Genomic DNA, 72089 nt, shown 5'->3' on the forward strand with positions numbered 1-72089 from the left:
CTATGATTTGTAGTCAGCCTCTTCCTCTGCTTCCCAAGTACTGGGATTATAGGTTTGTACCACCATGCCTGGCTCAAGCTCACACTTTTAAGATGGAACAGATCAAGTGAGGACCAACATGTCTTGGCTTTGATTGGCTTTGTTTCCTCACCTGAATCACTGACCTAAGCTTTTTAGGGATTCAGTATTGGAAGAGACATGATTCTGATATTTGGAGCCAAAGAATGAGACAGATTTGCTTGCCCTGGTAAAAAGTGGAAAGTTATCTATAGATTATGAATAACACTTGTCTCTACTTTATGAGGTATAGAATGTATTGCATGAATACTTGCCAAAATTGGGGAGAAAGTGTGAGAGAAACTTTAAAAAGCTTATGATTACTCAATGAGGTCAGTCTTAAGCTAACGGCCTTTATCCTGTACTCTCATGGGTTTTGCATCATACAAATGTCTTGGCCATTCTAATTTTTCATTGACTTTATCTAGGAAAGTTATACAGGAAGTACATTCAATCAATCATTGTGAGCCACAGTGATCAGAAGACAAAGAAAAATCCTTCCAAACTGAATGAAAGTTTTCTATGAGTCAGGTCAAGTGTTCTTCTGAATTTAAAGGCTCCTTTCTGGTTCTTCAGTCCCACTGAGATAAAGCATTAGCAAGTATGAATTCAGCTCTCCTCTTTACCCACCACAAATGGATGAGTTGAAATATGAAATATAACTTACTTGTACCAAGAGCCCTCGACCCTTGGAGCTACATGATCAGAACATGGCAAAGTGAAAATTAAGAATTGAATCAGTAGCTTTGTTGAAGTTATAAATTCAAAACGATCAGGTGGTTTAAAGAAAGAGCATTATCCACGTGTCTGACTAAATGGATATTTCTTATCTAGACTACCAACGTTAGTTGTTTTTTACCCCCAAGCAAAGTATGATGGTTATCATCTAAACAGAATGATTTCCGTCATTCAGACACTATACAAGAAAGACTAATCAGTATAAAATGTCCTTTGTTGGTGGTTTTTTTTGTTTATTTTTTTTTTGTTTTTACATCCAGACCAATATGACCCCTCCTTCCTTCTCCTCCCAACATTCCCCCACTTCTCCCCATCCACCTCCTGCCCCTGTTTCTTCTCAGAAAAATGACAGGCTGCCCATGGTTATCAGTCAGACAAGGTCTATCTAGCTGCAGTGAGACTAGCACCTCTTCTTTTATTAAGACTGGAAGACGCAACCCAGTAGGAGGAAAGGGTCCCCAAAACAGGCAACAGATCATATACAGCCCTTGCGCCCACTGTTAGGAGTCTCAAGAGAAGACCAAGTTACACAATTGTAACATCCATACAGGTGGCCTAGGTCAGTGCCATACAGGCTTCCTGATTGTTGGTTCAGCCTTTTTGAGCCCTTTTGAGCCCAGGCTATTTAGTTCTGAGGGTTTTCTTGTGGTGTTTTTGATGCCACCGGCTCCTACAATCTTTCCTCTTCAGCTCTTCCGTCGGATACCCCAAGTATTGCCTAATGTTTGATTGTGGGTCTCTGTATCTGTTTCCATCAGTTACTGGATGAAGCCTTATTGACGACAACTGGGCTAAGCACGAATCTATAGCAGTATATCATTATGAATCTTTTTTTTTTATTTATTTTTTTATTTTGCTGGTTTCGCTTGGTTAATTCCAGGTCTCTGCCTCTGGGTCCCGGCCCTCAGGGATGAACTCCGTCTCATGGTATGAATCTCAAGTTGAACCGGCCGTTGGTTGGCCACTCTCAGAATTTCTGTGCCACCTTTATCCCCAGCACATCTTGTAAGAAGGATAAATTTTAGGTCAAAGGTTATACACATGCCCAGCAGTGGTATAACTGGGTCTTGAGGTAGACTGATCCCCAATTTTCTGAGAAACTGCCATATTGGTTTCCAAAGTGGCTGTGCAGGTTTGCCCTCCCACCAGAAGTGGAGTAGTGTTTCCTTTGCTCCACATCCTTGCTATCATGAATTGTCACACGTGTTTTTGATCTTAACAATTCTGACAGGTGTAAGATAGTACCTCAGTGTTGTTTTGATTTGCATTTTCCTAACGGCTAAGGATGCTGAACATTTCCTTAGGTGTTTCTTGGCCACTTGAGAAACCTATGTTAAAAATTCTCTGTTTGCCCCAGACACAGAAAGACAATTATCACACGTACTCACTCATAGGTGGTTTGTAAACGTAAAACAAAGAAACCAGCCTACAAACCAGAATCCCAGAGAACTTAGACAACAAGGAGGACACTGAGAGAGATTTACATAGATCTGATATATAAGGGAAGTAGAAAAAGACAAGATTTCCTGAGTAAATTGGGAGCATGGGGACCTTGGGGGAGGGTTGAAGGAGAGGGGAGAGGCAGGGAGGGGAGCAGAGAAAAATGTAGAGCTCAATAAAAATCAATAAAAAAAAGAAAAAGGAATTCTCTGTTTATATCTGTGTCCCATTTTTTAATTGGATTATTTAGTTTCGCATTTTTATTGATATCTGAATTTTCTAGTTTGGGGTTGGTAGGCAAATTGAATCATTTTTAGTAGTTAATTCCTCATTTGGAAAATTACGTAGGAAGTGGTCTCCTGTGCCCATGTGTTGTAGAGTACTTCCCACTTTCTCTTCTATCAGGTTCAGTGTGTTCGGACTGATATTGAGGTCTTTAATCCATTTGGACTTGAGTTTTGTGCATGGTGAAAGATATGGATCTATTTTCATTCTTCTACAGGTTGACATCCAGTTTTGCCAGCACAATTTGTTGAAGATGCTCTCTTTTTTCCATTGTATACATTTAGCTCCTTTATCGAAAATCAGGTGTTCATAGGTTTGTGGGTTAATGTCAGGGTCTTCTATTCGATTTCATTGGTCGACTTCTCTGTTTTTATGCCAATACCAAGCTGTTTTCAATACTGTAGCTCTGTAGTAGAGTTTGAAGTCAGGGATGGTAATGCCTCCAGACGATCCTTTATTGTATAAGATTGTTTTGGCTATCCTGGGTTTTTTGTTTTTCCATATAAAGTTGATTATTGTCTTCTCCAGATCTGTGGAGAATTTTGATGGGGATTGCATTGAATCTATAGATTGCTTTATCCCTGTTTTTATTGGAAATCCTTAAATGATTTAAAAATCTGATGTCAATTGTCGTGTTTTCAGATTTAGTAAAATAACTTCCTTTTTAACAAATGTTTTGAAGAAACTGCAAAAAAAGAACAACAATATACATCTACTACTTAACATTATAAAAAGGATCACAATTTGATAAAATAGCAAGGGTGTAAGCTTGGATTTTAATGTAGCTTTTGTATGCTAAAATTTGAAATAATACATTAATCATTCATAACTAAATAACCACAATGTATTTTCTGCCATTCTTCAGTCTTTTAAAGAATAAAGTATAAATTAGATGCAACTTCTGGATTACTTGACTGCCCTGCAACTGTGTTCACAATTGAGTTTGTGCCTTTTAAAGACTTTGCTGTTGTCGTTTGTTTGCTTGCTCATTTTTAACTCTCTGATGCTGCCTCAATACCTGCTTTTTTAAAAAATACATTTTATTTTCGTGTGCATATTTTGAAGAAAAGGACTAAATACTATAAATTTCTTGTCTCTAGCCCATACTTGCTTCAAATTCTTCCAACATCCTAAACATTATAGCCCCAAGCTTAATCAACCTCCCTACTCTGCTCAAAGTTATTTCCTTTTCTATGTCTTTTTGCATTTGGTGAGTGTCAGGGACATGCGGTCCCACCCTGCCATTACCTGGATTCTCACTTGTTGTTCCATTGCTGAGTTCCTTTTGCTTTTGAGTCAGGGGAGGATACTTGTAGGCTCCTGCTCTGCCCTCTTCCTGCTGAGGAGAAAACCAAAACAAAATCTTGCTTAGTCTTCTGACCCCTAAGAAGCAGGGTCATTACATTTTTAGACAGTAGAACGCGCGCGTGCGTACACACACACACACACACACACATAGATATGAATTTCAAAATATCCTTAAAACAGCTTTGTGAGGTTGAAGTTGAGGTTCATTTTTCTTCTTACATATGTTACGTATAGTTATGATTTATGCTAAAACAACAGTACTGGGTATTGGTGACATGGTGATAGCTTATATCTTTTTTCCTTTTCTGTATTTATTTATTTATTTTCTTATTTTATTTTTTTGGTTTTTCGAGACAGGGTTTCTCTGTGGCTTTGGAGCCTGCCCTGGAACTAGCTCTGTAGACCAGGCTGGTCTCGAACTCACAGAGATTCACCTGCCTCTGCCTCCCGAGTGCTGGGATTAAAAGAATGCACCACACCACCGCCCAGCTGAATAGCTTATATCTTACAGATTAAAAAAAAAATCATGTCAATATCCAAAGCATATTGGTTCACTTTACTGCTAAGGAGCAATGCTGATAATAGTTTTTATAATTTTTGTTAACTGATCTCTCTCTTTGTTTGTTAAACAGAAGCACATTCAGCCTGTATATACTCACTTTGCTCATTTTTCTTCTGTAACCAATTACCTGACAAGAAACAATTTAGGGGGTGAAAGGTTTTTTCCAGTTTACAGTTTTGTGAGGTTGCGGTTGCATTGTACCCAGAGTCGGGAGAAGGTGATGAATGCTGACACTATGCTCACTCTCTTTTTGCACTCAACCAAGGACCACAACATATGACACAGTACTGCTCACCTGCAGGGTGCGTCTTTCCATTGCAACTAACCCAAAGTAGAAACTACTGCATATACATGACCGGACCTTTATCTCCTAGATGTTTCAAGACTCTGTCATGCTTACAGTAAATCTTAGCTACCACAAATTTACCCTTTATCAGTGTAACACTGTATAGGGCTTGGGTCAGCCCATTTCTCTAGTTTGCCCCTTGATTTACATATAGCCTTTCTCGGCATTGCTTAGTCCAATGCCTACATGTTTCCTCTGTGGACATTCCATGGTCTTAGAAACTCTGCTGTCTCAGCATGTCTTTATTTTTTTTTTTTTAATACTGCCTTCCTCTACATAGCTTTACATAGTTGCATTTCTGGTCAACTTTATAGTGATTCTATTCCTGGTACATATTGCCTGGTCTTAGAGGCCTTTGGGAACCTTTGGTACAAACATCCACAAGCCCTTTACTTCTGCCTACTTCACGCTTGTAAACCAAGTTCTATTGACAGCTTAGTAAGAAGCCTGGCATCCCATGATAGTAATTGCACCAGACTCTGGTACTGATCCTGGGAACATATTTCCTTAGGTGGTTATTTTTTGATCCCTTAGGAATCATTTTCAAGTTAAGTGGTTTCTCTTCAAATTTTTCTGCATTATTTCTAGATAGAACCTTAAATGGGTGTGGGGCCTTCAGTTGTCTTTTCTATTTCTTCAACACAGAGCTAGATGATTCTTGTAATAGTATTAATCTCTTCAAAGACTATAGCTCTTTTTTCCCAAGTTTGACCTTAATAAATATATATATATATATATATATATATATATATATATATATATATAATTTTGTTTTTTGTTTTTCGAGACAGGGTTTCTCTGTAGCTTTGGTGCCTGTCCCGGAACTAGGTCTTGTAGACCAGGTTGGCCTCGAACTCCCAGAGATCCGCCTGCCTCTGCCTCCCGAGTGCTGGGATTAAAGGGGTGTGCCACCACTGCCCGGCCTCTGTTTTATATTTTTTATTGATTTTATTGAGATATACATTTTTTCTCTGCTCCCCCCCTCTCCCCTCTCCTTTGGTATTAGTTCATCTTTGAAAATCTTGTAAAATTCTGAGCTAAAATTATCTGGTCCTGGACTTTTTTTTTTTTTTTTTGGTTGGGAGACTTTTCATGACTCTTTCTATTTCTTTAGCAGTTATAGGTCTGTTTAATTTGCTTATATTGTCTTGATTTAAGTTTGGTAAGTGATATTTATCCAGAAAGTTGTCCATTTACTTTAAGTTTTCCAATTTTGTGGAGTACAGGTTTTTGAAATATGACCTGATGATTCCTTGGATTTCCTCCATGTTTGTTATGTCCCTGTTTTTATTTCTGATGTTGTTAATTTGGATATTTTCTCTTCTGCCTTTTGGTTAGTTTGGATAAAGGTTTGTCTATTTTGCTGATTTTTTCAAGGAACCAACTCTTTGTCTTTGATTCTTTGTAGTGTTTTCTTTGTTTCTATTTTGTTGACTTTAGATCTCAATTTGACTATTTTCTGCCATCTAGTTTTCTTGGGTGAATTTGCTTCTTTTTGTTCTAAAGTGTTCAAGTATTCTGTTAATTCACTAGTGTGGGATTTTCCCAGCCTCTTTATGTAAGCATTTAGTGCTATGAACTTTTATTTTAATACTGCTTTCATTGTATCCCATAAATTGGGAATTTTGTGTGGCCATTTTCATTGAATTTAGAAAGTCTTTAATTTCTCACTTTATTTCTTCCTTGACCCATTGATGCTTCAGATGAGCATTGTTTAATTTCCATGTGCTTGTGGGCTTTCTGGAATTAATGTTGCTGTTGAATTCTAATTTTAAGCCATGGTGATCAGATAAGATACATGGGGTTATTCCATTTTTTTTTTTGTATCTGTTGAGGTTTGTTTTGTTAATGAGTATGTGGTCAAATTTGAGAAGATTCCATGAAGTGCTGAGAGAAAGGCTTATTCTTTTATGTTTGGATGGAATATTCTATAGATGTCTGTTAAGTCCATTTGAGTCATAACATCAGTTAGTTCTTTTATTTCTCTGTTAATATTTTGTATGACCGACCTATCCAGTGGTGAGATTGGAGTGTTGAAGTCTCCCACTATTAGTGTGTGGTGTTTAATGTATGATTTAAGCTTTAGAAGTGTTTCTTTTACATATGAGGGTGTCCTTATACTTGGGGCATAGGTGTTCAGTATTGAGATTTCCTCTTGAAGGATTTTTCCTGTGACTAATATGAAGTATCCTTTTTTGTTTCTTTTGATTGATTTTGGTTTGAAGTCTATTTTGTTAGACATTAGGATAGCTACAACAGCTTGTTTCTTAGGTCTATTTGATTGGAATTTTTTCCCAACTCTTTACTCTGAGGTGACGTATGACTTTGAGGTTGAGGTGTGTTTTTTGTATGCAGCAGAAGGATGGATTCTGTTTTTGTATCCAATCTGTTAGCCTGTGTCTTTTTATAAGTGAACGGAGTCCATTTTTATTAAGGGATATTAATGACCAGTGATTGTTATCTCCTGTAATTTAGTTTTTGTTGTTGATGATGTTATTTTGTGTGCTTTTCCCTTTTTTGGGGGATTTGCTGTTGTGAGATCAATTGTGTATGCTTTTTTTTTTTTTGGTGTAGTCAACCTCCTGGGGTTGGAGTTTTCCTTCTAGTACTTTGTGTAGGGTTGAATTTGTGGCTAGATATTGGTTAAATCTGCTTTTGTCATGGAAAAATTTGTTTTGTCCTTCTATGGTGATTGTAAGTTTTGCTGGGTATGTCTGGGCTGTCATCTGTTATCTCTTAATGTCTGCATAATGCTTCTGTCTTTCATTGTCTCCATTGAGAAGTCAGGTATAATTCTGATAGGTCTGCCTTTCTATACTACTTGGCCTTTTCCCTTTGCAGCTCTTAATATTCGTTCTTTATTCTGTATGTTTAGTATTTTGACTATTATGTGATGATGGAATTTTTTTTTGATCTAGTCTATTTGGTGTTCTATAAGCTTCTTGCATCTTCATAGGCATAGCTTTCTTTCGGTTGGGAAAGTTTTCTTCTATGATTTTGTTAAATACATTTTCTATGCTTTTGAATTGAATTCTTCTTTTTCTATATATTTTATTCTTAGGTTTGGTCTTTTCATGGTGTCTCATATTTCCTGGATATTTTGGGTTAAGCTTTTGTTATATTTAATGTTTTCTTTGACTGATGAGTTTATTTCCTCAATTGTATCTTTAGGGTTTGAGATTATCTCTTCCATCTCTTGAATTCTGCCTTTTATGCTTGCATTTGTGGTTTCTGATAATTTTCTTATGATTTCTATTTCTATAATTCCCTCAGCTTGTGTTTTCTTTATTGTCTTTATTTCAGTTTTCAAGTCTTGTGTAGTTTCTTTCATATATTTGATTGCTTTTCCTTGGTTTTCTTTAAGGGATTTGTTGATGTCTTCCAGTTTTGTTTGTCTTTCCCTCCATTTCTTTGAGGAAATTTTTCATTTCCTCTTTAAGGGTCTCAAGCATTCTCGTAAAGTTATTTTTTAGGTCATTTTCTTCTGTTTCATCTATATTTGATTGTTCAACCTTTGCTGTTGTAGGGTCACAATTTTTTAAAGAGTTATTTATTATGTATACAGCATTCTGCTTGCATGTATGCCTGCACACCAGAAGAGAGCACCAGATCTTATCATAGATGGTTGTGAGCTACCATGTGGTTGCTGGGAATTGAACTCAGGACCCCTGGAAGAGCAACCAGTGCTCTTAACCTCTGAGCCATCTCTGCAGCCACGCGGGTCACTAGTTTTTACTCGTGTTATGTTGCTCTTTGTGGTGCTGTGTGTGTTCTTATCTTGTCTGCCCATATTTTCCTTTGACTTTTGTAGTTGGGGCTGTCTGTGACTCTGGTGATCTATCTTCCAGTTGCCAGTGGATCCAAGGCTCTGATGGTTGCTCCTTGTGGTACAGTCAGTGCCATGGTTCCAGTCATCCTGTTGGTCACTCAGTGTTCCTGGAGGTCGCTCGGCATTCCCGGGGTTAGCTCTGCTTTTGTGGAGTTCACTGTCTCAGTCCTTCTCAGGCCTAGTTTGTTGGTTCAGTCCTGTTTGGATCCCTGGTCTGGATCCACTCCTGCAGAGGTTCATGGCTTGGGCTTGGTCCTGCAAAGGTCTCTGGTTCCAATCTATTCCCTTGGAAGTCCCAGACTCAGTTGTTCTCGACTTGCAGAAGACCTGGCTCATGCCTACTCTTTCAGAGGTCCCAGACTCATGGAGGTCTCTGGTTCCTGCCTAATCCCTTGGAGGTCCCAGACTCATGCTGAGGCCTGCAGAGGTCCTGGCTCAAGCCTAGTTCCTTAGAGATCCTAGAATCAGGCCCGAAGCTGGCAGAGGTCTCTGGTTCCTGCCTTCTCCCTCAGTGGTTGCTCCCTTGTGGAGTTCGCTGTTTCAGGTCTGATCTGGCCTAAATAGCTGGCTCATTCCTGTTTCCGCAAATGTCCCTGATCTGGATCAGCTCCTACTCCCGTGAAGTTTCCTCTCTCACACCTGCTCCAGCCTAGGTTGCTAGATAAGAACTGCTCCTGCAGGCTCCGGTCTAGGTCACTGGCTCAGTCCTGCTCTTGGAGAGCTCACCGCCTCAGGCCTGCTCCAGCTTAAGTTTCTGGCTCAGTCCTGTTTTTGCAAAAGGCCCTGGTCTAGATCCGCTCCTGTGTAAGTTGCCCTCTCAGGCCTGCTCCAACCCAAGTGCTTTATTGAAGAGCAAGAACAATAAGAATTAGAGGAGAATGTACTCACACTTTCATAAAACTTTCAGCATTCATATAACATCAATTGATATACAAAATTGCTTCAGAAGAAAAACTTATTGACAATAATTGCATTTTGACCATCTAGGTGTTTGTTTTTTTTTTTTTTTTTTTTTTTTCTGAGACAGGGTTTCTCTGTGGCTTTGAAGCCTGTCCTGGAACTAGATCTTGTAGACCAGGCTGGCCTCAAACTCACAGAGATCCACCTGCCTCTGCCTCCCGAGTGCTGGGATTAAAGGCATGTGTCACCACTGCCCAGCTTGACCATCATTTTTAAAGTATTGAAATATCTCTGACTTTCGGGAAATGAAACCAGAATTACTGAATTTATATTCACTATTTCAGTTGCAGAGAATATTTTCTTTTTTTTTTTTGGTTTTTCGCAGAGAATATTTTCTAATGCAAAAATATTTACTCTGAATGATTATGTTTTTCTGTACTTTCTAGGTTTTTGATTACCTTCATGATGTTTTACTACAAGTGGCCATCCTGTATAGCCCTGTTTTTAAATACACATTTTGTTTGCAACTTCAAATTCTTTGCTTTTTCTATTCAACTGAGATTTTTATATCTTCCTCTTCTCTTCTCATTGTAGGCTTGAATAAGCACATTTCAAAGGTAGACAGAATCATCCATTATTTTTGAATTCAGCATCACTCAAATTCTCAGGATATGTGTAGAATTCTGAATTCTGTCAGTCTTTACCAAATCCCTGTTTGAGTCCCGTTTATCTTCTGAAACTCCATGACCTGCATTTTTTTCCTCACCATTTTTGTCTTCTAGGCTCTGACTGGAATGGGTCACTAATCTCAGTTTATAACATACTAGGGCTATTATTTTTTAAGTTTAGCGTTTCAAAATCTTCCACATTCCTGTCACAAACAAGTTCCACGAATCAAAGCAATAATGCCCAATTCTTGACACTAATTTTATGTTTTAATTGAACTATTTCTATGACAAAACCCCTGACATACACAGCTTAAAGGAGAGTTCATTTTGGCCTACAGTTTGAGGGTAGAGTCCATCATGGCAGGGAAGTCATGGCAGGATTCCAAGATGTTGGACCTGCATAAGGACAAGAGAGTGTCTGAAGCTGCTGTTCAGAACTGCTGCTCTATCCAGTCTCCAACTCTGCCCACACAAGAATGCCACTCACATCTAGGGCGGGTCTTTCCATCTCAGTTAGCCCACTCTAGAAACTCCATCACAAACTTGCCCAGAGATTTCCCTCCTAGGAGACTCTAGATACTATCAGAATTATTAATCACCACGGCACTTGTTTGGCCAGGCTAACCTCAAAACACCTAACATAAAAGTATCTGAATTCTACATCAACAATATTTTGCTACTATTTGTCTTAAATGTCATCTATTTGAACCTACTTATTCTAGTAAGCCTTTTAAAAAGAATAGAAAATTTTTTCAATAAGTTACATTTTACAGAACAGAGGCCATTTCAATTGGGTTGAGGGAAGGCAACTCATAGCACAACCTTGAAGAGGGTGCTTTCTTAGCATATTCCCTCTCAAACTTGCTGAGCAGGTAACTGAATGCAATTCATACAAAGGCTGAGCCAGCCTGATGTGCTGAGAATCCCAATCCATGAAGACCTTCCTTGCGCAGGTTGCCTATTAGGATCACAAGTTTGGTTCTGAGAATGACTAGTGTTCAGTTTCTTCAGATCTGTTCTCCTAGAGCTAGAATTTCTCGGGGTTGTTCATTTCCATCAAAACAAGTTCTTAATGGTTTAAGTATGAAGAACACTGACTTTAAAAAATATTCCTGAGGAAGCACTACTTTTACTTATTTATGTTTATTTATATAGTAAAATATTTTACACAATATATTCTAATATCACACTTTCTTTCTCCCCAATTCCTCAAATTGTTCTTACACACCCAACTCCATACCCTTTCTTTCTCTTTTTCTCTCTTTAAGGAACAGAAGCAAGAAAAAAACAAATGGAACAAAAACACCAGAAAATCCTCAAACTAACAACAGAAACAAGAACCACACATCCACACACAAAAGAAGACAAAAAACACCCTCACAAAACCCACTAAAACGGAATCTAAAAATATACAAGCAAAAGACCAATAGGATGAAAAAATGCCCAAACAAAGTAGTTTGAGACAAAAAGTCTACACAAATACTACTGAGTTTGTTTTATGTTGGCATCTACTGCTGGGCATACAGCCTACCCTGAAGTGTCTTAAATGTACACACTGAGATTCCACTGGAGAAGAGGAAGTTTTCCTTTTGAGCATCAGAGATAGCTTCTCAGTGAGGGGTGGCAGTCCATTTGCATTTCCTTTTCTGAGTACTTGGATCCTGTCTGTCTGTCTGGTTTTTTTTTTTTTTTTTGATTTTTATTGAGCTCTACATTTTTCTTTGCGCCCCTCCCTGACTCTCCCCTCCCCCTTCAATCCTCCCCCCCAAGGTCCCCATGCTCCCAATTTACTCAGGAGATCTTGTCTTTTTCTACTTCCCATGGAGATTAGATCTATGTATGTCTCTCTTAGTGTCCTCATCGTTGTCTAAGTTCTCTGGGATTGTGGTTTGTAGACTGGTTTTCTTTGCTTTATGTTTAAAATCCACCTATGAGTGAATACATGTGATAATTGTCTTTCTGTGTCTGGGGTGCCTGACTCAAAATGATGTTTTCTAGCTCCATCCATTTGCCTGCAAAATCAAGATGTCATTATTTTTTCTGCTGTGTAGTATTCCATTGTGTAAATATACCATGTTTTCCTTATCCATTCTTCGGTCGAGGGGCATTTAGGTTGTTTCCAGGTTCTGGCTATGACAAACAAAGCTGCTATGAACATAGTTAAGCACATGTCCTTGTGGCACGATTAAGCGTCCTTTTGGATATATACCCAAAAGTGGTATTACTGGGTCTTGAGGAAAATTGTTTCCTCATTTTCTTAGAAATTGCCACACTGACATCCAAAGGGCCCTGTCTGTCTTTAACACGTGTGGGCACGTGTTGACCCTATGCATGCTGCCAGTGCTTGTGAATTTGTCAGTCTTGTATCTGGAGGACTCTGTTTGAGGTCAACCGTCCCCTCAGGCTCCATTTCCTCTTCCTCATAGTTCCTTGACCCTTGAAGGGATAAAGTTTTGATGGAGATATCCCATTTAGGACTGAGAGTTCCAAAACCTCTTCCTCTCTATGTAGAGTCCAGCTGTGGCTCGTCCCGTCTACCGATGATGACGGAGCGAGGAACTGCTCCTCTATCAGCTGTGTAATTAGTTGGTAAGGATTTTATTCCCATTCTGTATTCTGCCACTTTGCTAGAATGATGGCGTCCTTTGTCATCCAGAAGAGGATGTTTATTTTTCATCTATAGTACTGTCTTATACACAGAAAAGGGTGGGGATGGGGACACCATTGCTAACAATAGAAACAACTTAGATTGACTGGGCACTTTCTATGTGTCAGGTCTAAGAGAGAAAAAACAAATATCTAGACTCTTTTTAGGCTCTGTGTCTAGGAATTGACAGGAGACAGATTAAGGTAAGATGAGCTATTTCTCCGGCTAACTCCAGAGTTCTGATCTTCGAATGGAAATATTTTAGAAATGGGTGGCCTTGTCAGGGGAATAGCTAAGCAATCCCATGTTATATGAGTCTCTAGATGTACCTGTTTACTTGGCAAGAAAAATGTAATAAATGCATGTTAGAAGAACTTTATCAAGAATTTGAGGTACAGGCTGTGAAACCAACCAAAGGGTTATAATTGCAATATTGTCCTACTTTATAATTATATTCAATAAAAGAGAAAAATGACCTTCCGTGTCATCTTCTGATCAAGGAACAGACTTGAGCTCTACTGGAGATTTTCCAAGGCATAAAGATTTCACCCAGAGAAAGGGTAGGGAGAAGTTACTCTGTGGGCACAAATGGTGGCCAGTTTCAATAAACCCTCTCAACATTAGTTCTACTAGATATTCACATTGGCAGGGATAAAAGCTGATTACATAATTGTCCATGCTACCTTCATGCTGAACTCACTATCAGAATGGTTTATTAATATGACATGGGCTTGTGTTGTGTGATTTTGTACACATGTCTGAAAGATGAATAGATTGAGAAAAAATAGTTACTGGTCAGGCTTCCAAGGAAAGGAGAAAAATCAGAAACTTTTGTTTAAAACTAATGTAGTCCTCTAAAGAATGGAGGAATTGGAAGTAGGAGAAAAGAGGCAGAAATAAGTGTCTTGGTCTGTGATCTTGGGAGAATCTGCCTACTTTGTGATGTCATCTGCTTCTAGGACTTTGGAATAGCTGTGAAGGTCCGACTATGATGTCACTTATAGGGACAGCGTTTCCATTCCTCTGACTTAGGAGTTCTGGCGGTGTTTAGGACGGCCATGGTTTTACATGAATTAAGAGTTTTTAAAATTACGACGGAGAAACAGCTGGCAGACAGGTGCCTCTGAGTGTCTTTGCAGCAAGGTAACAGTACCTGATTATTTTTGGTTGAAGTAATGAAGAGAATTGTCCCTCAGGGAAGGGTGCACTGCTTGTACACATGGTATTCCACTAGCATATTACTTAGTTACTCTAAGTTGCAAGTGGTACCATCAAATTTTCCTTTCAATCCTCTTTAAAGTTCATTAATTTAGGGACTCAAGGTTTAGAGACACTGCTAATTATAAGGTTTCCAGAAGCTAACCCAGAGTTTTTATTTATACCTCAGAATTGAAGTACGGTTTAATAATGTAAAACATTAACAATGTAATATTTTTGGACATTTGAGTCCAACTTGTTGATTGAGTTTTAAGTTTAAACTTACTTTTATATTTAGATGCTATGTTCTTCTTGTTTCAAATATTGATGTTGTTAGAGAACAGAAAACTCATATGAGTTCCACAGCGCTTTTGGAACAAGTAGTTTACCCGGGTTGAAAATGAGTCCTTTAGATAAAATCACTCCATAAAGAATATGAAAGTGAAGAATGATCACAGTTACTAAGACCTTTTTACTGTCATAGCGTCAGCATGGTTATTTGAATATGTATTTAGTCCGTCCACCAAACATGCAGACAGTGAACAAAGAGTGGGAACTGCTAAGGGCAGAAGGTATAAAGTCAAGTGGAGTGTCTTCAGGGCAGTGTGAGACTTGTGGTATTCCCTTAGGTCGGTGTTGACCTCCAGAAACATAGTTACATGACAGTCAGTGAATAATGAAAGAATTTGCTCAGAATGTGAATGCTAGGGCAGAATCGATTGCCTCTCATATGTTAGCCTGATATGAATTGCAACACCATAGCAATTATATGTCCATTTATGATTGAACTCTCAGAAGAGGTGGAACATTCATAGGTTTTCAGATACTATTATCAGCATGCAGACTCTAGAAGCAGAGATGAGCACGGGGGGCAGTTTCCTCTTCAGCAAGTATGCCTGCTCCAATAACAACTTTTTTAATTATCTGTACTCTACAGAGTTCTGGGAGGCAGATGTAAGGAAAACATCTTGCCTTGTGATGACTCTCCTGTCTCCAAAATGTCAGTCATAGTCTGCGGAGTAAGCCTTGTATCTTAAGCAATGGTAACCCATTCTGCTAGGACCCAAACAAAACAACAATAACAATAACAACAACAGCAACAACAAACAAACCTTATCTTGACTCTGAAGTTCTGTATTTGGGGATTATGATTTGAACTGGCAGATAAATAGAAGGAAAGCAAAAATATTATTCAGTATTTTTTTTACATACATAGCAGACATCATAGGAAAAATAATAAAACCTGTATTAGTTAGGGTTTTCTATTGCTGTGAAGAGATACCATGAACACAACAACTCTCATGAAGAAAACATTTAATTGAGGTGATGGCTTACAGTTTCAGAGGTTCAGCCCATTATTATCAGGATGGGGAGTGTGACAGCATGCAGGCAGATGTGGTGCTGGAGCTGAAAGTTCTACATCTTGACTCAGAGGCAACAGGAAGTCAACTTTCTAACTCAGTGAGGGAAACTTGAGAAAATAGACCCCACAGCTTGCCCCCACAGTGAAACACTTCCTCCAAGAAGGTCATACCTCCTAATGGTGCCACTCCCTTTAAGGGTCATTTTCTTTCAAACAGCCCCAAACCCTACAGCAGTAGTTTTCAACCTTCCTGCTGCTGTGACCCTTTAATACAGTTTCCCATGTTGTGGTGACCCCTAACCATAAAACTGTTTGCATTGCTATGACATAATTGTAAGTTTGTTACTGTTATGAATCATAATGTAAACAATTTTTTTGCAGATAGAAGTTTGCCAAAGTGATTCAGAGTATTACGCTAAAGAAATATCTACGACCAACATCCTAATGAGCTTTTAAGGAAATAAATAATTATGTAGATTAAGCGAGACCAGTGAAAACTTCTAGAGGAAGTAATATGTGGGGACATAAGTGGGAGACATCTGTAGAAACCAGATGACAATATGGGATATGCAGTAAGTTTGACAGCCTTGAGTCATTTTGACAGTCATCCAGTGTCCAGTTATGAGATGATGTTCTTAGAATAAGGAAGGATACCTCCAATACAAGGGATTTTTGCTCAGGGGGGGATCAGAAAGTCCTTCTTTCTTATATATTTGATTAGTTCTCATTAGCTTAAAATGCCATATCACTGTGTTTTAGGGTGGTGTATTATGAATTTTTCACAGTCATTATCCCAAGAGCTTTACATACATTGTTAGAATATCATAAGAGACCCATGAATATAGTTCTTTTTAATCCATATTTTGTAGTTAAAGATGTAAGGGGAAAATTTCTAAAATGAGGCAAAGTTATATGTCTAGCTGACTTTGAAACTAAGTCAAACTGTATGCCTGTTGATTCTATCTAGAAAATTCAGTTGCTTAGTGCAATTATGGGCATTAGTTAAGGAATACTCAGACAGGTAAGAATTATTTTCTGGTTGTTGAAGAGATTAAGTTGGAGACAATAAATTACTTGTCAGTGAACAATTAATTAGAGAGTGGTCTTTTTTTAAATAAAGCTTTATTTATTTATTATGTATACAGTGTTCTGCCTTCATGTATGCATGCATGCCAGAGGAGTGCACCAGTTCTCATTATAGATGGTAGTGAGACACAATCAATTACTGGGATTGAACTCAGGACCTCTAGAAGAGCAGCCAGTGCTCTTAACCTCTGAATCATCTCTCTAGCCCGAGTGGCTTTTAAAAGGCCTAAAATCCAATATTTCAGGTTCCAAAACTTTTGCCTATCAAACTAGTTTATACAATTTGATGTATGTCTATCAAGGTGGTTTATATCACTGTACTCGGTATATAAACAAATCAATATGTAACTATGATATTGTTGTACATAAGTTGCAATTTCCATCCTTCGTTTCTGGTTCACTTTTCCCCCTGTAGTAGAAGAATTTTTCCTTCCTCCAGCCAGGACATAGAAACACCCTTTTTTTGATTTTGCTTTTGAATGTAATATACTCTTTGAATACCCTTCTTTCATAGAGAAACCTACTATTCCTTTTCCCAAAGGAACTGCTCCTTACCAAGGATGATGAGAGTGGTTCCACAGAGAGCAAGGGGAATTACAGGCCTTGACCCTAGATTATGGTCATTAGCTCTTTCCTCTCTTGTCTAATCTGATCTTATATAGTTATCAATGCTTCCATCATGCCTACACAGTAAGTCATTATAAAGAGTAACAAGCACAGAATTTGGGAGTTCTTAGATCACAGACCATGGGGAGATTCCTGGATGGAGTTCCACCTGGGGAAGGCATGCAGCTTTGTCCTGCTTTTCACGTTTGACCCCATGTATGCCTCCACGCTTGTCATCTATTATGAAAATTCACTAAAGCTGTTTCCTAGAGTCCTATGCTTAAGGAAATTAATGAAATTCAAACAAGGGGCTGTGGGAAACTAGCTAGTTGATCAAAACCACCTGTACTTTGGGACTACCTCCTGATGTGGGGAAGAGGAATGCTGTCCTGAGCTGTCAGCTCATGGCTCTATCTCTATAGAGAGCGGGTCAGAGTTAGTCTGGATCAGAGGATGCCCAATTGGTTTCTTTTGTAGAATTCATTGTTTGTAGATAAAAAGACACCTCCACACATCTTAAGGTTACTGAAATCTTCCGTTCTGGATATGGTGTAAGAGCTGAGAGTAATAGATTTTTTTTTTTTTGGTTTCCTAATACAGAATATCACGTAACTGCACCCTTATTATTTACCTTGCCACTATGACACTTCATTTCTACCACATCCTACTATAGCTCATCCAGACTCTCTTCAATCGACTTCAGGTATTATTGTTTCTTTACACATGCCCATTACAGCTCTGAAACTGGGGCAGGCAGATAACCGATAGCTGTGACTTCCGGATTGGAAAAGAGTGCACAATGTAGGATTGACCATCACATTCTTAGATCACCATGTATCTAATTAGTCTTCATTGTGCCTTCATAATATTTAAGCTGTACTCATAAGGGCTTTCTAGATAGATTCATCAAGAAGTGTTCTCAGGTTCAGGGCCTGATTGAATATGCCTATCAAAGAAGTCACTTCATGACCTATTGTCTGTCAATGACATATGATATTTGTTAAGAATAAAACAACAGCAATTGAGCAATATCTTGTTGGCAAGTTTAAGTAATATTTAATTAATCCAAAGGTTTCTTCATTTTAAAAGTCTGGTTCTTACCTCAGACCATTTCATTGCTGTTACACGTCAGTTTGTCATTGATTAGAATGATAACACAGTCTTGCTGCTGAAACAATATTTAAAGATCAGAATTCCCATCTCATTTTTATTAACAAGACTAGAGGCAATTGCTATTTAGTAGTGTTTTAATTTTAATAGTGAGAGGACATCACTGTAAACTTTGATTCAGTAATGCACTAAGGAGATCTAATTAATACCTGTGGAAAAATGATTTTTCCTTTCTTTCATACTGCCCTCTACAGGAAAAACACAAATAAAGTGGGAGGAAAGACCAAGTTGCAAGCAGGGATGGTTGTACACAAATAACCCCAGGTATTTTGGAGGCTGAGGCAGAAGGATCATGAGTTCCAGTATCTAAGTATCCAAGGAAAATTAATGACAGCATGACCCAATAAATACGTCAACAAGCAATCAAACAAACAAACTACTGCAGACATAACACATTTCAGTGCTTGCATAGCATATGCAATGTCTTAGGTTCAGTTCCCATTTAGGGTTACATTTACACACACACACACACAAATTACAAAAATGAAAAATATTTCAATTTCTGTGGCATGTGTTTTGAAAATTTGGTAGATCATGACAGAGTGGTTTTTCACAACCAATACACACAAATTTATATACATCAAACTGGTATTTTTTTTAAAGTAATCATAGATATAGCATTTTTCATACCTGGGAATGATGTAAGAAGAAATAGTTACATTCAATTCTTTTTTTGGGATTAGGAATGATTTTTTAAAGATTAACTAAATGCTGACTGTTACAGAATTTGCTATCAAACATAAGAGAGAAAAATCTTATTGATTTAAAAACTTTAAATAAAGTCTTCCATATTTTGATATTGATTTAAATTCTGTCTATAAAATTGGACTTGGTAAAGCTCTTATTTTTTTTTTTGGTTTTTTTTTTATTGCGAAAAGAAGAAAAAAAACAAACAAAAAACAAGTTTCCACCTCCTCCCAGCCTCCCATTTCCCTTCCCCTCCTCCCACACTTATCCCCCTCCTCCCACCCTTCTCCCCCTCCTCCCACCCTTCTCCCCCTCCTCCCACCCTTCTCCCCCTCCTCCCACCCTTCTCCCCTTCCCCCCACTCCTCTCCCCCTCCCTCTCCAGTCCACAGAGCAGTCCGGGTTCCCTGCCCTGTGTTATGTCCTAGGTCCTCTCCGTCCATATCTAGGAAGGTGAACATCCAAACTGGCTAGGCTCCCACAAAGCCAGCACATTAAGTAGGATCAAAACCCCCTGCCATTGTCCTTGGTGTCTCATCAGCCCTCATTGTTCGCTATGTTCAGAGAGTCCGGTTTTATCCCATGCTTTTTCGGTCACAGTCCAGCTGGCCTTGGTGAGCTCCCCGTAGATCAGCTCCTCTGTCTCAGTGGGTGGATGCACGCCTCGTGGTCCCGAATTCTTTGCTCATGTTCTCCCTCCTTCTGCTCCTCCTTGGGACCTTGGGAGCTCAGTCCAGTGCTCCTGTGTGGGTCACTGTCTCGATCTCTATCCATCACCAGATGAAGATTCTATGATGATATGCAAGATATTCGTCAGTATTGCTCTAGGATAGGGTCATTTCAGGTTCCCAATCCTCAGCTGCCCAAGGAACTACCTGGGAACCTCATCTTGGGCACTAGGGAGCCCCTCTAGGGTCAAGTCGCTTGCCCACCCTAAAGTGGCTCCCTTAACTAAGAATTGTGGTTCCGTGCTCCCCTATCCACCTTTCCTTTATCCCAATTCTCCCGTTTCCCAGGTCCCCCCTCCTTCCCTTCTACCTTTTCTCTCCCCATCTCCCCTTACCCCCATCTCACCCCCCCCCCCAAGATCCCATTTTCTCCCCGGAAATTTGGTCTACTTCCCTTAGCGACGAGGACAACTATATGTTTTTCCTTCGGTTCACCTTCTTCCTTAGCTTCTTTAGGTTCACCTATTGTAGACTCCGTGGTCCTTATTTATGGCTAGAAACCAATTATGAGTGAGTACATCCCATATTCATCTTTTTGGGTCTGGGACACCTCACTCAGGATAGTGTTTTCTATTTCCATCCATTTGCATGCAAAATTCGAGAAGTCGTTGTTTTTTTACCGCAGCGTAGTACTCTAGCGTGTATATATTCCATACTTTCTTCATCCATTCTTCCATTGAAGGGCATCTAGGTTGTTTCCAGGTTCTGGCTATTACAAATAATACTGCTATGAACATAGTTGAACAAATGCTTTTGTCATGTGATAGAGCATCTCTTGGGTATATTCCCAAGAGTGGTATTGCTGGGTCCAGGGGTAAGTTGATCCCGAATTTCCTGAGAAACCGAAACACTGACTTCCACAGTGGTTGCACAAGATTGCATTCCCACCAGCAATGGATGAGGGTACCCGTTCTTCCACAGCCTCTCCAGCAAAGGTTATCCTTGGTGTTTTTGAGTTTAGCCATTCAGACAGGTGTAAGATGATATCTCAAAGTTGTTTTGATTTGCATTTCCCTGATTGCTAAGGAAGTTGAGCACGACCTTAAGTGTCTTTTGGCCATTTGAACTTCTTCTGTTGAGAATTCTCTGTTCAGTTCAGTGCCCCATTTTTTAATTGGGTTAATTAGCATTTTAAAGTCTAGTTTCTTGAGTTCTCTATATATTTTGGAGATCAGACCTTTGTCTGTTGCGGGGTTGGTGAAGATCTTCTCCCAGTCAGTAGGTTGCCTTTGTGTCTTAGTGACAGTGTCCTTTGCTTTACAGAAGCTTCTCAGTTTAAGTAGGTCCCATTTATTCAATGTTGCCCTTAATGTCTGTGCTTCTGGGGTTATACATAGGAAGCGATCTCCTGTGCCCATCTGTTGTAGGGTATTTCCCACTTTCTCTTCTATCAGGTTCAGTGTGTTCGGACTGATATTGAGGTCTTTAATCCATTTGGACTTGAGTTTTGTGCACGGTGAGAGATATGGGTCTATTTTCATTCTTCTACAGGTTGACATCCAGTTGTGCCAGCACCATTTGTTGAAGATGCTTTCTTTCTTCCATTGCATACTTTTAGCTCCTTTATCGAAAATGAGGTGTTCATAGGTTTGTGGGATAAAATCCGGGTCTTCTATACGATTCCATTGATCGACTTCTCTGTTTTTATGCCAGTACCACACTGTTTTCATTACTGTAGCTCTGTAATAGAGTTTGAAGTCAGGGATGGTAATGCCTCCAGAAGATCCTTTATTGTATAGGATTGTTTTGGCTATCCTGGGTTTTTTGTTTTTCCATATAAAGTTGATTATTGTCTTCTTCAGATCTGTGAAGAATTTTGATGGGATCTTGATGGGGATTGCATTGAATCTATAAATTGCCTTTGGTAGAATTGCCATTTTTACTATGTTGATCCTCCCAATCCAAGAGCAAGGGAAGTCCATCCATTTTTTGGTATCCTCTTCAATTTCTTTCTTCAATGCCTTAAAGTTCTTGTCAAATAGATCTTTCACTTCCTTGGTTAGATTTACCCCCAGATATTTTATGCTGTTTGTGGCTATCGTGAATGGTGAAGCTTCTCTGATTTCCCTCTCTGCTTCCCTATCCTTTGTGTATAAGAGGGCAACTGATTTTTTGGAGTTGATCTTGTATCCTGCCACATTACTAAAGCTGTTTATCAGCTGTATAAGTTCTTTGGTGGAGTTTTGGGGGTCGCTTAAGTACACTATCATATCATCTGCAAATAACGAAAGTTTAACTTCTTCCTTTCCAATTCGAATCCCCTTGATCCCATTATGTTGTCTTATTGCTATTGCTAGAACTTCAAGCACTATATTGAAGAGGTATGGTGAGAGTGGACAGCCTTGCCGTGTTCCTGAGTTAAGCGGGATGGCTTTGAGTTTCTCTCCGTTTAATTTGATGTTAGCTGTCGGCTTGCTGTATATAGCTTTTATTATATTTAGGTATGACCCTTGTATCCCTGATCTCTCCAAGACTTTTAACATAAATGGATGTTGAATTTTGTCAAATGCTTTTTCAGCATCTAATGAAATGATCATATGGTTTTTTTCTTTCAGTTTATTTATATGCTGGATTACATTGATAGATTTTCGTATGTTGAACCAGCCCTGCATCTGAGGAATGAAGCCTACTTGATCATAATGGATAATTTTTCGGATGTGTTCTTGGATTCGATTTGCCAGTATTTTGTTGAGGATTTTTGCATCGATATTCATGAGTGAGATTGGCCTGTAGTTCTCTTTCCTGGTTGAGTCTTTGAGTGGTTTTGGTATCAGAGTAATTGTGGCTTCATAAAAGGAATTTGGTAATGACCCTTCTGATTCTATATTGTGGAATACATTAAGGAGTATAGGTATTAGGTCTTCTTGGAAGTTCTGGTAGAATTCTGCATTGAAACCATCTGGTCCTGGGCTTTTTTTGGTAGGGAGGTTTTTGATAACAGCTTCTAATTCTTCGCGACTTACAGGTCTGTTTAGATTGTTCACCTGGTCCTGGTTTAGTTTTGGTAAATGGCATTTATCTAAAAAAGCGTCCATTTCTTTTACATTTTCCAGTTTTGTGGCATATAGGCTTTTGTAGTAAGATCTAATGACTCTCTGAATTTCCTCTGTGTCTGTGGTTATGTCCCCCTTTTCATTTCTGATCTTATTAATTTGCGTGTTCTCTCTTTTTCGTTTGATTAGTTTGGATAGGGGTTTATCTATCTTGTTGATTTTCTCCAGGAACCAGCTTTTTGTTTCATTGATTCTTTGGATTGTTTTCTGTGTTTCTATTTTGTTGATTTCAGCCCTCAATTTGATTATTTCCAGTCTTCTACTCCTCCTAGGTGAGTCTGCTTCTTTTTTTTCTAGAGCTTTCAAGTGGGCTGTTAAGTCTCCAATATGTGCTTTCTCTGTTTTCTTTAGGTGGGCACTTAGTGCTATGAACTTTCCTCTCAGGACTGCTTTCATAGTGTCCCATAAGTTCGAGTATGTTGTTTCTTTATTTTCATTGAATTCAAGGAAGACTTTAATTTCTTTCTTTATTTCTTCCTTAATCCAGGTATGGTTCAGTAGATGACTGTTCAGTTTCCATGAGTTTGTAGGCTTTCTGGGGGTAGCATTGTTGTTGAATTCTAACTTTAATCCATGGTGATCTGATAAGACACAGGTGGTTACTAATATTTTTTTGTAACTGTGTAAGTTCGCTTTGTTACCGAGTATGTGGTCAATTTTCGAGAAGGTTCCATGAGCTGCAGAGAAGAAGGTATATTCTTTCCTCTTTGGGTGGAATAATCTATAGATGTCTGTTAAGTCCATTTGCTTCATTACCTCCATTAATTCTCTAATTTCTCTGTTAGGTTTCTGTCTGATTGACCTGTCCATTGGTGAGAGAGGAGTGTTGAAGTCTCCTACTATTAGTGTGTGCGGTTTGATGGCTGCCTTGAGTTTTAGTAATGTTTCTTTTACGTACGTGGGTGCTTTTATATTAGGGGCATAGATATTCAGGATTGAGACTTCTTCCTGATGAATTGTTCCTGTTATGAGTATAAAATGTCCCTCTCCATCTCTTCTGATTGATTTAAGTTTGAAGTCAACTTTGTTAGAAATTAGTATGGCCACACCTGCTTGTTTCTTAGGTCCATTTGCTTGATAAGCCTTTTCCCAGCCCTTTACTCTGAGTAGGTGCCTGTCTTTGTGGTTGAGGTGTGTTTCTTGTAGACAGCAGAATGTTGGATCCTGTTTTCTTATCCAATCTCTTAGCCTGTGCCTTTTTATAGGTGAGTTGAGCCCATTGATATTAAGTGATATTAATGACCAGTGGTTGTTAACTCCGGTCACTTTTTAAGTAGTAGGGTTTGTGTGTTTTCCTTCTTTGATTTGCGCTGGTGAAGAGTCACTAGATGTCTGAGTTATTGTGGTCATTGTTGGACTCCTTGGTTAGTGATTTTCCTTCTATTATTTTCTGTAAGGCTGGATTTGTGGCTACGTATTGTTTAAATTTGTTTTTATCCTGGAAAATTTTGTTTTCTCCATTTATAGTGAATGAAAGTTTGGCTGGATATAGTAGTCTGGGCTTGCATCCGTGGTCTCTTAGTTTTTGGAGAACATCTATCCAGGACCTTCTGGCTTTCATGGTTTCCATAGAGAAGTCAGGTGTAAGTCTGATAGGTTTACCTTTATAAGTAACTTGGCCTTTTTCCTTTGCGGCTCTTAATATTCTTTCTTTATTCTGTATATTTTGTGTTTTGATTATTATATGGCGAGGGGATGTTTTCTTTTGATCCAGCCTATTTGGTGTTCTGTATGCTTCTTGAACCTTCATAGGTACATCTGTCTTCAGGTTGGGAAAGTTTTCTTCTATAATTTTATTAAGTATATTTTCTGTACCGTTGAGCTGCACTTCTTCTCCTTCTTCTACTCCTATTATTCTTAGGTTTGGTCTTTTTATTGTGTCCCATATTTCCTGAATGTTTTGTGATGAGAGTTTGTTGGACTTGCTGTTTTCTTTGATCAGAGTGTTTATTTTCTCTATGTTATCCTCAGAATCTGAGATTCTTTCTTCTATCTCTTGTATTCTGCTGGTTATACTTGATTCTGTAGTCTCTATTCGTTTACCTAGATTTTCCATGTACAGTCGGCCCTCTGTTTGTGTTTTCTTCTTTGCCTCCATTTCAGTTTTCAAGTCATGAACTGTTTCCTTTATCTGCTTGATTGTTTTTCCTTGGTTTCCTAGGGTATCATTCACTGATTTACTCAATTCCTCGAACTTTCTATTATACTTCTCATCCATTTCTATAAGGGCGTTTTTTATATGCTGTTTAAGGGTGTCAATCACTTTCATGAAGTCAGTTTTTTCTACTTCTTCTTGATTAAGGTGTTCATGTCCTCCTGTTGTGGGGGTCACTGGCTTCTGGTGGTTTCGTGTTGTTTTTCAGATTGTTGGGAGAATTCCTGCATTGGCGTCTGCCCATCTCTTCCTCCCAATACTCCCCTTTGGATCTTCTTTTATAGGATCAGGTCTTCTTGCCCACTGATGTACCTTCCCAGTGATGTCACTCCCCAGAGATGTTTCTCCACAATGATGTTTCACTCGGTGCCCAGATCGAAACTTAGCGCTGCTTGGTTAGCTCGCGAACAACGGGCCCACCCCGCTTGCTGCAGGCAGGCTATGGGAACAAAGGAGCTACCGGCCACCCCTATGTCCTCCCGGTTCAGATTCGGTCCCAGTGCCCTAGCAGGCTGGGCAGGGTGGCGCTATGCCCCAAAGGAGGGAGGGAGACAGGGGGTGTGGGGATCTGGATGTAAGCTGAGTGGGATAGGAAGAGAGAGGGGGTTTGGGCAGTATAGCCCCTGTAGGATGGCCAGGAAGTGTGGGCGGGCTGAGGTATGATCCCAGCTGCCGCAGCACTCACTCACCACAATGATGTTTCACTTGGTGCCCAGATCGAAACTCTGCGCTGCTTGGTTAGCTCGCGAACAAAGGGCCCACCCCGCTTGTTGCAGGCATGCTATGGGAACAAAGGAGCTACCGGCCACCCCTATGTCCTCCCGGATCAGATTAGGTCCCAGCGCCCTAGCAGGCTGGGCAGGGAGGCGCTATGCCCCAAAGGAGGGAGGGAGACAGGGGGTGTGGGGATCTGGATGTAAGCTGAGTGGGATAGGAAGAGAGAGGGGGTTTGGGCAGTATAGCCCCTGTAGGATGGCCAGGAAGTGTCTAAAGCTCTTATTTTGGCTACAGTGAATTCCGTATTTGTCTTTTTTCAGTTCTGGATGATTTGCAAAATATTTCTGAAGTGTGATACAAGAAGAATAAACTTCAACGTAAAGCGGTCATCATAATCAGGGTGTCATCCCTCAGGGTGACCTCATTTCCTTTCATTATCTTTCTCACCTTTTATATCAAATACTGGACAGACCTAACTGTGTAAGAAGAAATAAGTGTCTACGTAGTAATTACTCTCTGCAATGGGAGGATTACAATTTAAATACCTTTTTTGGGGGTGCTTTGCTGAGTCTGGGGGAACATTCCAGGCAGCGCTAATAGTCTCCCTTTTGATTCCATGTTCCTTGAGTATGGATTATAGGGCAGGGCCAATTATTCCAAATGAGACTTTAATCTGGGTCTGGAACGTCCCAACTGAAGCTTGTATTGGAAAATTTAATCACTCACTAGATCTGAGCCTCTTCCCTTTAATCGGAAGTCCCCGGAAAACGGCCACAGGGCAGCCTGTTACACTATTTTATGTTGATCGACTTGGCTTCTATCCTCACATAGATTCAGTGCTAGCCGAACATCATGGAGGAATACCTCAATTAGGGAACTTGCAAGATCATCTGGCCAAAGCAAAGACTGACATAGAGCATTACATCCCAAAAGACCAATTAGGCTTAGCTGTCATTGACTGGGAAGAATGGAGGCCCACCTGGCTGAGAAACTGGAGACCCAAGGATATCTACAGGAATAAGTCTATTGCCTTGGTCCAGAGAAATAATCCAGGAATTAGTATCGCTGATGCCACCAAAAAAGCCAAAGATGAATTTGAAGCCGCAGGAAGGAAGTTCATGGAAGGGACTTTAAGACTAGGAAAATCAATTCGACCAAAACACTTATGGGGTTATTATCTCTTTCCTGATTGCTATAACAATAAATTTCAAGACCCAAAATATAATGGGATGTGCCCTCCCGTGGAAAAGCAAAGAAATGATGATCTCAACTGGATGTGGCAAGAAAGCACCGGCCTTTACCCATCTGTTTATTTGAAGAGAGACTTGAAATCTAATCGGCAAGCTGCACTCTATGTCCGCTACCGAGTAGTGGAATCTATCCGAGTGTCCAAAGTTCGGAATGAAAAAAATCCTGTCCCGATTTTTGTCTACATACGTCTTGTTTTTACTGATAACGTTTCTGAGTACCTTGAGGAGGTAAATAAATGGTGCACAACATCTTTGACCTAGTGTTCCCAAATAGTTTTAGCTGGAAAGCAATGTCATTTTTAAAGGACATGTAATTCAGCTTTATATATCACTTAAGAATAGACACAGGGCTAGTTATATGTTCCCCAAAAGAGATAAAATTACTGCAATTTTAGTGCTTATTGTAGTCATATTACCTGCTAGCAACCATGGCAAATCATAAAATATGACAAATTTTTAACCGTTTTATATTTATTTTATGGATACTTCCAGGGGAAGTAATTGCAACAATAGCCTTTTTTTTAAATACTAAAGAAGTGCCATAGTAAATTATTTAAATAGTGTAGAAATAAATTGTTATCGTTAAGTCAGCATGCTTAGCTTGTTGATGTTGCCCTTTGTATGCTTCCATTTATCCCTCCCTGCTAACTTTTTGTATCACCTTTGTCAGGCTGACCTTGTGAATACAATAGGTGAAATTGTTGCTTTGGGTCCTGCTGGGATTATAATTTGGGACGCTATGACTTTAGCACAACGTGCGGTAAGTTGAATTGGTACGAAATAGAAAATAATTCTATCCTTAATGTTTTTGAAGACTTGGTGTTACAGAAATTAGTACTACGCTGGGCAAGTAGCAGTTGTTCAATGTTTGCTGCATCAAATTGTGTTGCATCTTTCATAATGAAGTAGAAAATGTCGTATCTCTCTTCCAGCGAGGAGTCAGATATTTAGTGAATTAACTCAATTTCTCTGGCTCCATGGCTTGTAAGCAGAGCTAGGACTACCATTTCAGTTTTCTGATATGATGGTTAGTGTCAGACAACAGGCATATATGATTTATTTATTTCCCCATATCAAATATTTGTTCCTATTTCCACAATACTACTGAATAAAAGAGTTGGTGTGTGTGTGTATGAATATAAACATCGTTAACATGTAGCTGCATATGCCATGAATATTTGCATTTAAACAGAACAGCAAAACACTTCATTTAAAACAGATGCATTTCAAGGTTCTCTGACCCTCCCTGTCTATCTTGTGTGACTTTATTATTTTTAGTTTGATCAATAGAAAGTAACTAACAGAAAATGCAAGTTAAGAACGAGTGTGTATCTCTTGATAAAACTTTGAGTCTCAGAAAATTCTCTTAAAATTATAATCTTCCAAGGTTATATTTCAAATTCTTGCTGTTGCTCTTCCAGAATTATAAGTACATTTCTCAAGAGCATTAATTCAGTGATGGGCCCATTTATAACTTATGTATACTATCTCCTTAAAAACATAAAAGAATTGAGAACTTCACCCTTCTTCAAAGGAGGAATCAATTAGGCATCAACAATGAGTAGGATGGGGGGCACTTTTTAGCTGTCACATTTGTTTTTAATGCCACTTTAATCTTAGCTGTCCATGCTTTACCATTCCTCCCAAAGATCTGCAGTATAATTCATTCGGGGATAGATTTCAGTATCACCTTTCCATTTTACGTACTGTCTTGACATTGTTCACTTTTCCTATGTATTTCTGCTTCTTCCCCCAACTCATGAACATTTGACTGTTATCATCGCCCGCCCCTCTTTCATTTGCTGTCATTTGTGATCAGTGTTGATTTGGATCCTTTGTTCTAATTCCTCAGGTTCACTGAGAAAATGATAAATGCAAGGATAGTGGTGTGTGTATGTGTGTGGGTGTGGGTGTGTAGAAACAGAGGCAGGAGCTCATCTTCCATAATTGTTCTCTAACTTTATCTTTAGAGACAGAGAGTTACACAGAACCTGGAATTCAACAGTTGATCTAGACTGTCCGGCCAGCAAACCTTGAGGATTCTCTTTTTTCTACCCCACCAGTGAGGGGCCTAAACACAAATAACACTGTGTCTGACTTTTTGAAGTAGATTTAAAGATGAAATTCAGATAATTAGATTTACACAGAAAGCATTTTACAAACGAAGTCATTTCCCTCGCCAGTTCCTATTCCATTGTCTCGATAATCAGTTATTTTCTTTTTTAGTTGCTACAGCTTTCCTCAAAAAAGTGTCAAGGAAGCCGTTTCCTATCATTCCACCTTATCCATCTAGTTGTGTGAAGAAGCCAGCTCTACCAGTCCTACATTATGAAACTTGACTCTTTAATATTCAGGAAATTTGCGAGCCAGTTGTAAATCAGTCATTATTAAAATTAAAGGATAGAAAGACACAATAAGATAAATTGTGTTAAAACCCCCAAATAACTGAAGCTCAAAAATATGCCAGCTGTTTCACTTCATGTGCACCTGCACGCCCCAGGTTGTGTATCATCTGTTGTATCTGCATGGATGAAACCCTTCACATGCTCATGCTATATGATTGTGCGCTCTGTTCCCAAATCTGCATTTAGTTTTATTGATTGATAATATGAAGTTGGCCATTGTAGGTGTAATTATTATACAGTATCTCTTAGAGTACCAGTTTAAATCTTTTCCTAAAAAGCAAATAAAATATTTACCAAATTATCCTTCAATCTCTAGTCTTAATTTTTGCCTACCTCATTTTTATCATTTTTATCTTCATCTGTCTTATTGATTGAGGATCATTTCTATCTTCTAGAAGTTTTGTGCTTTTAAAGGTCCTATATCTTTTCTTCTGTTATAGAGTTAGTGGTAGTGATTTGTTTTATTTTTATTATTTATTTATATTATAATTATAGAATTCCCTGTCCTCCCTCCAAATCCTCCAAAATATACCTCCTTACTCTTCTTCAAATTGATGAGCTCTTTCCATTTTTTATTACATATTTATGTGTATATACATATCTCCTTCTATATATAACCTACTCAGTCGATATTATGTTACTTGTATGTATGTTTTCAGAGTTCCATGTATGATATACTGGTTGACTACTCATTTGCTATGTAGCTGAATATAACCTTGAACTCCTGATCCTTTGGATTCTCTTGGGGTGTGTCACCATACTCTACTGCAAAGATACATGTTTTTATACTTCTATCTCAAAGCCTCATGTTATCTATGAACAAAGTTGGAAAAGTTAATATACTTACAAGATCTTGTTTCATTATAGGGAACCCTCTTAGACAACTCAAAAAAAATCTTCCCTTGTAAACCAACATTTTCCAATCACATCTATTCTCTTTACTGTAAACTCACACAGTCTCTAGGGACTATAGGGCAGATATTTTTGCCAGGCAATTACTGACTCAACAATGAAGAATTTCAACACAAGGAAAATATTAAGTGTAGATTCAAGTCAGAGCTGCGCAGATTCCCTGCCATTTTTGCCAGTGTGCTTCCACAGTCCAATCATTCAGTAGAACCGTTAATCATGAGAGACCAGGACTGCCTTCAATGTGTTTTAAGGGTCACTGTCGAAGGTTTAGAACACTGTTTTCATTTTAGTACTGTTAAGATGGATCACTTATGCTCCTTATCACTCTAGTCTACTGTTTGTCTAAGGACTGTCATTATATATGGTTGAATATGTATCATTTGAGCCATCAGGTTTGGAACCATATTTAATGTTTAAACTTATCTGACAAATGGAATTCTTGTTACATTTTTTTGTGATTTTTTTTTTTTTTTTTTGGTTTTTTAGAGACAGGGTTTCTCTGTAGCTTTGGTGCCTGTCCCGGAACTGGCTCTTGTAGACCAGGCCGGCCTTGAACTCTCAGAGATCTGCCTCCCTCTGCCTCCTGAGTGCTGGGATTAAAGGCGTGCGCCACCACCGCCCAGCTTTTTTTGTGATTTTTTTGAGCATTAATTGAGGAAATGGTAGGTCCCATATATAGCTTATCATTTGTTTTCACAATAAGCTTATGAGGCAAGGATAAAAATAATAATTCCAAATTTAAAATTAATGAAGCAGAAGCACAACCAAGATAACTAATTTTCATGAGGTGGGCCACATATTAAACTAAGATTTAGAAACCTGGATATCTTAGGTTGACAGATATGATCATTAATGAAAGTGGTACTCCTATCACGCAAGTTAGCCTTAAAGCCCATTGTCTAGCAACTATAACATTCCATTCTCTTGATTAATTTATGAATTAATGAAGATAACTAGTTATCCTCATGAATGAAGATGAAGGATAAGTTAAGGCTCAACTAAACAATTCTTCAGTGACCTGATAAACCTACAGATGACAAAACTAGAATAACCTTGCTTGTTAAATGAAAAAGAGTATTTCCTATTGCTTGTTCAGTCTGATGTTTCTTTCTTCTTTAAGAGTTACTTACTATAGTCTACCTGTTCACAAAGGAACTTGTGCCTTGTTATGCTGACTGCCTTATTATTTTCACAGCCAGGCTGCCCGATCCTTCATAAATACATGAAGAGTACCCTGAACCCGTACATAATCAACACCACCCTAGCTGCCAAAATGTGCAGCCAAGCACTGTGTAAGGAAAAAGGCGTGTGCACAAAGAAAAATGAAAGTTCAGATGTCTATCTTCACTTGAACCCAAGTCATTTTAATATTGAATTAACGAGAAGTGGAAAGCATTTAATCCATGGCAGCCCCAGAGTTGGAGACCTGAAGTACTTTCATGAACATTTTAAATGCAGCTGTTTTACCAACACGAACTGTATGGAGAGATCTGATATAGAATCCGTAGAAAGCGTTAGTGTGTGCACAGGTGACAACGTTTGTATAAAGGCTCCTGTAGAGCCCAACCTATCATCCTGCCTTCTACCTGGCAAAGGCATTCTCCTGCTGACAGTACTCACGCATGTACTGCACCATCTGCTAGAAGAGAGTCTTGCTTTCCAGGGTAAGATGCTAGTGGGTGCTCCTTAATTCTCTCTACCCATAACATTTGTCATATTTTTTTTTAAAAAAACAGTCTTCAGGAATTTGAAAATGTGAAATGGGATTCCAGTTTGCAAAAATAATTCTATTTTAATAATCAAGATTTTATTTTTGACTTTCAGAAAAAGCGTCTGTTTTTCTACCAAAGACTCTAATTGCAAGCAAGGCTGTTTCATTTGGAGACTAGATTTGGTTTAAAGAGAATGAAGACTGAATCAAATAAAATTACTATAAAGCAATGTCTTTTTAGTAGTCTGTCATTGTTTAAAAATGATCAAGAAAATATTAAGATGAAAACTGCTGTTTAAGATGGAATGCCTCGTGCACTAGTCAGTTCATTTGTAGAACTATGATTTTTTTAGGCCCTTCATGTTGAAAAAATTTTATAACTGTTTTGCAGAAAGCTCAACTTTAAAATGACAATTCTGCCTTTGTATATAGTTTAGCGTATTTTCAGAATTTGCTTTTCTAAAGTACTCTAATTTTCTTCTCATTCCTGATTGTCAAGCTTAATTTGCAAACCCGAATAACTTATCTCATCAATCATTCACCTGCTCTCTGAGGTATTTAGAGAGCGTCATCACTCAGAACTTCTGGAATGATAATAGTGAATTACCTTCCAAGCATTGCATTCCAGTTAATGACTGCAATAATAACCCTTTGAGTTCTGCGCTCCTGGAGGCAGACTCATCAGACCTACGCTGCCTGGATGACCAACAGAAGAGGTTGGCTAGCTCAGAAATCCAGGGTAGAACCAAACAGGGTCTGAGGTCCCTGACAGAGATGATGTCAAAGTATGTTAGAAGGCGAATAGTTACTGGATCAGAGAGAAACAGCTCCAGAAAGAGGAGGCATGGGATGTATTGTTAAGTGTGGTGAGAAGCAAATGACTAAATAATAATGTAACTTTCGTGACTCACACTGAGAATTTGGGACTTTAAAAGGAAGGTACTGCCAGTTTTTTAGGTGTGTTCCATTCCCCCTGACTCACACACAGCATCCAGGACATACTGTTTAGGTGTGTCCCATTCCCCTGATTCACGCACATCATCCATGACATAGTACTTTTACTGGCAGCACTGTCGTATAATATAAGCTGCTGCAGTTGTATCTCTATTGTGACAGACAGCACCTGGGACTTCAGAATAGCCCACTAAATATTGAGTGAATAAATGCTAACAATGGGGACTTAGCCCAAGATTTTGTATTTGGGATTAGTCATGGTCAGTTTGCATGACTTGAAGTTGTAGCTTCTGCTGCTGTTGTGATTCTGTTTTCAAACTCTGTCTTTATCAAATAGATATTGAAATGAAAGGATTTGATAAAGACTGAGAGTGGACAGGATATATGAACTGATTTCTCAGAATGTGAAGTAGGATGGAGTTGCAGAAGCAATAGAAATGATCCAGCTTACATTCATGATCTTTTTTACAAAATTGAAAATAGATTCTCTCCTAAAATGCATCGCATCCACAGTTCCTCTTCCCTCCACTACTCCCAGCTCCCTCTTACCTCCCATTTCTCTCATGTCCACACGCCTTCTGGTTATTTTCCAGAAAAGAGATGGCCTTCCAAGAGACAGCAGCCAAACAGAGCAAAACAAGTTACATAACACAAGGCAAAAGCCCTCATATGGAGGCTGGACAAGGCAACCCAATAGGAAGAAAATAGTTGCAAGAGTAGGCAAAAAAGTCAGAGATACACCTGCTCCTGCTACTAGGTATCCCAAGCCAAGAGCCCTAACAAAGACAGAAAGAACCTGGTGTGGACCCTTGCAGGCCCTGTAATTGTCATTTTAGTCTATGTGAACCCATGTGATTTCATGGACCATGTTCTCCTCGTGTCCTCCAAGCCCTCTGACTGCTACAGTCTCTCCTCCCCCCTCTTCCATGGAGTTCCTCTTATCTCTGAGGGGAGGGGCCTGATGGAAGCCTCCAATGTGACTCTCTCTGAGTAATGCCTGGCTGTAGGTCTTTGCATCTGTTCCCATCTGTTGCTGGGAAGCCTCTCTGATGGTAATTGGGCAAGGCACCCATCTATCATATACCAGAATATCATTAGGATTAATTTTATTGCTTTTCTTTTTCTTTTAAAGATCAGTCATTTTTGGTTCTACCTTGGGTTTCTGGGCTAGCCAGCCTCTTCTTTTGGTCAGCCTGGCAGCATAGAGCATGTACTACTGCCTGGGGAGTCTGCTTCCAGCAGTGCAGGACACAAAGGAATCCATAGATCCATAGATTCTGCACTATATATATATATATATATATGTATATATACATATTTAACTAAGGTGGTTAAGGGAAAAATATATATATACATATATATGTATATATACATATTTAATTAAGGTGGTTAAGGGAAAAGATACTCACTCTCTTGATGGTTTCCTTCTTTTTTTTTTTTTTTTTTTTTGTTTTTTCGAGACAGGGTTTCTCTGTGGCTTTGGAGCCTGTCCTGGAACTAGCTCTCTAGACCAGGCTGGTCTTGAACTCACAGAGATCCGCCTACCTCTGCCTCCCGAGTGCTGGGATTAAAGGCGTGCGCCACCATCGCCTGGCTGATGGTTTCCTTCTTTATTCTTCTGTTGTATACTTTTTTTGTACAGCTTATATACCCCAGCAAATTTTTCAAGCAATATTGGAATTGCAATGTGGTTACACTCTATTTTTCAAGTGAATATTATAATGAATACAGATAAAAACATGTTTTTCATCTCCCTTACATGATTAAAACAAAGTCTCCCACGAACCAATATACGTTTACATCTAAGCAACTTGTTACAGATGAACAGAATATGAGCAAGCCAAGAATATTTTTTTTCTCAGCCAGCTCTTTTGTTGGCAGGCTGCATATTGCACTTACAAAAAAAAGAATCAATCACTTTATATACTTATCTTGAAAGGTAATCTTATAAGGAATCTTTTTTTTTTTTTTGGATTTTCGAGACATGGTTTCTCCATAGCTTTTGGTTCCTGTCCTGAAACTAGCTCTTGTAGACCAGGCTGGCCTCGAACTCACAGAGATCTGCCTGCCTCTGCCTCCCGAGTGCTGGGATTAAAGGCGTGCACCACCACCGCCCGGCTTCTTATAAGGAATTTTAAAGGAATCACAAACCTAAACTTTTATATATCAAAAGAATCAGTCAACTCTACCTAAATATTTAGGGTACATACTCATTCATCATTTTTTTTTTCATATCAGAAGATTGAGGGCAGAAATGGGAATAAGGAATTAATCATTTCTTTTGGTCGTCAATCAAATCTAGCAGGAAAGGTATGTTAGCTAATGGTAATTAGATTTCTTTGTTCTTGTCTCCACCTTAAAGAGTTTCTCACTCAACTGTATATCTTTCTAAATCTTTACATTGTCTTCTTGGGTCTTTCCATCTCAAAGCTATATAACAAAAACATCTTAGTTTTACTTGTTATTTTCAAAGCTTTGTTTCCATTATGCTGTACTCCAAAACCTGTGAACACATCTCCCAACATTAGGACTACTGAGAACTCAAGAACAATGGCAGTGGGTTTTTGATCCTACTGCACGTACTGGCTTTGGGGGAGCCTAGGCAGTTTGGATGCTCACCTTACTAGACCTGGATGGAGGTGGGCGGTCCTTGGGCTTCCCACAGGTCAGGGAACCCTGATTGCTCTTCGAGCTGATGAGGGAGGGGGACTTGATCGGGGGAGGGGGAGGGAAATGGGAGGCGGTGGCGGGGAGGAGGCAGAAATCCTTAAATAAATAAATTAATTAAAAAAAAGGAATTTAAGCTAGTTGGGTTACTGGGACTCAGTTGTTTTTCTTAATCACTAACCTAAGCCACAGTCTATATGGCTTCTCAATAGAACTCATGTGTTCTAGCTGTGTGACATTTCCTTGTTCATCCTTCTAGTCTCCAAAACTCCATTTAAAGTGACATTATTATCAATTCTACAGTACAATTTAGGAAGAAATCATAGTCATAACAATCCATAGGCAAAAATTCCCAGTAGATCAGAATGTATTCATGAGTTAAATACACTGCATTCCAGGCAGCGGGAATCTCCCCACACCCATTCACACCATGACAGACACCAGAGAAAGATGCTGTGGCAAGCATGCAAAGGCACACCAGAAACAGAGGATATTCTGGAATCTGTGGTCTTGGGGCCTTGACTATCCATGATCCACCCATCAGAGAGTTTTCTCTGGGTGGGCTGACACCTCAAACTTCAGTTGCCACTAACGCTGCTCCATTGGCTTGGCCACCAGCAGGCATGGGCTCCCTCTTTTTTTTTTTTAAATTTATTTATTTATTAAGGATTTCTGCCTCCTCCCCGCAACCGCTTCCCATTTTCCTCCCCCTCCCCCGATCAAGTCCCCCTCCCTCATCTGCTCGAAGAGCAATCAGGGTTCCCTGACCTGTGGGAAGCCCAAGGACCGCCCACCTCTATCCAGGTCTAGTAAGGTGAGCATCCAAACTGCCTAGGCTCCCCCAAAGCCAGTACGTGCAGTAGGATCAAAAACCCACTGCGATTGTTCTTGACATGGGAGCACCGGACAGAAATCTCAAGGTCCAAATCAGGAGCAGAAGGAGACGGAGCACAAGCAAGGAACTCAGGACCACAAGGGGTGCACCCACACACTGAGACAATGGGGATGTTCTATCGGGAACTCACCAAGGCCAGCTGGCCTAGGTCTGAAAAAGCATGGCATAAATCCGGACTAGCTGAACATAGCGGACAATGAGGAATAATGGGCTCCCTCTTGTGGAGTGTGCCTAGAAGTAAAGTCAGACATTGGCTGTCCACTTCCAAAAGTTATGGGCCACCATTGTCCGAGCACATTTTGCAGGCAGGACTGATTGATACCATGTGTATGTGGCATGTGGTGTGTGTGTATGTATTTGTGTGTTTGTGTGAGTGTGTGTATGTGTGTGCATGCTTGTGTATGTGTGTGTATGTGTGTGTGTGTGCCTTTGTATATGGGTGTGTATGTGTGTGTGTGTGTCTTTGTATGTGTGTGTGTGGTAAGAACACTTAATATCTTTCTTGTTCATAAATTTCAAGTATATGATGTAAAACAGAATTTGTTACACTCATACTGTCATGATTAGATTTCCTAATTTTTATTCATTTTCCATGACTGAAACTTCGTGCCTTTGGCCAATATCTTTTCTTTTTTCCTGTACCCACTGAGCCTCAGCCCTCAGCAACCATCTTTTCCCTCCTGGTGTCAATGGACTTTATTTCAGATATCATTTATAAGGGAGATCATGAACGATGTACATTTATGTATCAGGTTGATTGCACATGGCAGCTTGTCCTTCAGGTGCCTCTCATGCCACTAGAAAAGGCAAGATTTCTCTACTATTTTATCTGTCCTTTCACCACTCATCATGGAGTCCTTTTCATATTGGCTATTATGAAAATTAATGCCCTGCACATCAGAGAACAGATATCTGGGATGCTGAACCCATGCCACATTTGAAATCCTGAGGATCTGTTACGGGAGGTCCTCCCACTCCTCCAGCCTATCGCCGCTGAGATACCAGCCCATTGGGGCGTGGTCTCTCTCCCTTTAAAAAAGTGGCCACTTCCCTCTCCTCTCCTCTCTCTCTTTACTTCCTGCTCCGCTGGCTACTAGACTCCCTTCCTGGTTGCACAGAGGGCTGATGGTGATCTGTAAGTTTTTTCCCCTTTAAATAAATACCACCCTATTAATCATAATTCCAAACTGGTGTGGCATTGTTTATGACTTACGCCTTCAAGGATCCATTCCACAAAAAAATGGATTGTTTGTTGACTAATGGTTTAAGTTCTTATGTTTCTTCTCCCTCTTAACTTTCTGACAAATAGTATGTTGCATTTTCGTAGTCTGTTTTGAAGTACTATAGCAAAATCCTATCACTGGGTACCATTTAAATAGAAAGGAAGTTTCCATATTTCTGGAACAGTAGATTTAGTCTCTGGGTCCAATTTCTGCTCATGGAAACATCTGCCTGTGTCCCCACGTGGAGAACAGACAATTCTCTAAGACCTTCTTTATCAAACTACTAATGACAGTCAGGAAGATTCTGCCCTCATAAACTAATGACATAAAAGGCTGATTTGGTGACACCTCCCTCAGGGTTACGATGACAGATAGGAATTGCATGGAAACACAAGCACTCAGATATTCCATGGGAAAATGAGACTTTAAAAAGTTCCAGTCTATTAGATATCTGAGCTATGAAGCATTTTCATGACTATAACAAACTACGTTCTATTACTTCTCATGGAAGTTTTAAAAAACCAGGACAAACCCACTCAAGCTTGAAAGTTGCCCCTTAGTCAACTGTTCAGGTTTAGTTTCTGCTAAAACAAATTTAATGAAAAGGAAGAAGGAAGGAAGCGCAGGTGCAGACCGGAGCTACCCCAACAGTGGAGTAGCTTCAGTGCATTGAAGCAACCAAAGCCAGAGCCAGCTTCCCAACTCAGTTGCCTGGGCAACCTGCTGGGGTCCCACCAAGTCAACTTTGACTGGCTTAGGAACACGACCTGGTTGACGTCAAGGTTGAGATCTGGGATCACAGTCCCTTTGGCATCATCACAAACTCCTGATTAAGAAGCTTCTGCAAATTTGGGAGTAGGCTGGGGGCCTTTGGGCATGGGAACAGGAGGGGTCAGGTCAGAGTGGGAAGAAAGGACTGGAAGAAATGACTGGAATAGGTGGGCCTTTAGTGGACTGTATGGAAGCTTCTTGCAATGGAAGCTTTCTGCAACCTGTGAGGTTGATCCTAGCGAGGATTCCTAGTAATAGAGGCTATGGAGCCTAGTCTTCTGAAACCAGGCTAGGCTCCCAGCGGCAGGACTAGGACACCAACCCAGCCACAGACTGACAACCTGACCTGCCTGCAAGATGTGCTGGGGCAATGGTGGCTCAGAGCACATGGGTATCGTTATGATCAAATGTACGATGGTCAGCAAAGTGGGGTGGGCAAGTGCTGTAAAGTGAGCACTCAGGGGCCAGAATAGGGAGATTCCAATAATGCTGAGGCCAACAAAACCCAATCTCACACCACACACACCACACACACCACACACCACACACACACACACACACACACACACACACACACACACGGGGTGGGGAGATGTCAGACCACCAGCATTCATTAGTTTCTGCTTCCTGATATGGTTGCAGGGTATCCAGCTGTCTCATATGCCTTTCCCATCCTAGTAAACTTCCCTGTAACTGTAAGCCACGGTAAATCATTCATTATTTGGTCAGGCGCTTTTTGATGGTTATGAGGAAAATAACTACTATGCATAATAACAAATTATCTCTGCAATCTAAAATGTTTGTAGTTATGCTAGCTAGGTAAATAATTCATCTGCAATTTAATGATTAATTTATACCATCACACCATATAGCACTGTTGGATCACAGTCAGTGATGATGATTTTTGCTATCATGTATATCTAGCCTTCTCATTGACAAAGTGTATCAGTCACACATCTACAGTTCAAAGCATTTTCACACTGAGTTTTGATGAAGCTCTAGGATCTCATCAAAGTAGTTATTATTTGACTCTATCTTTCTACATGTGTTTTACTACTCTGCAAATGTGTTTATATAAAATTATAGTGTACTGTTTGGGGCCTGCTTTCTCTTCTCAGCATAATTTTTGTGAGATTTCACTTACATTGTTTTGGTAATAGCTTGTTAATTTTAAAATTATGTAATATTTAATATATGTATGTTGATTTACATAAAAAGCAATTCCAAGTTCATCTAGAACTTGTAGAACCAGTTGAAGAATACCTGTAGCTGTCAGTGCTGGTCCAATCCAGATTCATCAAGAATTTTCCCTGAGTCTGGAAGCTTTTTTTTTTTTCTCTTGGCATGTGTGAAGAACAGATGAGATGCCCTCTTAACTTCTCCATTCTTCCCTTTTTATTTTTTGGTTCTTCTAGTGCTTGAACAAAGGAATTCATATATAATAAGGTAAGTACATACCTATCCCAGAAGTCCATAATTTCAATATAGCTTGATTGATGAGGTTTTCTTTTTTTCCTCTGTAATGTGTGTGTGTGTGTGTTGTCCTACTTAAAAATCTTTGCTTGTACCAGTTGCTCATGTGATCTAGTTAGCTTCATTAGCTTTGCTGTTTTACATCTCGTGTTTAGAACTATAGTCTTCCTAGAATTTATTTCCCTCAGATGAAGAGTAAGGGATCTCTCTGAGTCTATAATTTAATTAGCTTCTTTTAGTAACAGCATTGCTACTCTTTAGTGTCATTTTCCGTTTTAAACAACACTGTTTTTATTGACATACTGTTTATTTAGACTCTCTCTCTCTCTCTCTCTCTCTCTCTCTCTGTGTGTGTGTGTGTGTGTGTGTGTGTGTGTGTGTGTGTGTGTGTTTGATGGTGAAAATCAAGCACCGGGTTTTGTGCTTACACACAATGCTCTATTTTCAACTTGTACTTCCATCTGGTTGTTAAAGGTTTAAATATAACAACATTAGGCAAATGCAGAAAAAGCTGCATATATATATGCACACATATATATATATCACTTATTTATACAGTATTTGAATTCTATAATGAAATATTTCTCTGGCTTTTTTTCTGGCAATGTAAAATTATCTTTTTAGGTACATTTAAATAATTCTTAACCAAAACCATTACAAGATTTTTGGATTTCTGCCATGGTTTTGGAAAAACAACTTAAACTGCATCTTGTTTTTACGTTTATTTCTCTTTGAATAATTGTCGGGGAGAAAAATGGAAATGCTTGAGGTCAAATGTCTTTTCCAAAGTCAAATAAACTTTGCTAAAAAGTCTGGACTTCTATTAAAAGAAAATAAAAACTCAAACTTATGATTTGAAATGGAGTTTGTATATGAAGAACTTAAGGTTCCTACTTTATCAAAATAAATTCCTTTAAAAGCTTTCACTTTCAAGCTACAAGGAAATTGCTCCCTCTGTGTTGATGTCAGGCTTTTTGCTGAAAAAAGATTGGATTTGGATCCGTGAATGCCTCCTCCTTCATGGCCTTCTCCTAATTGATTTGCAAGTCTTATTATTTCTTATGTAGATAATTGGTTCAGATCAGAATTTACAGTTTTTGAGGGGGTCCTTTCAGGTATCAGGCAGGGAAGCAAGCCTCGAGAAGAGATGAGAATCAAAACTGGGCACAAATTGACTTCATCAATCAGGATCATACTCTGAGGAGTCTACTACTGGGCAGTTTGTTGTCAGCACATTTAAAGCACAGTAATTTGGGAAAAGGTTTCCAGGCAACAAGCAGTTGAGTCAGTCCAATTCCAGGTGCACAGTAAAGCTCAAGGGGTGACCACAGAGAGACTCTTGTACAAAGTACATACGGCCATGATGCAGGGTTCTAGAGCTACAAGGCCTAGAAGCTAGCATGATCTCTTGCAACATTGAATTAAAAATATACTATCATGATTATGTTTATATTTAACAAAAGAAAAATATGCTCCCATTGCCTCTGATCAAGGAATAGCCCTTGAACTTTGAAAGAGTTTTCCCAAGGCATGAAGAGAGCTCACGAGAAAGAAATCTAGAGGGATGTTGTTCTATGCCATTTAGTTTTTCTTATTATTTTTGGTATTCTATGATACATCTACCATATGTTCACCTTCAAAGATCCAAAAACTAGTTCACATTTTTCCATAGTAGTTAAAATTACTATCAAGTTGATAAATTAATAGGATTTGAGTTTTGGAAACTGATGCAATTTTATCAATTTCATGCTTGACTTAGGAAAAAATAAAGTTAATAGGAAAGTCACATGTCTGAAAGAGAGCTCATAGTGGAAGAATACATGGAAAGCTGAGAAGATTCAAATGGGCAATTATCTGTCAGGTTTGCAGCAAATGTGAAAAAATATAGAATTTTTATTTAAAAAAATTCTACCATAAGTATGGGAGAATTGAATGTAGGGGGAAAGAGGTGGAAATAAAGTATCTTGGGAGTTTCTCTCTGCTTTGTGATATCATCTGCTTCTAGGACCTTAGAATTTGCCGTGAAATCTAAACTATGAGGTCACTTGTAGGTATGGTCTTCTCGTTACCTGTTTTAGGAGTGCTGGAGTAGATTTAGGTTAGCTATGGCTCACATGAATGAAGAAGAGTTTCCTTTGTGAGGTAGGAGATGCAGATGGTGGGCAGGTCTTTATAAGGTTCTTTCCAGCAAGGTAATAGTGCATGATTTCTTTTTATAAACTTTTTGATATTTACTTGTTTATTTTGGTTGAAAGTGATTAAAATAATGATCATTCAACAAAGTCTATATTTTCCACTATACTACTAAGAAGTTATTATCTCTCTCTCTCTCTCTCTCTCTCTCTCTCTCTCTCTCTCTCTCTGTCACACACACACACACACACACACTCACACACGCATGCATGTACGCACACATGCACAATAGCTTCTTAAGTTACAGTATCAAATTATCTACCCAACTTCCTGCAAATTCCTTTTAATCAGGAATGGCAGATACTGTCAATATAGTTAAAAGCTACCACAGTAGTGTTTATGCCTCATAATTGAAGCCAAAAATTTTATAAGAGCTAAGGTAATACTTTAAGTTTTTAAGTCTAATTTCTTGTTTTTTTTAATATCTAAAATTTCTATTTTCTGTTCTACTTGTCCTGGTTACTCACGTTGTTATAAGATATAAAATTAACAAGAGTGCTACAGTGCTTTTGGAACAAATGGTTTACCCGTGTTGAAAATGAGTCCTTTAGATAAAATCTCTCCATAAAGAATATGAAAGTGAAGAATGATCACAGTTATTAAAACCTTTTCACTGTCATAGCATCAGCCTGCTTATTTGAATATGTATTTAGTCTGTCCACCAAATATGCAGACAGTGAACAAAGAGTGGGAATTGCCAAGGGCAGAAGGTGGGTTTATAAAATCAAGTGCAGTGTCTTCAGGGCAGTGTGAGACTTGGGGTATTCCCTTAGGTCGGTGGTGACCTCTAGAAATGTAGTTATGTGGCAGTGAATGTTGAAAGAATTTGGTCAGAATGTGAATGCTAGGGCAGAATCAATTGCTTTTCATCCCTCAACCCAACATGATTTGAATATTCATAGACATTTTATGTTTATTTGTGATTGGACTATCAGAGGAGATTAAAAACCCACAGGTTTCCAGATATGATTAGCAGACTCTACAGTTGCAGGTAGGATAGAACAAATAGATTAATTTCCTCTTGAGCAAGTGTGCATGCTCCAGTAACAACTTTGCTTTAATTGCCAATACTCTATAGAGCTCTGGAAGGCAGATGTAGTAAAAGTATCTTGTTTTTTTGCTGACTCTGGTGTCTCCAAAATGTCAGCTGCTGTCTGTGGAGTAAACCTTGTATCTCAAGTGATGGTAACCCATTCTGCTCGAACCAAAGCAAAATAAACAAGCCTTATGTTGTGTCTGAAGTTCTGTATCGGGGGATCATGATGAAGTGAACTGATATATAGGTAAATAGGAGCAAAGTAAAACCTTTATTTAATGTTTTTTTTCATGTACATGGGAACCTTCATGAAGTTCCAAAGAAATGTCCATGACCAAGATTATAGTATGTTTTCTAAGCGAAAAATAATTATGAGGAAGCAAATGAGAGCAGCGAAACTTCTCGAGGAAGCAAAGCATGGGGACATGACCAGGAGACGTATAGTGTGGCGGACCTCTCGACCGGTGACGAAGAATGACCACCACATCAGGATTCTACTCAGAACACGCTTTTACTGGAGTGCCCTTGATTGATGGGGAGCAGGGAACGAGAGGGCTGAAAAACGAGGAACAGGGAGTGAAGGGGCAGGGAGCTAAGGGGAGAGGCAGCAGGAAGCAAAGGGGGAGAGGCAGCAGGAAGCGAAGGGAGGGGGGGGGACTTAGGCAGCTGCTTAAATAGGGAATTGGCACACGGGTCGCCCTGTGATTGGCTGCCACCAACAGCTGACACCAGGCCGCATCGGGATAGGCTCAAGGATCCTCATCCACCGCGCATGCGGGAAGCAGGGATGCGCAGCTCTCAAAGCCATAGCCAAATATGGAGTTGTTTATAACCAACAAGACAGGATGTCGGCGCCATCTTGTAATGGCGATCCTGTCCGGCTCACTACAGTATAGAAACCAGTTGATAGTGAGGACTGTGCAGTAAGTTTTTCGGTACTGACTTACCAGTCATTCCTAGTCCAGTTATGAAATGTGTTCTTAGAACAGGGAGTTCAGCATCTACATAATGGATATTTGGCCGTGAGTTATACCAGAGAGTTTTCTGTCATATGCTTTTGCTCAATAATCTTTAGTTCATTGTGGTTTAGGGTAGTGCTTTCTGAACCTTTTACAGGTAGAAGGCTGAATGCTTTATGTACATTATTTTAACACAATAAACCTATGAATTGTTATTTTGTTATACATTTTATTTTTATTTTAAAATTATGTTCATGTAAGTCTTTTTGGTCTCTATATAAACATGAGTGTGGGTGCCTATGCAGGCTAGAAGAAGGGTGTTGTATCTTTTGGAGTTGGAGCTATAGGGTACATGCTTTTTAACTACTGAACATCTTATTAACCCCAGATGCCCAGTTATTGCTGTATTTTGAAGTTAAGAAAGTAAGCATAAAGAATACTGAAGTTTAGTTGTTTGGGTAAGTTAACACTGAGACTAAGTCCGGTGGTCCTATCAGAAACGCTTGTTTAGTTTAGTACAGTGGTTCAGATATTTACATCATAGAATTCTTTGAATGATTTTTTTTTTTGGTTGTTGAAAAGATCAAGTGGCTTGTTTTTGGTTAGTCACTGAATAAGTAAGTAGGTTTTAGGATTCAAATTTAAATGTATCAGCTTCCAAAATTTTGGTAATCCGAGTGATTTGTTTGATTCAACAGTATAAATATGTATTTTGTACTTTTACTCAGCACACACAAATACCTCAGCGCAATACAGATGTGTACCTAACTATGTCATTATAAGACATAAATTTTGGTTTTCATTGTTAGCTTTCACTTCACAGCTTCCTTTCTGCTATAAGTCATAGGCTTTCTAATTGTCCCTGGGGTTTGCTTTTGAACTGGTAATATTCTCTGATTTCCCTTTATCTAATTAGAGAACACAAGGCTAACCCCTTTTTGGAAGTGTCCTGTTCCGCATTACATTTGGGAGAAGATTCCCCAAAGAGGCCTCGGAGAACGACAATCCTTGCCTACTTTCCTCCTCCCTGTTTATAGGCATTTGATCATTTCTATCTTGTATAATCTCATTTTGGCATAGTTACTGATGCTTGCATTATAACTATTCAAAAATAAAGTCACTATAAAAATCTGAAAAACAGAGTTTGGGAGCTTCAGGACTCAGGTCAATAGAGAATCCTGGGTGGAAAAAGCATGAAGCTTTTTCCTGCCTCTCCCAATCGGATCTTACGTATCTCTTCATCCATCTTTTGTAACGTCTGTTATGACAGATCCTTAAACCTGTTTTCTTGAGTTCTGAGTCACTTTAAGAGGGAAGCACAGGAGAGGGCTGTAAAGCCTTCTGTGTAGCTGGCTGATCAAAATTGCCTGTTGTGACTGTCATCTGAAGTAGAGGATCCCTACTCGTAACTGAGATGCCAGTTTGTGGGCTCTACCTATTGTTAACTCATGTCAAATTACATTACATGAGAAGACACTCAGTTGGTGGCCCCTTCAGAATCCATAACTTTCTTCCTAGGGGTCACTGTGCAAGAGTCGTGGAAAAACCAGAAAGTTTGTATTACCAACACGGGATAACTAATAAAAAGCATCATAGAATAGCATCCTTATCGTTCGTTTTCACACTTTGGTGCCCCCTACTCTAGATCATTCCATCACAATTTATTGCACCTTAGTATAATTCAGTTATTATTTTTATTATTATTATTGAAATGGCCATTACGACTATTCAATTGAATTTGTGGCAGGTATGTCCCTGACAGGAAAGATCTTAAATTTGAAAAAGCGCTATAAATAGACTGGCACTTTCTTGGGTCATCATGTTTGCTATTAGCTCTGTCATATCTGCAATGACTGGGATGAAGAAGTGATATTTAGGCTGAGCTTTGAAGTATTCTTTCTAGTTAGATTTGTCTAAAGACGTTCTCAACGTGGAAAGTCTGGTTAAACCATCTGTGACGGGGACACTTCACTCTCCTGTTTTCTGTCAACAAACTACCAAGGATCTCTTTTGAGGTTAAAGCAGCAGCATAGCAATCTCTTTTTTTTTTCTTTCAGTTTTTATTTTTTATTTACAATTTAATAAATATTCCTCGATGACTGCTCATGGGTAGGCACCTTGGTAGTATTCAGCCAGATCACAGTGATGGTGTTTTCCTAACCGTGTGTAGTTTTCAGTAGAAGTCACTATCAAACCAGCAAGACTGCATTTATGCACCCATCATTCTCAGGATTGTTGGTAACTTGGGCATACTTTCCCCAAATAACCTTGCCTCCTTGTGTCACGAGGCCCAGCTCGCTCACGTTCACTTCAATGACTGTCCCTTTGGTGATTACACCCAGAGTTGTATATAATGGGGATGATGGATTCTTTTTCACACCAAGTATCGGCAAGCAAAAGGTAGCTTTCAGTTCAGGATGTGTGACGTGAGCTTTTTTGAAACGCAGACCCATCGGCCTGATAAACCTTTCATATTTAGGTGGTTTTCTTGTAAAACCATCACCAACAAAGCAGACTTTAGTAACCATCCTCTTCCATGCCTTCTTTTTTGTTTTTCCTGTTCGAATAACTTTCAATACTTCTGTTTCTCCTTGGGCACGAACTTTGGGTAGAGGGACTTCCCATTTTCCCGCCTTCTCCTTTCGTTTCTGCTTAATCATGTTGGAAAGCACTTTTGCTCTAGATTGCCCCTCTCTGTCCAGCAGGTAGGCAGGTACTGCTCCTTGTGGAGTCTTTTCATCATTCTTTTGCTTGGTGTTTCTCTTTTCGTGCATCTTAATAGTTTTTTTCATTTGTATTTTCTCAGCATGGCGCTGCTTATGGTAGAGCTTAGCCTTCAGGCCAATCATTTTCTTTGCCTTCTTTGAACGTTCATGGGCCTCCCGACTTTCTTTCTTTCTCTTTTTCTCATGATAATCCAAACGATATCCATAGCGTTTACGGTGTAATTCAGTATGCTCGTTTTGTGGCATGATGACAGCTGCGGAACAGCCGTCCGCGACCTCCCGACTGCGAAAAACCTCTTCCGGCTCTCACTGACCCACGAGCACTCGCCGCGCAAGGCGGAACGGGAAAAGCTAGCAATCTCTTGAGTACTACTAGTGTGTGGTTTATTGTAAATACAGATCCTCCACCCTTATTTTGTGGTGATAACGTCCACAAATATCTGATAACCCAGAGTCTACTGATTACTTTTTAATTGTCCAACTAACATATCTAGATTATTATATCTGAAAGTATGAGGACCTAAACCAGTGATAAGTGTGTGTGTGTGTGTGTGTGTGTGTGTGTGTGTGTGTGGCAACTGTATGGGTTTCCCCTAAATTTCTACAAATTGAAATGATTTCTGCTAAAGAAGTTTCTCCTCTTCTTTTATTTTTTAATCTCCGTCTTTGATGAAGACTTTGCTTATTGGTATTATCCACAAACACCTCTGCATTATCTAGATCAAGACTCCTGGTAAGTATTTCTTTGGTATTATTGTGCTAGTGATGCACAATCTCCAATTTTTATAGATTTTTAACTAAAATGATGACATCACTTTTCTTTTTTTTCTTTTTTTATTAATTTATTTATTTATTAAAGATTTCTGGATGACATCACTTTTCCCTTCACTTTTTTACTTTCAGTTTCTACCAAATACTCTCCCACAACTGCTTCCGTGTGTCTCCTCATTCTCAAATTGATAGCCTCTTTTTCTTTGATCATTATGCTATACTCACAAGTACAACTTCTTGGCTGCATTTTTGTTGTGTGTCTATGTTTTCACGACTGACTTCAAGAGACTCCCTCAATCTAAGTGAGTGCATTGAGTTTTATGATTTCCAAAGTTAAAAATAATTTCTTTCCTACCTGAAAAAAAATTTAATTCTGTGAAAGGTTGTTTTCAAAATTTAGTCGATCATTACAGAGCGGTCATTTAAGACCAACAAATAAGAATTTATCTTTATTCAAGTTGTTTTTGCTAAAGCATTGCTAGATACAATATTTTATATACACAATAAAAGAGAAAGTGTTACATTCAGTTCTGTGTGGGATCAGGGATGATTTTTGAAGATGAATGTTGACTGTTACAGATTTTGTATCATATAGAAGAGAAAAAATGTATTGCTTTAAACACAATAGTAGACCTTCTTCCTTTTGAAATTGAGTTGTTCTCCTCATAAAACATTGATGACTTGCTAAAGCTCTTATTCTTACTACAATGAAGTCCATATTTGTCTATTTTTTTTCAGTTCTGGATGATTGAACGTGCTGCAAAAATATTCCTGAAATGTGACTTCAACATAAAGCAATCATCACACTGTCATGGTGGACTTCATCTCTATCTTTCTTACCTTTTGCACCAAATACTGTACAAACCTAATTGTGTAAGAAGAAATCAGTGTTTGCACAGTAATTAGTCTCAATGATGGGAGGGTTGAGATTTAAGCACCTCTTTAGGGAGAGTTTTGCTGAGTCTGAGGGTACATTCCAGGTAGTGGTAATAATCTTCTTTTTGAGTCCATGTTCCTTGGCGGCTGCACCACTTATGCCAAATGAGACTTTCCTTTGGGCTTGGAATGTTCCAGCTGAAGCTTGTATCGGAAGTGTTAATCACTCATTGGATATGAGTTTCTTCTCTTTAACTGGAAGTCCCCGGAAAACTGCCACAGGGCAGGTTATCACAATATTCTATATTGACCGACTTGGAAAGTATCCGCATATAGACGAGAAACAAAGGGAAGTGTTTGGAGGAGTACCTCAGGCGGGGAATTTTCAGGAGCATTTGGACAAAGCTAAGACTGACATCGAGCATTACATTCCAGTAGACCAACTGGACCTAGCTGTCATTGACTGGGAAGAATGGAGGCCCACCTGGGAACGAAACTGGACACCAAAGGACATTTATAAGAATAAGTCTATTCAGTTGATACAGACCCAAAATCCAGGTATGAACATTGCACAAGCCAACATAAAAGCCAAAGAACAATTTGAATTGGCAGGAAGAAAGTATATGGAAGAGACATTAAAATTGGGGAAAAAACTTCGACCCCAATACTTCTGGGGTTTTTTTCTTTTTCCTGATTGCTATAATTATCAAAATTACCTAGATCCAGGATACAAAGGAAGATGTCCTAATATAGAAATAGAGAGAAATAATAATCTTGGCTGGATATGGAAAGAAAGCACAGCTCTTTACCCAGCAACCTATCTGAAGAGAGAATTGAAATCATCGCCAAATGCAAAACTCTACAACCGCTACCGTGTAGTGGAAGGCATCAGGATGTCTAAAGTGCGTGAGGAAAATAATCCACTTCCTGTTTTTCTGTACACACGCGTTGTTTTCTCTGATCGGATATGGGAGTTCCTTTCTCTTGTGAGTAAATCAAAGAATTATAGCTATGTGCTATTGTGCAGAAATAGTGTCAACAGGAATGCAATATTATTCAAAAGTGTAATTCAGCTCTATGTATCATTTAGGAATACAGACATCAGTAGTTCTATGTTCTCTGAAGAAGGCAAAATTAGCACATTTTTAGTGTTTAATATAGTCATATGGTCTGTTAGCAGCCATGAAAGTACTGCAAAATGTAGAAAATACTTTAACCATTCTCCTCCTCTTTCTCCTCCTCTTCTTGGAATCTGGGTCTTTTTCTAGCAGAAAGCATTAAATATATATAGTAAAGAAATGCCAGAGTAAAAGATTTAAAGAGTGTATTAGTTTTTAAAGCAGTATTGCTAGGTCAGCATGCTCTGCTTGGTGAATATGTCCTGTGTAAATGCCTCCACTGGTTACTCCCTGCTAACTCTTTGTATCACCTTTATCAGAATGACCTTGTGAACACTATTGGTGAAGCTGTTGCTCTGGGGACCAGTGGAGTTGTAATATGGGATTCTATATCTATAGCACAACGTGCACAGGTAAGGTATTGGTATATGAAATAGAAAATAATTCTATACTTAATGATTTTTGAGGACTTTGTCTTAAGAAATTTAGCATTATGCTTGGCCATAAGTAAATGCTTGCTATTTGTCAAATTAAGATATACTACATTTTTTTTATTATGAGGTAGAAAATGTTGTACCTGTCTTGAGGAATCAGATGTTCAAAGAGATTAACTGGCGTTCTCTAGGCTCCATGTTGTAAGTAGCAAAACCAGGACTACAGTTTCAGTTTTCTGACATGATGCTTTAATGTCAGACAACAGGTCTCCAGAATTTAATTCCCCATATCAAGAATTGTCATCATCTTTGCAATTTTCTTGAATAAAAGAAAGAGTTTCTGTGCATATATGCTTGTGTGTATATGCGTATGTGTCAATAAGTGTGAATTTAACATTGCTAAGCAGAGGTTGATTGTGCGTGTGTGTGGACATAGAAGCCGTGTTGATTGCTGTCCACCTTATCTTTTAAGAGAGAGTCGGTCGCTTAACCCAGAGTTTAGCAATTTGGCTCTATTGGCAGGCCAAAAAGCCCAAAATACTTACTTGTCTCTGCCTTTCTAGTGATGAGCATATAATCACATGATATTCTACTTGGCTTTTGGAAGTTGGTTATGAAAATAAATCCCAGGTACTTATACTTTCACATGAAGGGTCTTCTTAGCCTCTTTAGCAGCCAGTTCATACCCTTTTTCTAGTTGTTAAAATTGACACACAAAAAGTATCAAGTAAGCCATCTCCTTCCACTCCGCTTTATCTGATCCTGTGGTGTGATAAAACCAGTTCTACCAGTCCTACCTTATGAGACGTGTATTTTCTTTTTACTATTTGGGATTCTTGTGAGGTAGTTATTAAACATGGTCATTATTAAAAATCAAAAGATAAATAAACTTCACTAAGTACAAAAATAACTAATGCTTACAATACACCAATTATTTTGTTTCATGTCCATCCCAGTACCTGAGATTGTGTATATCTGTTGTATCTGCATTGGTGGAACACTCTAGAATGGATGCTTTTCACATCATACTTCCATACTATGAAATAGTAGCTTTCTCAGTTCCCAACTCTGCATTCAGTGTTATTGATTGGGAACTTGAAGTTGGCCAGTATGGGTTTAATTATATAGCACCTTTAGGTTGCCAGTTTCAATCTTTCCATAGAGAAGATGAAAGATGACTTTCAAATAATCTTCATTCCCACAATCTGCCTTTTGTCTCATCCTTATCTCTGAAAACAGCTCCAATACTCCTTGAACTTGGTATAACTTTTAAATGTATCATTAGCACTGAGAATATAATATTTAAGACTATTAGCATAGACCATAAACTCTTAGAATATAATAGTGTTTAGGAAAAAGTACACAAAAATTAAAATATTGGTGCTTTATAAGCAGCTAACACAGAGATTTGAGTCTACAAAGAAAGTATCTTGGATAGTTACTTTCTAACTGTGTAAAACCAGAATGATAAGAAGTCAGTCACATGTAAAATGCAAATATACAGCATTCTACACAAATGGAATATTAGAAGACCTTCATATGAACCTGCTATGCTAGTTTTCTTAGTTTTTTTTTTTTTTTTTTTTTATTGTGAGAAAACCACCAGAACTTACCGGCTAAAGGATTTGCTTGGTTTATACATCCTGACCAAAGTCCACTGTTGAGGGACTACAGGGAAGAAACTCAAGGTAGGAACTTGGAAATTGTAACTGAAGCAGAACCATGGTGGAATGTTTCTTGGTAGCTGGCTCTCCAGGCTCGATTTCAGCTACTTCCCTTTTTGGCTTCTAACCTTATCCACAGTCTCCTCCATTGTAAGCTCACACAGTCACAGGCTCTGGGGACAGAAGGGCAGATATCTTTTCCAGGTCATTACTGAACCAAAAATAAAGTCTCAATACAAAGAAAATAGCCAATAGATCCAAGTCAGCTGCAAAGAGCCTTTGCTTTTCCTGTCAATGTGCTACCACAGTTGCCTCATTCAGTAGAACTATTGATCACTACAGATCATAATCAACAATGTTTTTTTTTAATGACCTCTGACCAAGTTTAAGAACAGTGATGTTAAGATGGACCACTCTGCCCTTCATCTCTCTTACGTACACAATTTGTTAAAGAACTGTCATGCACACCTTTGACTGTGTAACATTTAGCTACAAGGTACGGAGTTGAACATATTTTATCATTTTGAGACATCAGTTTTGAATCTGTTTAATTATGTTTAACTGATTGGTAAAATTATTTATGCTCTATTGAGGGTTAACTGAAGAAATGTGAAATCTCATATACATAAATCTTATCAGTTGTCTTCACAATAACCCTATGAGGCAGCCAGCAAAATCATTCCTACTCTATCAGTGATAAAACTGAAGAATGACCAAGTTAGCCAATTTTCCTTATGTGATCCAGAGAGCAACCTAAGATCTGCAAAACTTGAGGCATGCTAGGTTGGCAGACATGGTTATTAATGAAGGTGATACTACTGTCGGGCAAGCAAACCTCAAAGTCCGAGTCTAACAGTTGTAAAATTCCATACTCTTGATTAATTCATGAATTATTGGGAAAGATGAAGTCTGGGGTAGGTTAAGCCTCAACTAACCAATTCTTCTGCAGCACTAAATGACCTACAGAACTAGCAAATGTTAAAATATAGTTGGAATAACCTTCCTTGTCTGAGTGAAAATGGGCATTTGTGTCACTTGTTCAGTCAGATGCTTCATTCGATTTTAAGAGTTACTATAAGATATCTGTTCACACAGGAACGTGAGCCTTTCTGCACTCACTGACGGCCTTATTATTTTACAGACAGGTTGTCCAGCCCTACACAAATACGCGAACTCTATCCTGTATCCATACATAATCAACGTCACCCTAGCAGCCAAAATGTGCAGTCAAACACTTTGCAACCATTGAGGCATCTGTACAAGGAAAGACAAGAATTCAAATCACTATATTCAGTTGAATCCGAAGAACTTAGAAATTATTTCGAAAAATGAGAAGTTTGAAGTAGTTGGCAACCCTAGAGTTGGCGACCTGAAGTACTTTTCTGAGCATTTTAAATGCACCTGTTATACCAACATGAACTGTAAGGAGAGACCTGATATTGAAAGGGTGGAAAATGTTAATGTGTGCACTCGCAACAATATTTGTATAAAGACCCACGTAGATCCTGACCAAGCGTTCTATCTCCTACCTGGAAAAAACCTTCTCATTTTCATCACTGTCACTCACATACTCTGTCATCTGCTCTAGGGGCCTCCGAATTTCCTAGGGCAGGTATCAGTGGGTGTCCCTTAGTTATATCTGCTCCCAGCATTTGAAATATTTGTTATAGTCTTGTGCTAACTCAGAAATGAAAAATGGGATTCTATTGTAATAGCTGAGCTTTTATTTTGATATTTAAATGAAAAATGTCTATTCTTCTAATAAAGACTGGTAACAACCAAGGAAGCCATACTTGAATAATGGTTTTTATCTCAGGAGGAGAATTGAATAAAATCAAATTACTATAAATGAGTGCCTTTATTTGTAGTTTGTCACAGTTTCAAAAATGATCAAGTGAGTATTAAGATAAAAATTCTTTATGTAAAACGGTATGTTTGGAGTGTGCTAGTCAATCCAATTACAGAGGCAGGAATTTTATAACTTTGAAAATAAAATTTGTATATCTTTATTTTAAAGTAAAACAAACTTAACAAATGACATTCTTCCTCATTTTTGTACTTATGTCTTCAGAAACCACTTTTATACAGTAATCTAGCTATATTTTCATTCCTAATTGTCGTTTAATTTGTGTTCCCCAAATGACCAATTTCCTCCAATCATTCACATGATCATTTATTTATTCATAGCACATTTATTGACTATTATTTCCCTCAAGTTTGGTATTCATTATTGCCAAATGTTTCTTGTTTGTTTGAAGGTGAAAGAAACAGAGAGAAAATGGATCTGGGGGAGAGGGGAGGAGATTTCTGGGAGGAGTGGAGGGAGAGGAAACTGGTCAGGTTGTATTGTATGAAAAAAAGATCTATTTTCAATAAAAAAAGAAAATGACAACATAGTGTGTTTTAAATGCTATGGTATGTTTAGAGTGCTCTGGCTTGCAGATAAAATTTTGAGGACATCAGAGATTTCTGAGAGAGATGAGGTAAAAGTTTTTATTTATTTATTTTAATTGTTATTGTTTAATTAAATTAAAATACAATTGCATAGTTTTCTTCCTTCATTTTTCTTCCTCCAAGCCTATCCATGCTCTTTTTGCCTCCTCTTCAGTTGAAGGCCTCTTTTTATTTAACTGTTATTGTTACATATATATGTAAACAGATAAATATATAAATACCAGCTGATTTATCTTTTATTGTTATTTATTTACATACATACATACACACACACACACACACACACACACACACACACACACACACACACTCCTGAGAAGCTGGTATTGGATAATCAATTAGGAGGCTCATCTCCAGGGAAGACAATTCTCCCACTCCCAGCATTCCTTAGCTGCCTGTAGTCATTTGTCTAGGGTTTCGGTTTTCCCTTATATGTGATTTATGTTTTTTCTCTTTCTGCTTTCGGTATGCTTTCTTTGTCCTTCATACTTAGTGATTTAATTGCAATATGCCAGGAGGAGTTTCTTTTCTCATTTTGTTCATTTGGTGCTCTATGAGCTTCTTTTGTGTGCATGGCTTTGTTTTACTTTGGTGAAGTTTTCTTCTTCTATGATTTTTGTTAAAGATATGGTATATGCCATTAATGTGGTATTGAAATAACCAGGCTAGCTAAGGATAAAACAATTATACTTTATTTATTATAAGGGGAAAACTCATGAAACAGGCAAAGAAAAATCCAAGGACAACAATGTCCCACAGGAAAAGGCTCAGAGATCGAGTACCTGGAGGTGCACATGGTTTTACCCTGGGTCCCAGTAAAGCCATGTCTTAACTGAGACCCACATCTCTTTTTGTTTTTTGCCATTATCTTCTTTTTTGTAATTGTTTTATATTGAGCTCTACATTTTTCTCTGATTTTTTCCCTGCCTCTCCCCTTCCCCCTTGATCCCTCCTCTAAAGTCCCCATCCTCCCAATTTACTCAGGAGAGCTTGTCTTTTTCTACTTCCCATGTAGACTAGATCCATGCATGTCTCTCTTAGGGTCCTCATTGTTGTCTAAGTTCTCTGGGATTGTGGTTTGTAGGCTGGTTTTCTTTGTTTATGTTTAAAAACCACCTATGAGTGAGTACATGTGATAATTGTCTTTCTGTGTCTGCGTTACCTCACTCAAAATAATGATTTTTAGCTCCATCCATTTTCCTGCAAAATTCAAGATATCTTTTTTTTTTCCCTGCTGTGTAGCACTCCATTGTAAATGTACTACATTTTCCTTATCCATTCTTCGGTCAAGGAGCATTTAGGTTGTTTCCAGGTTCTGGCTATGACAAACAATGTTGCTATGAACATAGCTGAGCACATGTCCTTGTGGCATGATTGAGCATCCTTTGGATATATCCCTAAAAGTGGTATTATTGCATCTCTAGGAAGGTTGTTTCCTAATTTTCTGAGAAATTGCCACATTGAAATCCAAGGGGGCTGTACTGTCTTGCACTCCCACCAGCAATGCGTCCCCCTTTCCCCACAGCCTTTCCAGCATAAGTGTCAAAAATCAGGTGTTTGAAGCTGTGTGGATTAATTCTGGGTAAGACCCACCTCTTAAAGATGATGGGCTAACAAGGTTCCCCAACAACGTGAGATTCTTCTCTCACATCTATGCCTATAATACGTCATGCCCTTTTTAAATAGCCTTTCTTTTTTTTATTGTTCTTATTGAGTTATGCCTTTTCTCTGCTCCTTTCCTTCCTCCCCTCTCCCCGTCTACCCTCTCACATGACCCCACACTTTCAATTTACTCAGGAGATCTAAATTACATAAATAAATAAATAAATGAGGTTTTTGTCCCTTGACAGTGTTCCCCACTTCCTATATGATCTTTTCCTGTGTTTTAAAAACCTTTTCATATTATTTCTTGTGTGGTCTAATCCTTTATTTGAACCCTGGATACTCTCTCTTCTACATGGTTCATTCCAGTTGTAAGGTCTGTTTCCTTGAATGCTTTATTTGGGTTATAAAAAAAGGTAAGAGTGTGATATTATTTACTGGGATCTGTAATCTGTCTCTGGTGGATGTATTCTTTCTCCATATAGCATAGAGATGTTAATTTTTTTTCTGTAGAAATGTTTGCTTTCAATACTGGGGGTCTCCTTGAGCTTACAATTCAGTTGAAAACGGTGGTATGTTTTTCAAAGATTCTACCTTTAGTCCACAGAAGCTGTCAGTTTCTTCATTTCTCAGACCCGACTCAATTTTCTGCATCACCTGATATTCATATATGATCGAGATCTTTCTGTTTTAAACCTCCTCATCCTTTCTACCTTCTACTCTGCTAAGTCAGTCATAAATCCCAGGGCTTCCATGAAGCCTCTTCAGCCCTCTCCAGATTTCACCTGGTTTGTCTACCTGCCCTAGTATGTCTGCTGATACGTCTTCTCCCAAAAATCTACTTTGAAGTTTTCTTCTCTCCATTCATTCTCTTTTACCTATAACTCCAACCCCAACATTGTCAAGATCTGTAGATTATTTTTCAAATTTTTTATTCATTTTACCTACCAACCACAGTATCCCGTCCCTTCCTCCTGCTCCCCCCACCTTCTTCCCCACTCCTCATCTACTCCTTAGAAAGGATAAAGCCTCCCAAACTAGTAAAATCTGGCACATCAAGTTGAGGCTCCTCCCCCACCCTGCATCATGATTGAGCAAGAGCTGTGGACTCTTAAATTAATTTCGTCATTAGCCATACAGAAATCAGTTTAAGTCATCTCTTTGCTTCCTGGCATTTAATTTAGTCTCTGCAATACAGGAAGGTGAGAGATGTTAACATGAACCCACACTATTCCTTGTTTTGATGGCTTCCCCATACTATAAAATATTGCCAGGAATAGCTTCAGTAGATTGACCTTGTAATACAACTGAAGTTTGCATCTAAAATATGTTGATGATATTTGCTTTTGCCATAGCTAAACATATTTTAGTTAAAATAAACAGCAACAAAAATGGAAACCTTCATTATATACTTTCTATGCCTCAGACACTGTTCTGAAAATTCCTTATACTTTATGCACCAGTTCTCCAGTTTATCCTATGATGCTGGTACTGTGATTTGCAACAATTAGAGGAAGAAGAACTGCAGAAATCGGGAGCTTAAGCAACTTACCTATGATACTTGAGATTAAGTCCTGTTGTGATCTCTGTCGTTCCCCATTTGTTGTTGCAGTTAAATAGGAATGAAAATACAGTGAGATAGCACTACATCCTCAGCGTGTGGACACATTATCCACTGGTAGTTAGAGTGTAGAACAACTCCCTTATATAGATTTGTTTGTAGGAGCTCAATATCACCACTACTGTGGAGAACTGTCTGACTCTTTGTTACAAACATATATCCAGGTGCTTATTCAAAAAACAATAAAATATATTCTCCTGTAAATAATTTTGAATGTTCCTAATAGCAGGGCACACACACACACACACACACACACACACACACACACACACTCCAAACTAATATGCCAAATATGCTTTAATTGATGAATGTACAACTAAGCTGAGATATAAACATACAGTAGAATATTCTTTAGCAACATGTAACCATATAGAGAGATATCAACTGAAAGACCTTGCGACTAATTTTTTCTCTTTTCTTAACTACTTTCTTACCACTTTGTTCCTCTCCCAGCTCATAGCTAGCGACTGACAAAAACCATATACTTAATGTGCACAATTTGATATTTCTAAATATGTGTCATTGTGAAATAATTGCCATAAAGCTAGTTAACATGCCCATCATCTCACATGGATTCCATTATTTTTATTTTTCTGTTCATAACACTTAAATTTGCTAACGTTTAGCAAATTTCAAGTATATGACACAGTACAAAGTTAGCCATAGTTACTTTACTGTACTGAAACTCATCTGCCATGATTGAAACTTTGTACCCTGTAAGCAATAACTTTTCATCGTAATCCTGCAGCTCAGCCCCAGATCTCAGCAACCACCATTGGGTAGTACTGGGCAATATGAATTTAACCACTTGGGTATCTTATATAAGTAAGATTATGAAATATTTGTCTTTATGTGCCTGGATTTGTGGGACTTAGCATAATTTCTCCATGGTGCTGGAAATGGTAAGACATCTCTATTCTTTTCCTGTTCTTTTGTCATGGGTCATTAAGCTTGTTTTCAATTGTGACTCTTGTGACTACTGCTATACTATTCATAGAAATGCAGAAAATTTTAAGATACTGATTCACTACACATTTATGTTACTGAGGATGTATTTATACAAGGAATGCATTAGTCATTGGAGATCGCTATTTTTTCAAAGGCCTTTGTTTCTGTCAAACTAAACTAAAATAATACTTTATAGGTTTTTTTGGGGGGGCAAGGTTGAACAACTATAAAAATATAATAATACTAGGTGCCTTTTTGAAAACAGTTTTTGGAAGTTTGAAAGTCCAAGGTCAGGGGGACAGGAGACAGCAGATTTAATCTCTGATCACTCTTTGTGCTCAAAAGCACTGATTATGTCATTATGTAGCAGAAAGATTAAGGCTGCTCTCTGAATCTCCTTCATAACACTACAGCCATTTGCTAGGCTTTTACCCTCATGATATAATCATCTCCCCAAAGGCCTATTTATTAACATCATCCTCAGTGTTAGGATCACAACATAGGAACTGGGTGGCAAAACTAAATAGGGAAATGAGAGTTAAGAATTTTCTACAGTCTGTTCAATATTTGGACTACTATGTAGATGGAATTTTTTGTCCTGCCTGGTCCTGCAGCTGTTCAGTTCCAAAAAAATACACAGAGGCTTATATTAATTATAAACCGTTTGACCTATTAGCTCAGGTTTATTATTAACTAGCTCTTACAACTTAAATTAACCCATAATTCTTGTCTATGTTTAGCCTCATGACTTGGTACCTTTTATCAGTGAGGCATTCTCATCTTGCTTACTCTATGTCTGGTTGGTGACTGACTCTGCCTTTCCTCTTCCCAGTATTCTAGTTTGGTTGCCACACATTTACTTCTTGACTAGTTACTAGCCAATTGGTGTTTTATTAAACCGATATGAGTGTCAAATCTTTATAGTGTACAAGAGCATTATCCCACAGCACTACTACATTTTTATTTTTTGTGTCTAGAGAAAACTACATGATATAATTCCTCACAGATCTTTAGTATTAGGAAGCTAGGTGATAGCCACCTAAGAGTGAAAACTGCCACTCAACTAATGGATCAGGATGAGTGACTGTTGTTGAGATAAATTTTATGAAAAGGAAGAAGGGAGGTACAGACCATGGAGTCCCCAGCAGGAGAGACAGCACAGAAAGACTCTAGTGCACTGAAGTAATCATAGCTAGAACAAGCTTCCCAGATCAGCTGCATGAAGCTGTGGTCCCGACAGGTCCAGTTGGTCTGGCTGAGTAAGACATTGTCAAAGCCATTGCTGAGAACTATGAAGGTTTCTTTTGCATCATCAGTAACTTCAGACTATGCTTTCTCCTTGGTAAGCCTGAAGGGTATAATGAGGTAGATCCATGGTGACTGGGACAGATACATTTGCTGCTTGTCACCCTGACAATCAAGTGAGCCTGAGGTCTCAGAGATAATGGGGGTCAAGTGACCCTTGTTCTGTGACAGGAGACAGGTTGTTTTCTTTATTTCATTGTGTGATGGGGGCCTTCCTGAACTGCATAAAGCAGGTAATGGGGGCTACTGTATGACCTCCATGTGGATCTGGTTGCAGGCCTGGTAGAGGATACTTCAGGCAATGGGTATTGCTAGTCCATCAAGACCCATGTGAACCCGGGTGAGCAGCTCTCAGTTGGTAACACTGCCAAGTTGAAGTGCATTATGGCCTTGGAAACCCCTTAAAGCACAACAAAATAGGCTGCTTCTTTTCTAAATTATTGTGAAAATTTATTAAGTTGTTAAAGAATATGACTTCACGATTCAGAGCAAGACTGTCAACCTGGTGTGGTGGCGTATGCCTGTAAAACCAATAGTCAGGAAGCTGTAACAAGACAATGGCCAGGATTTGATGTTGGCCAGGACAACTTAATAAGTACAATGTCAGTCACAGTTATATAATAAGACGGTATTGTATACAGCAAACAAACATAACGGTCTTGGCTATTACTTATTTTTGAAAAATATTTCTTTAATGCTATGTTTTCATGCCTTGCACACCTCTCCACTCAAATCCCCCCATAAGTATGTGTGTATAATAAAAAAGAAAAAAGTGGTCATGAGTCTGAAAAAGTAGCGAGGAGTATGTGGGAAGTAAGGGGGTTCATCTATTTGAAAGTTTATTTCCCTCTTAGTGGAACTGTTTAGGAATGGGTAGGAGGTGTGGCCATGTTGGAATACATCTGAACTTGTTGGAAGAAGGTGTGTCACTGGGGATGGGCTTTGTGGTCCCAAAGGCCTACATCAAGCCTAGTGCCTTTCTGTCTATGCCTATAACTTTCCGATCATAGGTGAGTTCACTGCCACTGCTCCAGCACCATGCCTGCCTGTAGCCATAGTTTCTTCCATGATGATCCTCAACTGACCATCTGAAACTGGATGAAATTGAGCATCCCAAGCAAATGCTTTCTTTTATAGGTTTCCTTGATCATGTGCCTCATCACAGCAATAAAACAGGGTTTGGAGTGAATAAAGGTGAGAGGGAAATGATGTAATTACATTATAATCTCAAAAATTAAAATGAATAATTAAAAAGTATTGGCCATAGCAAACCAGCAGCCATTACTAACTTCATCAGGCATCTTTATCTTTTCTTGCTCTTGCATCTTCCCTTTAACCACACCCAGATGTTGAAAGTGACACAAAACTTGAAATAGAAATGGGTGATATTTATTTTGTAGAAATAATAAAGGGCACAGAGGGAAGAAACTTGAAAGAGCCACAGACAGCCGAATGTGGTAGCACACGTTCATAATCTCAGCATTTAGTTATCAAAGGCAGAAGGATCAGGATTGTAAGACCAGCCTTTGCTATATAGTGAATACAAAGCTAGACTGGGTTATAGGAGGCCCAGTCTCAAAATAAAACCAGAAATATAAACCAACCAAAAAACCACGAAGACCTCTCCTCCTCTACCTCTCCACAAACAAAAGTAAATCCATGGACAATCTGTCAGGCATATCAGCAATACAATTACATGTTTCAAGGATCAAAGTGCCCTTTCCTGGCTCAGCGTCGCCAATGGATGGCACTCACATCTCTGAGAAAGCTGGGAAGAGCATTTCATTAGTCACATTCTTGCCGAAGTGACGAGGTCAGTGCTTGTGATGATTTGACACCTTACTGTGTAGAGAAATATTTCCAACCCTGACAGAGAAGACAGTCTAGCTGGCTAGTGTGCTCGTGAGGAAATAATTCCCAGCTTTGTGCTTCTCTAATTTCTACAAAATGAAAAGGTGTCATCCTCCACATCCCAGATTTCCTACCAGGTGGCAAAGGAGGCTACATTCTCCATGGAGATCCTAATCCCCAGGAAACATCCAGTTTTCCAGTCATACCTGGAAATACACCCTGAGTAGACTCTACCCTATGATGTCACAGCCCTGGATGTGGTTCTTCTCAGAATTCAGGCTTGTGATCCATCAAAACCCAACTCTCTTGGGTTTTTGTATGGGAGACAATGCTTCACCCACGCTCTGTTTGGTTCTGAAGCTGTTACTCTAACCTAGCAGGTCTTTCTGGTGAAATTTTAAGAGGCCACATAGGTCTGTGACATAATGCATGGTTGGCCTCTTTAGGCAGGTGAAATCTCTCTTTTACCAGCCAGGTAGCTAAATGGTTGTCAAGACCTAAAAAACTTGGTCCCTTGGGCCAACTGGGAAGGTTCTATCACTGTCTCACTTTCTGTGCTCATAGCAATTGAGATGCTTAGGCTCTCCCGCTGAATTGTTCATTCATAAGCCACGCCTTACTTCCCACCCTATAGAAGACCCACCACAGTCCTCCAGGAACTGTGGACCCAAAGAGAATTTAAAGTACCTTATAAAAAACGGGTTCGTGGACCCAATTAACAGAGGAATTCCCAACTACAACATGAGTGGGCCTCTCTGCTCATGGCCTCTGTCTGCTTGTTGGGACCCTTGTGTTTCCCATTCTGCTCCTGATCTGCCTGTGTCAGGAGCTGACAGTGGGGTACTACTAACTCACAATGCACATCATTCTGTGTGCATTGTCTGCTACCAGAGGTCCATTTGAAACCAACCACTTCCTCAGTCCTTTAATAAATGAAACTGCAGGTTCTATAGGCCAGTAAAAGTGTTGGACATATTCTTAAATAAATAACCCAAAAGAGTATTAGTGTCTATTATTTTCATTGTCTCCTTCAATATTATGTAAAAATTGAGTTTGTAATATTTAGGATTTTCATATACTTTGCAAACTGAAACCATCCAGTCAGGGATTGGAGGTGCTTTGTCCCTGTAGAGGGTCAACTTTGTATTCCCCATCTAGTACTGACTATATAGCTCTGGCCAGGAGAATTGACACCAAAACCTACTTATTTTTTTTTCTATTTAGAAGGTTCTAGAATATTTCAAGGATTTCTTGTGAGGCATTGGATGTAGGTCCTGGGATCTGAACTCTAGTCTTTTGACAGAACAGCAACCGCTCTTAACCATTCATCCATTTCTCAAGCTCCCAGAATGATTCAGATATTCTTATATTTTTCCTTATGTAACTACCCTACACTATAAAATTAAGTCATTCAAACTTAGAAGGCTTATAAGGACTCAAATACTGACATGTACAAATGACCACAGTTTACAGTGACTCCATAATAAAAGCAATGCAGCTAAAATTGCTTTCAAAATGTCTGCCCCCTCAGGAACTGTCTTTCTCTGGGGTTGTGAGAGTAGGCGGAGAACTGGAACACTCTATAATGAAACTGACGGTTTTACTCCACACTCTCCCCATATCTTATGATTTTACTCATATTCATAAATTCCCACACCTATAATTCATCTCTAAAAAATTTTACGATTTTATGCATTGATGATTATGTTTTGGATACTTAATACATCTTCATTTATTCCTCAGACTCTCTGGGATTTTTCAGTACATCAGAAATTTACTGGTATTCTCAACAGCCATGCCTATATATAGCTCCACTAGGAAGTTTCTTATCTGAGACTATGTGATGTTTCTTAAATAGAAAGGTCTGCCTAAGCCACAACACTAGTGAAGGAGAAACGACACTGTGGTCAGTATGCTCCCAGGTGCTCGGGTTATTGACTGCACTGTTCTGCCTTCCTTGTGGAATAACTGCAAATGGGATTGGTTTTTTGGTTAGGTCCTTGAGCATAAAAAGAGATTTTCTTTTTTAACCAATACTTCCAAATTTTAGAATCTTACTTATAGATAGCCAAATTCTGGACTTTGGATGCATCAAGACAAGATTTCCCAGAATTTCAGTCCTTACCTAAAAGATCTGGGCCCCCTTTTGTTAGTAATCCAAGAGGGTAGGGCATCTTCATTCCTTCCTGATAACCCTGAAGATCAGAAGGTCATAAGGAATACTTCAGGAGGAATTTGTTGTAGAACAAACTCATTGTTCTTACCTTGAAAGATTTGAGTCTTAATTTTTTGAGGAAAGAAATTGATAGCAGGCAGTTAGGCAGGCATATCATGACAGTATCACACACACACACACACACACACACACACACACACACACACCCCTTCTACAGACAAGTACAGTATGGTGGATGAGCTGGGTACATGAACTATGGAAACAGCAGTTGCTTTATAGTGGTTGTGTCTCTAGGTAGTTGATGCTCTTTGTGGTTAGCATCCTTAGATTGTTCGCACTGCATCAATGATCAAGGTTCTAGGACACACTCCCAGCAGCCATTCATGCACATCCGTGAATATGCTAATAGCATGGAGAGAAAATCTACACAGCCATCTTGGTCCTAAATCAAGTGCAATACATTTGAACACAAAAGGTGGGGACATTAACAATGACATCACAAAAGGGAAGGAACTGTAATAAACTTCTTAGGTGCTCAGAACCCAGTAGGATGCCAGGCCATGAGTCAGTAGACCAGAGACAGTCTTCTTAGGTCTCTGGAGTGCATTGTCACTTTGTTTTACTAAACTGACTGTTTCCTGAACTGCCTCTATCTCTGTATCTCTGGGCAAGATTTATTCCTTCCAGAATTAAGGAATCAAGAAAGATTTCTGTCCAGTTACAACATGTTACTGTAAATGGAAATTTACAGATCTGACTTCCAGTGATTAGTCAAAACAAATACTCTGTATAATTACCTTTCAGCGTACGAGTATAAGGGACATATGAAATACATCAATTTCAAGTTTAGGCTTGAATTTCATTTCAAAACATCACATTGTATACATGCAAATATTTAAAAATAGAAGTTTGAAGAGAAATTTAGTAATGTTTAGATCAGGAGGATATCAGAATCATAAAATAGAATTTAATGAATTCTATTTTATATCAGACCTTGTATCTAATATTGGAAGGCCAACTTTGCTTATAGAGACTGGCCAAAGGGGTTATTAAGTAAGACTGTAGAGGAGAAAAAGACTGTCAATCAAAGCAGGGAGGGTAGTCACAGTACCTCAGACTACTTGAAGCAGAGAAATGAAAACCGTGACACAGGATAAAATTAGCATGAGAAGAATAGAAATTACAGGCAGACCACCCTGTAGACCATGGTGCAGAAGGATTTATGGGAAATATATAGCATCATTTCTCGGTAAGAAAGTAAGACATTTGAGGCACCCAATCCTTTCAACAGTCATTGATGGTGTTTATACCATTCCTCATTTTCTAGCATTACGAATATGGAAGGGACTCTTTCTGAGAGTATTTTCTTTTGTGGATCAGTGACTATTGGGTTTTCTTTTCCTCTCTTTCTTTCTTTCTTTCTTTCTTTCCTTTTTTCCTTCTTTCTTTTTGCAATTACAATAGATTAAAATTATTTGACAGATTTGATGATATAAGAAACCAAGAGTTTTTGGGTATATCTGGTTTTATCTAAAGTTTTGATTCTGGTCTTTGATGCCTCTATCTTTTGGTGTCTCCAACAAGTCTTCATGTCTCTATCTTACCTCACTCCACTCTTTACTTTTGTGATTTTTAAATTTCTCTTCCTCAGAGTTTGAACTTTTCTCTAAATCCTTAATTCTAGCTATAAACAGTTCACATATCATTCACCTACAGTAGCTCCCCTCCCCATTTTGAGACAGCATCTCTTCACATGGTATTTGCAGGTCTAGAATTCACTAGGTAGACCATACTAGATTTCAATTTGCTGCAATCCAGATGCCTCTTATTCCCAAATTCTAGGACTACAGGTATGGGCCACTATGCCTGATCTCAACCTAGCCTTTCAATGGCTCTGATCTCTTGAAGTTCTGGCCTCACTCAAACTTGTTTGCTTTTCTCTCCTAAAGTACTGAACTAAATCCTCCCCCAGTACTCCCATGCTGAGCCTTAGCCATGGAGATGTAGTTCTGAAGTTTGGATCCAAGGGATGACATGGATTAGTTTATCTTGAAATCAGAAGGGGTGAGGAGTCATCTATAGAGGGGGGAGATACACACAAAGAAAGAAGTACTTTGATATTTGTATACATGTGGAAGGACAAAAGGTAGGAAGAAAGAAAAGGAAGAGGCAAAAGAAAAGGAGAAAGTGTCAAGGAGCAGCCTCTACAAAAATACTTCTTACCAGGGTACGAGTGTGGGAATTGTAGAAATATAAGTAAAGAATGTGAAGACACATAAAAATAATAAGACAGAAAACATAGAAAATATTGGGAGGGCATTCTAGAGACTGAAACCCTGAAATTCACCCACATTTATTTTTCCAAGGCTTTTATATCCAACATAAATGAGGGGGGTGGAGAAGAAGGTAACAAAAAACTTTATTAGTGTGATACAAAGGATAACTCAAACAGTCAATGGCTTTATCACTCTGAGACATTATATCATTAGCATTCTGTAGTCTAGGTGGTGCTCTATGTCATGTATTCTGAAGACCGCCCTTCCCTAGGTGATCTCATATTTACTAAATAAGGAGCAGAAGTACATTTACATATCTTCACCACCTTTTAGGACGGCATGGACTTACTAGACTGAGCTATCTTCATTTCAAAAGAACCAAGCAATCACCTCCTGAGTTAGGAGGTGCAACTTTGCTTGTCAAATCTCCAAACTCTCTGACCATCAGACAAGGTGAAAATGTGCTTGCATTTCGGCTTCCACAAGGAGGAAGAAAAAGAAATAAAAAGCTAGTGATTTGTCTTATTGTTTCTATTGCTGTGAAGAGATACTGTGACCATAAAAACTCATAAAGGAACACATTTCACTGGGTGGCTTACAGTCTCGGAGGTTTAGTCCACTATCATATGGTAGGACATGGTGACATGCAGGTAGACATGGTAGTGGAGAATGCGCTGAGAGGTTCTATATATTGATCCACAGGCAACAGGAGATGATCTGTCTCAGTGAGTATAGCTTGAACAGAGATTACAAAGCCCACCTCCACAATGACACACTCCCTCTAACAAAGTCACACTTTCTCCAACAAAGCTATACCTCCTAAGAGTGTCACTCCTTTGGGGGATCATTTTCTTCCAAACCACCATATTCCACTCCCTGGCTCCCAAAGACTTGCGGAAAAAATGCACTCAGTCCAACTTCAAAAGTCCCCATAGTCTATAGCAATCACAAACTAAAAGTTTAAAAATCTAAAGTTCGAAGTTTCTTCTGAGAGTCATGCAATATTGACTGTAATCACCTGTAAAATTAGCATCAAAAACAGAACATATATTTCTCACATATAATAGATATACGTTACCATTCAGAACATAGGGAAGAGAGTGTAGTGAGGAAATACCAAATCAAACCATTGGTGCAACCTCCGAACTCCACAACTCCATGTCTGCTGCTAAAATGCTCTTAGAACTCTCAGCTTTGTTGACTACAACACGCTTCTCTCTTGGGTTGATTCCACTCCCTGTTAGCAGCTCTTCTCAGCAGGTATCCCATGACTCAGGTATCTCCAACATCTTGGGGTTTCCAAGGCAATCCACTCTTCAACTTCACACAAAATGGCCTTTCTAAGCCTCCATTCAGGGACATCCCTGACACATGCCTGGCTTCAGTGGCTTTCCTTAGACTCAGATGTTTCAGGTTATTTGTTCTCACTGACACTCTGAGACTGGCAGTAAAATTTACATTGAATTAGAGGGCAAAATCAGCAATTGGCCAACCTGAACTAGCCATAGAGATTTTGGAGGACCAGATAGGAGGACCCAGGAAGATACAGGGAGGGCTTAGAGAGTTTTGTGGTCCTTTTCAATCAGGGAAGCATGGAGAATTACGGCCAGCTGATTGTTCCTTCTTTGCTATCACTCTTTGGATCTATCAGCTTTTTATCCCAATATTTGACTCTTGAGTTTTTATTGATATTAGAAAAACTTAGAAAAATGTATCACTTGAAGGCAAATTCCATAGTGCCTTTTGTCCTGAACTCTAAAGCCAGAACAATGTGTTCAAAGCTACCAAATTGTGTTGCTTTCTGGGGCTAGAACATGACCCCCAGTTCATTTATGTCTTCATCAGCTTTCTGTTTTCAATGATTACCTTTACTGCCTAAGCTTTGCTGTCTGGTACTTGCTCTGTAGACCAGGCTGCCCTCAAACTCAGAGATCTATCAGTCTCTGCCTCTGGAGTGCTTGGAATAAAGGCATGCACCACCACATGAGCTGTAAGCTTTTCTTCAATTCCTTTTCACAAGTTGGAAACTGGGCTGGATGGGATCTTTCCCTGAGTTCACCACTTCCTTTAATTCATTTCTTAATCTGTTCAATTCCTTGAAAACAGGACTTAGTTCCATTCCACTTCCTAGTATTCCTTTTCTTCTCAAATTGTACATTTTGTAGTTTTACTTTCTAAGTTTACTCCATTTCTGTAACATGATCAGGGCCTGCTTGTTGGGGTTTCTGTCCTGCCCGGTACCCCACAGCTGGCAAGCCCCAAAGAAAATCACACAGAGATCTCTATAAGTTATAAAGCTGATTGGCCCATTAGGTCAGGCTACTTATTAGCTCTTGTAGCTTATATTAACACACTATTTTGAACTATGTTAGCCATGTGGCTCAAGCCTTTTTCAGTGGGGCAGATCACATCCTGCTGCTTCGGGGTCTGGGCAGGAGTGGGAGGAATCAACTTCCTCCTTCCCAGAATCTTCTTGTTCTCATTGTATCATTTCTACTTCCTGTCTGGTTTTCCCACCTATATACTTCCTGCCTGGCCAATCAGCGTTTATTTAAAACACAATTGACAGAATACAGACAATTTCTATTGCTGTGAAGAGACACCATGACCATGGAAACTCTATAAAGGAAAATATTTGATTGGAGTATCTTCCAGTTTCAGGGATTTAGTACATTATCATCATGGTGGGACATGGTGACATGCAGGCAGATACGGTGCTGGAGAAGGAGCTGAGAGTCCTATGGGCAACAGGAAATGAACTGTCTCATTGGGTCATGTCAGAAACATAGGAGACCTCAAAGCCTACCCCAACAATGATACACCTCCTCCAATAAGGTCACACCTACATCAACAAGGCCACACCTCCTAATAGTGCCACTCTCTTTGGGGGCCATTTTATTTAAACCACCACATGATTATTCAACTCAGATTTTGGAACAGAGGCTAACCTCAAGCTAATACCATTTGCCATCTTTCCTCATTGTATTTTATATTGCAAAAATGTATATGCATTGGATTTTTTTGTTTACTTCTTGTTTGGAGACAGAGCTTTTCTGTGTAGCCCTGACTGCCCTGGATCTTTCTCTCTAGACTAGGCTGACATTGAACTAAGAACTCAACCTTCCCCTGACTTCCAGGTCCTGGGATTAAAGGTATGTGTCCCCACATCCAGAAAAGTATTTTAATTATTCTTTAAATTTATCAGAGAAATTGTGTAGCAAGTTTGACCTTCCATACTTTCCATCAATCACTTGGTTGTAATAACTAGAGTCAGGGGTGAAAAGACCCCGTAAATAAATAAAATTTATCTACTCTCTGTGTCCTCTGTCCCTCTGCCTCTGTTTACCTTCTCTTTCTCTGTGTCTATGTGTGTGTCTGAATATGGGCATGTGGGCTCACAGGTGTGGCCACCCAGGGAGGCATGTGTGGAGGCCACAGGTTGACACCCAGTCATCTTCCTCATTGTTTAAGTCGGGACCCCCCCCCCCCCCACTGAACCCTGAACACTCTTTTTTAGCTCGGCTCCCAAGATTCTTTTGCCTTCACCTCCTAGTTCTGGGCTTAGCATGTGCACCATGAAACCTGACATTTAAGTTGGTGCAGCAGGTCCAAACTCATGTTCTCATGTTTATGTAACAAACACTTTACCCATGGCCCATTTCCTCAGCCTTGAAATTTAATTTGGTTAGGTAAAGTATTGGTCTCAGTGCAAAGGTCTTATTCTGATTCTTAAGTCCCACCCCCGGAAGGAACAGTTAGCCTGCATGTGCCTTCATACATGTGTGTGTGTGTGTGTGAATGTATGTGTGTGTGTGCATGTGCATGTGTATGAATGTAAACTTCTATTTTTCTGATCACTAGTGGGTGACTTAAAATACAAAATGCAACTTGATTGTTGTATTCAGACCTCTTATCATGTAGCTAAATAAAACCTTTGTTGCATGGAAATTCAAATTTAAGAGCACTATGTTGGAGTCTAAATTGATATCTTTGAAGATATCAGGATACAGTCTTAATTCCTCTTCTCCCCATTCCCCTGCCTAAGCCAGCCAGATTCTAGCTCCAATCTTTTTGGTTGGTTGTTCCAGCAGAAAGATTTCCATCAGCTACATGCTGTCTAAAACAAACCATTCAGTCCCAAATGTTCTATGCTGGTTTCAATTGTTACCTCCCCCTCGCCTAAAGGGAGGAGACTGGACCTTGACTTCCTAATTGGATTGGCAGGCAAATCACTGAAAGAAAAAAAATGACAATGATAATTTTATCGTAGTTTTGTTGAAAATTCTTAAATGGTTTCATCATCATATATACATGCTCTATTTTTAGATACTTGATAGAATTACCCTTGTTAATAATGTTTCAATCAAGTCTCATTGAAAGAATTGTTGCATTTATCTTAATATTTAAATTATAATGAAAATCTCAATTTTAATTAAAAGTGTAGAAAATCAGCAAATTTGACTTTTGGCAATATTTGTTTTACTTTACTTACTATGATTTTTGGAAATGCAGTGATGGCATGCTAAGAATTAAAAGCAAATAAGCCATATGCAACTAAATAAAAATATCTGTTCTGTCAACCATAACATTAATTAAGTAGGCAAAGCACTAATTAGATGCAACTTCCAAGGCATTGGCTGCTTTGTAATTATCTTTATAATTGGAGTTTGTGCCTTTTGAAGCTTCTTTTTAAGTCTTCAGATTCATCAATTTCTCTGGGATATTTTCCCATATTTTATAGCTTTGTTTTGTTTGTTTTTTAATCAAAGGAGTAGGTTTTATGAAGTTCTTGTCTCCTTTCCCAATCTCTTTTTTGGTTTAAACTCATCAAGCATTCTAAAACAGAACAGTTCTCAATGACAGAAACATTCATGTTTTTTTTTTCATCTTATTCCTCAGACTTTTCTCAAAATCCTTCTCTTTCCTATACCCGAGACTCCCCTGGTCATTCCTTATCCGTAATTTTATTTTCTTGGTGCTCTAGCTCTGAGTTTCTGTTTCTTTATCTCAGGTAAGACGGACAACGACAGTTTTCTGCTTTCCCTTGTTCTTGGTGGTGAGACACATAAAGCTATCTGGCCTTTTCCTTTGTGAGGGTAAATGTCTGCAGATTTCTGTGGAGTATAGAGAGGCAGAGACTCTGCTGACACGTATTTATAGTGGGATTATGAGGCTGAAGTTTTACCTCGCTTTGCTTTTGTATAACATCTGCTGTACATTTATACTCTACGCTGCAATAATGCCTATTGATCATTGTGTCTTCTCGATGCAATGAACACACTAGTAGTCAAAGAAAGACTATCATTGTTTTGATTTTTGATAACCACTCTTCCTTTTTTTGTGGAATAGAGGCACAATCAACTTGTTTGATTAGACTAAAATATAGTCTCCTGACACTGAAAAAAATATCTGGATTTTGTATTGACCATATGGTTTGCGACTATTTCATTTAAATGTTGATTACTTATATATAATTTTTTTTAATGATCTAATTCAGTGAAGCAAAATTTTCTAGATAAGTTTCATTTTGGTTGTCAGAAAACCATGGCATTGGATTAAAGGAAGGCAGTTTAAAATCTATGTTGAACAGGGCGTCTTCCCATGCTCCCTTCCGGAGAAGTGAAGGCAGAGAGCGCAGCCCACAAAGAGGCTGGTCCTTCTGATTTGCTTGTGCAGCTGGTCTCTCAGCAGCACCAAGTTTGGTTCCTGAGAACAATTTCTTAGGCTTCTCTGCCTTAGTGATGCTGCAGCATGAATTCCTGAAGTGCTTTGTTTCCACCAAAACAATTTCTTCGTGGTTCACATATTTAGATTCAGCTTTCGTTTTGGAGGAATTCTAGTGCCGAAGGAAATACAAGTCATTAAATGGGCTTGGGATTTATATTACTTTTCAAATCTGCTACTACTGCCTTAGTTAGAGCAAGTGAGCAGGAAACAAAAGTATTAATAATAATAGACAATCCCAAATTTATTGCTTTCTTATTGAATTTATTCATATAATGTATTTTGATCATATTTTCTCCTCTTCCATTCCTCCTTGATTCTCCCCGCCTCCTTTCCTACCGGGCTTTATGTTCTTTCTATGAGCTTTAAAAAAAAAGTCAAGATCTCCGTGGCTGCTTACTTATTATCCACAATTCCCTTTTCTTTCTCTCTCTTCCAGCCGAGCAAGATGCTCAAGGAAAGGAAGGCCATGGGGGAAGAAGGTGGCCCCAACCCCCACCGTTGTGAAGAAACAGGAGGCCAAAAAGGTGATGAATCCTTTGTTTGAGAAAAG

The 72089-nt window shown here is 38.9% G+C and overlaps 3 protein-coding genes and 1 pseudogene across 3 annotated transcripts; 3 read left to right on the forward strand and 1 right to left on the reverse strand.

Annotated features, from left to right (window-relative positions):
- The first annotated feature begins 26062 nt into the window (after nucleotides 1-26062).
- Nucleotides 26063-31798, forward strand: LOC121463272 (hyaluronidase PH-20-like). Its single transcript, XM_041675380.1, has 3 exons — nucleotides 26063-27019; nucleotides 27462-27551; nucleotides 31304-31798. Exons 1-3 carry the CDS (start codon nucleotides 26063-26065, stop codon nucleotides 31796-31798), a joined length of 1542 nt encoding a protein of 513 aa, XP_041531314.1.
- A 14265-nt stretch (nucleotides 31799-46063) lies between these two features.
- On the reverse strand, nucleotides 46064-47047 carry LOC121463410 (ribosome biogenesis protein NSA2 homolog). Its single transcript, XM_041675610.1, has one exon. The coding sequence runs from the start codon at nucleotides 46960-46962 to the stop codon at nucleotides 46180-46182; it is 783 nt and encodes a 260-aa protein (XP_041531544.1). The 5' UTR covers nucleotides 46963-47047; the 3' UTR covers nucleotides 46064-46179.
- Nucleotides 47048-48401: 1354 nt separating this feature from the next.
- LOC121463273 (hyaluronidase PH-20-like) lies at nucleotides 48402-53167 on the forward strand. The gene is given in 3 exon segments (XM_041675381.1): nucleotides 48402-49349; nucleotides 49802-49894; nucleotides 52721-53167. Coding segments are annotated over 3 exon segments (1488 nt in total).
- Nucleotides 53168-64741: 11574 nt separating this feature from the next.
- Nucleotides 64742-72089, forward strand: part of LOC121463274 — a 7959-nt pseudogene continuing 611 nt past the window's right edge.

This window comes from Microtus oregoni, unplaced genomic scaffold (genome assembly GCF_018167655.1).
Source record: "Microtus oregoni isolate MIOR12 unplaced genomic scaffold, Mior012 000026F_ref0000081, whole genome shotgun sequence".
NCBI lineage: Eukaryota > Metazoa > Chordata > Mammalia > Rodentia > Cricetidae > Microtus > Microtus oregoni.

Coding starts and splice junctions, on each gene's coding strand:
- LOC121463410 (XM_041675610.1), bottom strand. CDS start 46,962: ATGCCACAAAACGAGCATACTGAATTACACCGTAAACGCTATGGATAT.
- LOC121463272 (XM_041675380.1), top strand. CDS start 26,063: ATGGGAGGATTACAATTTAAATACCTTTTTTGGGGGTGCTTTGCTGAG. Junction 27,020..27,461: donor TTTCTGAGTACCTTGAGGAG/GTAAATAAATGG, acceptor CACCTTTGTCAG/GCTGACCTTGTGAATACAAT. Junction 27,552..31,303: donor TGACTTTAGCACAACGTGCG/GTAAGTTGAATT, acceptor TTATTTTCACAG/CCAGGCTGCCCGATCCTTCA.